Source organism: Chionomys nivalis, chromosome 1, assembly GCF_950005125.1.
Source record: "Chionomys nivalis chromosome 1, mChiNiv1.1, whole genome shotgun sequence".
NCBI lineage: Eukaryota > Metazoa > Chordata > Mammalia > Rodentia > Cricetidae > Chionomys > Chionomys nivalis.
This window is the reverse complement of record NC_080086.1, coordinates 139,393,791-139,465,879: the sequence shown is the minus strand read 5'-3', so window position 1 is coordinate 139,465,879 and position 72,089 is coordinate 139,393,791. Positions and strand designations below refer to the sequence as shown.

Genomic DNA, 72,089 nt, shown 5'->3' with positions numbered 1-72,089 from the left:
ATCTACTCAGAGTAAAGGGCTGGGAAAAGGTTTATCAAGCAAACGGACCTAAGAAACAAGCAGGTGTGGCCATACTAATTTCTAACAAAGTTGACTTCAAACTAAAATCAATCAGAAGAGATGGAGAGGGACATTTTTTACTCATAATAGGAACAATTCATCAGGACAGAGTCTCAATCCTGAATATCTATGCCCCTAATATAAAAGCACCCACTTATGTAAAAGAAACATTACTAAAACTCAAGGCAGTTATCAAACCACACACACTAATAGTAGGAGATTTCAACACTCCTCTCTCACCAATGGACAGGTCAATCAAACAGAAACCTAACAAAGAAATAAGAGGATTAAGGGAGGTAATGAATCAAATGGACTTAACAGACATCTATAGAACATTCCACCCAAACAGGAAAGAATATACCTTCTTCTCTGCAGCTCATGGAACCTTCTCGAAAATTGACCACATACTCGGTAACAAAGCAAACTTACACAGTTACAAAAAAATATCAGTGTCCACCTGTGTCTTATCAGATCACCATGGATTAAAGTTAGAATTCAACAACAATGCTACCTCTAGAAAGCCTACGAACTCATGGAAACTGGACAGTCAACTACTGAACCACACCTGGATCAAGGAAGAAATAAAGAAAGAAATTAAAGTCTTTCTTGAATTCAATTAAAACAAAGACTCAACATACTCAAACCGATGGGACACTATGAAAGCAGTGCTAAGAGGAAAGTTCATAGCACTAAGTGCCCACTTAAAGAAAACAGAGAAAGCACACATTGGAGACTTAACAGCCCACCTGAAAGCTCTAGAAAAAAAAGAAGCAGACTCACCTAGGAGGAGTAGAAGACTGGAAGTAATCAAACTGAGGGCTGAAATTAACAAAATAGAAACACAGAAAACAATCCAAAGAATCATTGAAACAAAAAGCTGGTTCTTGGAGAAAATCAACAGATTGATAAACCTCTTTTCAAACTAATCAAATGGCAGAGAGAGAATATGCATTTTAACAAGATCAGAAATGAAAAGGGAGACATACCACAGACACAGAGGAAATTCAGAGAATCATTAGATCTTACTACAAAAGCCTGTATGCCACAAAATTGGAAAACGTAAAAGAAATGGACACTTTTTTAGATAAGTACCACATACCAAAGTTAAACCAACCAGGTGAACAATCTAAATAAACCTGTTAGTCGTGAAGATTTAGAAGTTGTTATAAAAAACCTCCCTACCAAAAAAAGCCCAGGTCCAGACAGCTTCAATGCAGAATTCTACCAGAACTTCCAAGAAGACATAATACCTATACTCCTTAATGTAATTTGCATTATAGAAACAGAGAAATCATTGCCAAATTCCTTTTATGAAGCTGCAGTTACTCTGATACCAAAACCACACAAAGACCCAACCAAGAAAGAACTACAGGCCAATCTCACTCATGAACATCGATGTGAAAATCCTCAATAAAATACTGGCAAACCGAATCCAAGAACACATTAGAAAAATTATCCATTATGATCAAGTAGGCTTCAACCCAGGGATGCAGGGCTGGTTCAACATACGCAAATCTATCAATGTAATCCATCATATAAATAAACTGAAAAAAAACATATGATCATTTCATTAGATGCTGAAATACCATTTGACAGAATTCAACATCCCTTTATGATAAAGGTCTTAGAGAGATTAGGGATACAAGGGTCATACCTAACTATAATAAAAGCTATTTATAGGAAGCCGACAGCTAACATCAAATTAAATGGAGAGAAACTCAATGCCATCCCACTAAAATCGGGATCACGACAAGGCTGTCCACTCTCTCCATACCTCTTCAATATAGTGCTTGATGTCCCAGCGATAGCAATAAGACAACATAAGGGGATCAAAGGGATTCAAATCGGAAAGGAAGAAGTTAAACTTTCATTATTTGCAGATGATATGATAGTGTACATAAGCGACCCCAAAAACTCCAGCAAAGAACTCCTACAACTGATAAACACCTTTAGTAGCATGGCAGGATACAAGATCAATTCCAAAAAATCCGTTGCCCTCCTATATACAAAGGATATGGAAGCAGAGAGGGAAATCAGAGAATCTTCACCTTTCACGATAGCCACAAATAGCATAAAATATCTTGGGGTTACTCTGACCAAGGAAGTGAAAGATCTATTTGACAAGATCTTTAAGTCTTTGAAGAAAGAAATTGAGGAGGATACCAGAAAATGGAAGGATCTCCCTTGCTCTTGGATTGGGAGGATCAACATAGTAAAAATGGCAATTCTACCAAGGGCAATTTATAGATTCAATGCAATCCTCATTAAAATCCCATCAAAATTCTTCACAGATATTGAGAGGACATTAATCAACTTTATATGGAAAAACAAAAAACCAAGGATAGCCAAAACAATTTTATACAATAAAGGAACATCTGGAGACATTGCCATCCCTGACTTCAAACTCTATTACAGAGCTTCAGTATTGAAAACAGCTTTGTATTGGCATAGAAACAGAGAAGTCCATCAATGGAATCCAGTAGAAGACCCTGATTTTAACACACAAACCTATGAACACCTGATTTTTGAAAAAGGAGCTAAAAGTATTCAATTGCAGAAAAAAAGCATCTTCAACAAATGGTGCTGGCAGAACTGGTTGTCAACCTGTAGAAGAATGAAAATAGATCCATATCTATCGCCATGCACAAAACTCAAGTCCAAATGGATTAAAGACCTCAATATCAGTCTGAGTACACTGAACCTGATAGAAGAAAAAGTTGGAAGTACCCTACAACATATGGGCACAGGAGATCGCTTCCTATGTATAACCCCAGCAGCACAGACATTAAGGACAACATTGAATAAATGGGACCTCCTGAAACTGAGTAGCTTCTGTAAAGCAAAGGACACTGTCACTAAGACAAAAAGGCAACCCACTGATTGGGAGAAGATCTTCACCAACCCTGCAACAGACAAAGGTCTGATCTCCAAAATATATAAAGAACTCAAGAAACTAGACTTTAAAATGCTAATTAACCCAATTAAAAAATGGGGCACTGAACTGAACAGAGAATTCTCAACAGAAGAAATTCAAATGGCCAAAAGACACTTAAGGTCATGCTCAACCTCCTTAGCGATAAGGGAAATGCAAATCAAAACAACTTTGAGATACCATCTTACAACTGTCAGAATGGCTAAAATCAAAAACACCAATGATAGCCTTTGCTGGAGAGGTGGTTGAATAAGGGGCACACTCATCCATTGCTGGTGAGAATGCAAACTTGTGCAACCACTTTGGAAATCAGTGTGGCGAGTTCTCAGGAAATTTGGGATCAACCTACCCCAAGAGCCAGTAATACCACTCTTGGGAATATACCCAAGAGATGCCCTATCATATGACAAAAGCATTTGTTCAACTATGTTCAGAGCAGCATTGTTGGTAATAGCCAGAACCTGGAAGCAACCTAGATGCCCTTCAATGGAAGAATGGATGAAGAAAGTGTGGAATATATACATATTAGAGTACTACTCAGCGGTTAAAAACAATGACTTCTCGAATTTTGCGTGCAAATGGATGGAAATAGAAAACACTATCCTGAGTGAGGTATCCCAGACCCAAAAAGAGGAACATGGGATGTACTCACTCATAATCGGTTTCTAGCCATAAATAAAGGACATTGAGCATATATTTTGTGATCCTAGAGAAGCTAAATAAGAAGGTGACCCCAAAGACAAACGTATAGTCATCCGCCTGGAGAGGGGAAGTAGACAAGATTGCAGGGCAAAAACTGGGAACTTGCGGTGAGGTGGCATGGGGCTAAGGGGAAATGGGGTGAGAAATTTTAGAAGGGGAGGATGGGGGCAGCTTGGGGGAATGGGATGGTTGGAATATAGGAAGGGTGGATACGGGAGCAGAGAAATATATATCCTAATTAAGGGAGCCATCTTAGGGTTGGCAAGAGACTTGACTCTAGAGGGGTTAGTAGGTTTCCAGGGAGAGGTCCCCAGCTAGTAACTTGGGCAACTGTGGAGAGGGAACCTGAAATGACCCTATCCTATACTGATGTATATCTTGCATATCACCTTAGAACCTTCATTTGGCAATGGATGGAGATCGAGACAGAGGACAGAGACCCCATTTGGAGCAACGGACTGAGCTCTTAAGGTCCAAATGAGGAGCAGAAGGAGGGAGAACATGAGCAAGGAAGTCAGAACCACAAGGGGTGCACCCACCCACTGTGACAGAGGGACTGATCTATTGGGAGCTCACAAGGCCAGCTGGTCTGGGACTGAATAAGCATGAGATGAAACCGGACTCTTTGAACATGACGGACACTGAAGGCTGATGAGAAGCCAAGGACAATGGCACTAGGTTTCGATCATAATACATGAACTGGCTTTGTGGGAGCCTAGCCTGTTTGGATGCTCACCTTCCTGGACCTAGATAGTAGTGGGAGGACCTTGGACTTCCCACAGGTCCAGGAATTTGGACTGCTCTTCAGTCTGGAGAGGAAGGCGGAATGGAGTTGGGGGAGGGGGAGAGGAGTGCTGAGAGGGGGAGAGGAGTGGGGGGAGGGGGCAATGCATGGGAGGAGGGGGAGGGAAATGGGAAACGGGGAGGAGGCAGAAATTTTAATTAAAAAAGAATAAATAAAAAAATAAAAATAAATAAAAACAATTCACAGGTGTTCTAAAAATAATTTTAGAAATCTGTAGTAAAATTCTCTATAATTTTCGATGAACCAAATAATGAGGAAAAATAGTCCAAACTTATATTTGCAAATTAAATTGAAAGTACAGGATTTACTGAGTATTACCTGCTCCCATTTCATCGACATTTGATTTACTCCCACACTACATGAGTAACTTAAAAAGAATGCTTTTGCTCTCACATTTCTGGGGTATTGTTCAAATGTATTTCAAAATTATACTGATGAATTGAGGTCTCAAATACATTTTTAAAACCCAAAATTGTGACAGAGTTCTTGTGTCATATTTACATTGCCACTATTATTATAGTTTCTGTTTTCAATTCTTTTACTGAATATAAATTGTCAAAAGTTAATTTTCATTCCAATAAATGAATTACATGGTAAAGCATAAAGAAAAAGATACAGGGGGTTAGTTATTTCAAATTGTTAGCATCTGTTGAGACTTGTTTTGTGGCCAAGTATATGGCCAATTTTGGATAATTTTCCATGTGGTGCTGAGAAGGTATATTCTTATTTGTTTGGGGGAAATGTTTTGTAGCTATGTTGTGTTTACTTTAGTCATAATGTCTGCTTTGTTCTATCATTTATCTGTTTAGTTTCTGTCTGGATGTCCTGTTCATTGGTGACAGTGGAGTGATATAGTTTCCCACTTCTATATGTAATTTCAACTTTCATAATGCTTCCTTTACAAATGTGGGTGCTCTTATATTTGGGCCATAGATATTCAGAATTGAGATATCATCTTGGTTCAAATTTCCTTTGATGAATATGAAATGATTCTTCTCCATCTATTTTGACTAAATTTGGTTTGAAATCTATTTTGTTAGATATCAGGATAACTACATCAATTTGCTTCTCAGGTCCATTTGATTGGAAAATCTTTTTCCAACACTTTACTCTTAGGCACTCTTTGATGATGAGGACTGTTCCTTGTATGCAGCAGAATGGTAGATCCTGTTTTTGTATCCAGTTTGTGAGGAATATTAATTACCAGTATTTGTTAATTCCTGTAATTTTGTTGTTGTTGTTGATGGTAGTGTGTGCGTGTGTTTGTTTCCATTCTTTGGGTTTTGCTGCTGTAAGATTATGTATTGCCTGTGTTTTGGTGGGTGTAGTTAACTTCTTGGGGTTGGAGTTTTCTTCTAGTACTCTCTGTAGGGCTGGGTTTGTGGTTAGATATTGTTTTAAGTTTGACTTTGTTATGAAATACCTTGTTTTCTTCATTTATGGTGATTGACATTTTTAATTGGTATTGTGATCTGGGATGGCTTCCCTGGTCTCCTAGAGTCTGCAAGGCATCAGTAGTCTTTTGCTTTTAGAGTCTCTTTTGAGAAATCAGGTGTGAATCTGATAGGTCTTCCTTTATACATTAGTTGGCCTTTTTTTTTCTTGCCACTTTTAATATTCTTTCTTAGAAGTGTTTGTGCACAGTGCACGTTAAATAAAATGAAATTTAAGAAAAAAAGAATAATCTTGCCATGGAATCTGTAGTATGACACAATGAGTCACATGGTAAACACTTCAGTGCATGTATTATTTTCTTTTAATTAATTAATTAAAATTTTAAAATAAATTTCCTTTTCTCATTTTACATACCAATCCCAGTTATCACTACCTCCGCACCTCTCACTACCTCCACCTTTTCACCAATCCATCCCCCATCAACTCCTCATAGAGAGTAAGACTTCCCATGGGAAGACAACAAAGTCTAGCTCATTGCTTTGAGGTAGGACCATAACCCTCCCAACTGTAGCAAGGCTGAACAAGGTATCCCTCCAATGAGAATGGGTTCCAAAATGCAAGTACAAGCAGTGCCAGTGGCTCCACAGTCTGCCCAACTCATATAACTGATGGAGGAAGGTCATTGGCTAATAAAGAAACTGCCTTGGTCCATTTGATTGGCCAGCCTTTAGGTGGGTGGAGTAAACAGAACAGAATGCTGGGAGGAAGAGGAAGTGAGCTCAGATGCAGGGCACCTCCTCTCAGAGGCAGAAGCAATGAAGCAAGCCGCCAGGTCAGACATGCTGAATCTTTCCTGGTAAGACTGATGCTACACAGATTATTAGAGATGGGTTGATCGGGATATGAGAATTAGCCAGTAAGGGCTAGAGCTAATGGGCCAAGCAGTGTTTAAAAGAATACAGTTTGTGTGTTGTTATTTTGGGGCATAAGCTAGCTAGGCGACCAGGAGCTGGGGCGGCAGGAACACAGCCCGCAGCTCCTACGACATATAACTGTCATCCAAGTTCAGTGGACAAAGTTTGGTCCTATGCTGCTTCCACTGCTGTCATGCCAGAGATGGTAAACTCCCATTAGCTCAGGTAAGCTGTTTCAGTGGGTATCCCCATCATGGTCCTGACCTGTTTGCTCATATTATTGTTCTTCCCTCTCTTTGACTGGATTTTGGGAGTTCAACCCAGTGCTCCTCTGTGGATCTGCTTCCATCAGTAGCTGGATGTTGGTACTATTTGTTAATTTTTCTTCAGCATGGTAACCCTATCCACGGACACAATAATCCAAATTAAATCAAGTCAGACTGAATTAAAAGAAGCCTAGGTTTAATGGATGCCAGTGCTCCCTGGGTGGCCCCTGGGAAAACATGGAGAATGAATTGGATAATGGGAGAGGCCACGGGTTTATTCTCTGGGAGCAGTTTTTACAGCCTGTGAGAGTATTCTTGACCCTCCCTGGTGAGGGGTCACCATTTGGCAGGCATTTCCAGAGTTGGAATCTGGACTGCCGTAACTCCCAGGGGAGGGAGCTTTGAAATGGAACTTTTCACCCAACATTCTAAAATGGATGCTAGGGCTGGGGTGAAGCCCCCAACCAAACATTCCAGACTCTTTGGATAAAGGGGTGCCAGGCAACTGAGGTGATGCTGCCAACAAAACATTCCAGACTCTGGATAAAGAGGTGCCAGTCAAGTCTGGCAACTTTCTGTGGGCAAAGGGCGCCATGGAAGAGGGGAAGAGTTGGGATTACACACAACAAGAGGTGTGGTTGGAGAGAATTCTGGTTTATCGTTATCCTGGAGACCTCAGGCAGCTATTTCTTGATGGAAATGAGAAGGCAGGTGGCTCAGGAAAATATATATAGTTATTTTTGGCCCTATGAATGGGGCTAGCCATGGGAAGGGTCATTACCTGCAAGAAAGAATGGAACAGAGTAGTGCACTGGTAATACAGGTGAGACACAGGTGAATAAGGGAGACATGAGACCAAATATTTCCTTTTAAAACCAGATTTTAGTTTAGGTGTCCTGTTGAGCCAGGTGATTTGGTACCAATGGTGAAGTCCCAGGAGCTGGTGTGGGTGCTTTTGTTGTTTAGAGGGCCCTTTGTAAGTTGGTATTGGCCCAGACTGCAGAAGTGCCCAGTAAAATATGCTTTAATGGGTGGGTTTAAAATAGGCTCTGAAGACTGTTAGTTTTCTTTATTTTTAAAGCCAGACCTGATTTTTGATACAGCAGCAGAACTTTTTCAGGAACCTGCAGGTGTCTGTAAGACAGCTGGGATAGGAGCATTTTAGGGGACAGTTAAAGGGAATTGAGAACTCTGGATCTCTGAAGATACACCCTAAACCTGTTAATCCTGGACTATGAAGCCTGTGAAAGAGGCGCACCTGTCTGTATTTTTAGCAGAAAACTTAACAAATGAAGTAATGAGCTACCAGTGCCTTAAGTCATCAAATGCCATTAGACAAATCTGGGAGGGATAAATGAGCAGAAATGAGGCAGCTTTTTCCAGCTATGCAGGCAATCCCAATCTTCTCCTTAGTCTTTGGAGAACACCAGCCTTAGATGCAGTTCTTGCTGTTAGCTTTGAGTCCAAGAGGGCCAAAGATTTTCTTGTGGGAGGAAGATTTAGTCTACCTGTCTTGGCAGGATGAGATGATTGAGACCCCAGTGTAGCATCTAAGAAGCTGATGAGGTGGAGGCCGCTTTTTGCTGTGTGGGTGGCTTTGCCGTACTCAAAGGCAAGCCTCCAGGTAGAAGGTCTTTTGCAACCATGCATCTTCTTGTAGGATCTATAGGATGCTGCAAGAGCTGGCATGTCTCTGTGTTAGAAACTCTTTTGTTAAATGCCATGCTCTCAGATCTGAGAATTGGGTACTATTACCTGTTTGAAATATTTAAATTAGACATGTAAGCTAAATTTAGACATCTATTTTATCTAATTAGTTACAGCTTGCCAATGCTAGCAAATGTAAGAAGATTAAAAAGAATATTTTAATAAGTCAAATAATACTAGCACATGTGGGTACTCTTTTTTTTCATTTTTTTATTCTTTTTTAATTAAAATTTCCAACTGCTCCCCATTTCCCATTTCCCTCCCCCTCTTCCCACATATTGCGCCGTCCCCCCGCTCCCCTCCCCCTATACCCACTCCTCTTCTCCTCCCCCCAGTCCATTCCCCCTCTCTCTTGATACTGAAGAGCAGTCCAAATTCGCTGCCATACAGGAAGACCAAGGTCCTCCCACTTCTATCTAGGTCCAGGAAGGTGAGCATCCAAACAGGCTAAGCTCCCACAAAGCCAGTTCATGTATTAGGATCGAAACCTAGTGCCATTGTCCTTGGCTTATCATCTGCCTTCATTGTCCGCCATGTTCAGAGAGTCCAGTTTCAACCCATGCTTATTCAGTCCCAGCCCAGCTGGCCTTGGAGAGCTCCCAATAGATCAGTTCCACTGTCACAGTGGGTGGGTGCACGCCTCGTGGTCCTGATTTCCTTGCTCATGTTCTCCCTCCTTCTGCTTCTCATTTGGACCTTAAGAGCTCAGACCGTTGCTCCAAATTGGGTCTCTGTCTCTCTCTCGATCCATCGCCAGATGAAAGTTCCCGTGCCATTCTCCTTGGCCTCTCGTCAGCTCTCATTGTCCGCCACATTCAGAGAGTCCGGTTTTATCCCATGTTTTTTCAGTAGCAGTCCAGCTGGCCTTGGTGAGCTCCCAATAGATCGGCCCCACTGTCTCAGTGGATGGGTGCACCCCGCATGGTCCTGACTTCCTTGTTCATGTTCTTTCTCCTTCTGCCCCTCATTATAACCTTGGGAGCTCAGTCCGGTGCTCCAGTGTGGGTCTCTGTCTCTATCTCCATCCATCGCTAGATGAAGGTTCTATGGCGATATGCAAGATATTCATCAGTATGATTATAGGATAGGTTCATTTCAGGTTCCCTATCCTCAGGTGCCCCAATGAACTAACTGGGGACATTGCCCTGGGCATCTGGTAGCCATTCCAAGTTCAAGTCTCTTGCCAACCCTTAGGTGGCTCCCTTAACTAAGGTATGAGTTTCCCTGCTCCCCTATCCCACCTTCCTTTATCCCCAATCACCCCGATTCCCCCAATTCCCCTCATCCTCTCCTTCACACTTTTCTCTCCCCATCACCCCTTATCCCCATCCCACCCCACCCCCAAGATTCCAATTTTTTGCCCATCAATCTTGTCTATTTCCCATAGCTGGGAGGATATCTATATGTTTTTCCTTGGGTTTACCCTCTTGTTTAGCTTCTTTAGGATCACAAATTATAGACTCAGTGGCCCCTATCCATGGCTAGAAACCAATTATGAGTGAGTACATCCCATGATCTTCTTTTTGGGTCTGGGTTACCTCACTCAGGATCGTATTTTCTATTTCCATCCATTTGCATGCAAAATTCGAGAAGTCATTGTTTTTTACCGCAGAGTAGTACTCTAATGTGTATATATTCCACACTTTCTTCATCCATTCTTCCATTGAAGGGCATCTAGGTTGCTTCCAGGTTCTGGCTATTACAAACAATGCTGCTATGAACATAGTTGGACAAATGCTTTTGTCATATGCTAGGGCATCTCTTGGGTATATTCCCAAGAGTGGTATTGCTGGGTCCAGGGGTAGGTTGATCCCAATTTTTCTGAGAAACCGCCACACTGATTTCCAAAGTGGTTGCACAAGTTTGCATTCCCACCAATAATGGATGAGGGTACCCCTTTTGCCACAACCTCTCCAGCAAAGGCTATCCTTGGTGTTTTTGATTTTAGCCATTCTGACAGGTGTAAGATGATATCTCAAAGTTGTTTTGATTTGCATTTCTCTGATCGCTAAGGAGGTTGAGCATGACCTTAAGTATCTTTTGGGCATTTTAACTTCTTCTGTTGAGAATTCTCTGTTCAGTTCAGTGCCCCATTTTTTAATTGGGTTAATTATCCTTTTAAAGTCTAGTTTCTTGAGTTCTTTATATATTTTGGAGATTAGACCTTTGTCTGTTGCGGGGTTGGTGAAGATCTTCTCCCAGTCAGTAGGGTGCCTTTTTGTCTTAGTGACAGTGTTCTTTGCTTTACAGAAGCTTCTCAGTTTCAGGAGGTCCCATTTATTCAATGTTGCCCTTAATGTCTGTGCTGCTGGGGTTATACATAGGAAGCGATCTCCTGTGCCCATATGTTGTAGGGTACTTCCCATTTTCTCTTCTATCAGGTTCAGTGTGTTCAGATTGATTTTGAGGTCTTTAATCCATTTGGACTTGAGTTTTGTGCATGGTGATAGATATGGGTCTATTTTCATTCTTCTACAGGTTGACATCCAATTGTGCCAGCACCATTTGTTGAAGATGCTTTCTTTCTTCCATTGTATACTTTTAGCTCCTTTATCGAAAATCAGTTGTTCATAGGATTGTGGGTTAAAATCTGGGTCTTCTATACGATTCCATTGGTCGACTTCTCTGTTTTTATGCCAGTACCACGCTGTTTTCATTACTGTAGCTCTGTAATAGAGTTTGAAGTCAGGGATGGTAATGCCTCCAGACGATCCTTTATTGTATAAGATTGTTTTGGCTATCCTGGGTTTTTTGTTTCTCCATATAAAGTTGATTATTCTCCTCTCAAGATCTGTGAAGAATTTTGATGGGACCTTGATGGGGATTGCATTGAATCTATAAATTGCCCTTGGTAGAATTGCCATTTTTACTATGTTGATCCTCCCAATCCAAGAGCAAGGAAGATCTTTCCATTTTCTGGTATCCTCTTCAATTTCTTTCTTCAATGCCTTAAAGTTCTTGTCAAATAGATCTTTCACTTCCTTGGTTAGAGTTACCCCAAGATATTTTATGCTTTTTGTGGCTATTGTGAAAGGTGATGATTCTCTTATTTCCCTCTCTGCTTCCATATCCTTTGTGTATAAGAGGGCGACTGATTTTTTGGAGTTGATCTTGTATCCTGCCACATTACTAAAGGTATTTATCAGCTGTAGGAGTTCTTTGGTAGAGTTTTTGGGGTCGCTCATGTACACTATCATATCATCTGCAAATAATGCAAGTTTAACTTCTTCCTTTCCAATTTGAATCCCCTTTTTCCCCTTATGTTGTCTTATTGCTATTGCTAAAACTTCGAGAACTATAGTGAAGAGGTATGGGGAGAGTGGACAGCCTTGGCGTGTTCCTGATTTTAGTGGGATGGCTTTAAGTTTCTCTCCATTTAATTTGATGTTAGCTGTTGGCTTGCTATAAATAGCTTTAATTATATTTAGGTATGACCCTTGTATTCCTAATCTCTCCAAGACTTTTATCATAAAGGGATGTTGAATTTTGTCAAATGCTTTTTCAGCATCTAATGAAGCTATCATATGTTTTTTTTCTTTCAGTTTATTTATATGATGATTTACATTAATAGATTTGTGTATGTTAAATCAGCCCTGCATCTCTGGGATGAAGCCTACTTGATCATAATGGATAATTTTTCTAATGTGTTCTTGGATTCGGTTTGCCAGTATTTTGTTGAGAATTTTTGCGTTGATGTTCATGAGTGAGATTGGCCTGTAATTCTCTTGGTTGGGTCTTTGTGTGGTTTTGGTATCAGAGTTACTGTAGCTTCATAAAAAGAATTTGGCAATGACTCTTCTGTTTCTATATTGTGAAATACATTAAGGAGTATAGGTATTAGGTCTTCTTGGAAATTCTGGATGAATTCTGCATTGAAACCATCTGGTCCTGGACTTTTTTGGAAGGGAGGTTTTTGATAACAGCTTCTAATTCTTCGCGACTCACAGGTCTTTTTAGGTTGTTTACCTGGTCCTGGTTTAACTTTGGTATATGGTATTCATCTAAAAAAGTGTCCATTTCTTTAACATTTTCCTGTTTTGTGGCATACAGGCTTTTGTAGTAAGATCTAATGATTCTCTGAATTTCCTCTGTGTCTGTGGTTATGTCCCCCTTTTCATTTCTGATTTTATTAATTTGCAAATTCTCTCTCTGCCGTTTGATTAGTTTGGATAGAGGTTTATCAATCTTGTTGATTTTCTCCAGAAACCAGCTTTTTGTTTCATTGATTCTTTCAATTGTTTTCTGTGTTTCTATTTTGTTGATTTCAGCCCTTAGTTTGATTATTTCCAGTCTTCTACTTCTTCTAGGTGAGTCTGCTTCTTTTTTTTTCTAGAGCTTTCAGGTGGGCTGTTAAGTCTCCAATGTGTGCTTTCTCTGTTTTCTTTAAGTGGGCAGTTAGTGCTATGAACTTTCCTCTTAGGACTGCTTTCATAGTGTCCCATAGGTTTGAGTATGTTGTTTCTTTATTTTCATTGAATTCATGGAAGACTTTAATTTCTTTCTTTATTTCTTCCTTAATCCAGGTATGGTTCAGTAGTTGACTGTTCAGTTTCCATGAGTTTGTAGGCTTTCTGGGGGTAGCATTGTTGTTGACTTCTAGCTTTAATCCTTGGTGATCTGATAAGATATAGGTTGTTACAGATTTTTTTTGTAACTGTGGATGTTTGCTTTGTTACCGAGTATGTGGTCAATTTTCCAGAAGGTTCCATGAGCTGCAGAAAAGAAGGTATATTCTTTCCTATTTGGGTGGAATATTCTATAGATGTCTGTTAAGTCCATTTGATTCATTACCTCCATTCTCTTATTTCTCTGTTAGGTTTCTGTCTAATTGACCTGTCCATTGGTGAGAGAGGAGTGTTAAAGTCTCCTACTATTAATGTGTGTGGTTTGATTGCTGCCTTGAGTTTTAGCAATGTTTCTTTTACATACGTGGGTGCTTTTATATTAGGGGCATAGATATTCAGGATTGAGACTTCATCCTGATGAATTGTTCCTGTTATGAGTAGAAAATGTCCCTCTCCATCTCTTCTGATTGATTTAAGTTTGAAGTCAACTTTGTTAGAAATTAGTATGGCCACACCTGCTTGTTTCTTAGGTCCATTTACTTGATAAGCCTTATCCCAACCCTTTACTCTGAGTAGGTGCCTGTCTTTGTGGTTGAGGTGTGTTTCTTGTAAACAGCAGAATGTTGGATCCTGTTTTCGTATCCAATCTCTTAGTCTGTTCCTTTTTATAGGTGAGTTGAGTCCATTGACATTAAGTGATATTAATGACCAGTGGTTGTTAACTCCGGTCATTTTTTTAGTAGTAAATTTTGTGTGTTTCCCTTCTTTGAGTTGCGCTGGTGAAGGGTCTCTAGTTGTCTGAGATATTGTGGTCATTGTTGGACTCCTTGGTTAGTGATTTTCCTTCTATTACTTTCTGTAAGGCTGGATTTGTGGCTACGCATTGTTTAAATTTGTTTTTATCCTGGAAAATTTTGTTTTCTCCATTTATAGTGAACGAAAGTTTGGCTGGGTATAGTATTCTGGGCTTGCATCCACAGCCTCTTTGTTTCTGCAGTACATCTAACCAGGACCTTCTGGCTTTCATTGTTTCCATAGAGAAGTCAGGTGTAAGTCTGATAGGTTTACCTTTATAAGTAACTTGGCCTTTTTCCTTTACAGCTCTTAATATTCTTTCTTTGTTCTGTATGCTTTGTGTTTTGATTATTATATGGCGAGGGGATGTTTTTTTTTCGATCCAGCCTATTCGGTGTTCGGTATGCTTCTTGAACCTTCATAGGTATATCTTTCTTTAGGTTGGGATAGTTTTCTTCTATAATTTTATTAAATATATTTTCTGGACCATTGAGCTGTACTTCTTCCCCTTCTTCTACTCCTATTATTCTTAGGTTTGTTCTTTTTTTTGTGTCCCATATTTCCTGAATGTTTTGTGATGAGAGTTTGTTGGCCTTGCTGTTTTCTTTGATCAGCGTGTTTATTTTCTCTATGGTATCTTCAGTGTCTGAGATTCTTTATTCTATCTCTTGTATTCTGTTGGTTATGCTTGTTTTTGTAGACTCTATTCGTTTACCTAGATTTTCCATGCCCAGCCAGCCTTCTGTTTGTGTTTTCTTCTTTGCCTCCATTTCAGTTTTCAAGACTTGAACTGTTTCCATTATCTGTTTGATTGTTTTTCCTTGGTTTCCTAGGGTATCATTCACTGATTTACTCAATTCTTCAAACTTTCTGTTATACTTCTTATCCATTTCTATAAGGGCATTTTTTACATGCTGTTTAAGGGTGTCAATCACTTTCATAAAGTCAATTTTTTCTACTTCTTTATGATTAAGGTGTTCATGTCCTCCTGTTGTGAGGTCGCTGGGTTCTGGTGGTTTCATATTATTTTTCAGATTGTTGGGTGAATTCTTGCATTGGCGCCTGCCCATCTCTTCCTCCGAATGCTCTCCTATGGATCTTCTTTTACAGGATCAGGTCTCCTTGCCTACTGTTGTACCTTCCCAGTGATGGTACTCCCCAGTGATGATTCTCCTGGTGCTCCAGTGATGTCTCTCCTGGTGACAATATCAGATCTCCATGCCCAACGATGGCTCTCCTGGTGCCGAGATCAGATCTCCATGCTGGTTGGGTAGTTCATAAACAAAGCGCTTACCTTGCTTGGTGCAGGCAGGCCAGTGAAACAAAAGAACTCCTGCCCGCCTGTTTGCCCTGAGGATTCGCCCCCAGCGCCCAGACAGGGTGTGCTAGGTGGTGTTATGTGCCCAAAGAAGGAAGGGGGCAGATGGAAGAAGGGTTCTGGATGCAAGCTGGGTGGGATAGGAACAGAGAGGCAGTCTGCAGGGAGTAGAGTCTCTGCAGGGAGCCCAGGAGGGATGGTGGGGTGAGGAACTTCTGAGTTCCCTGTCCCGGGCTGCTGCCGTGAGTCACAAACTCACCCCAATGATGGCTCTTCTGGTACCAAGCTCAGATCTCCGTGCTGGTTGGGTAGTTTGTAAACAAAGCGCTTACCTTGCTTGGTGCAGGCAGGCCAGTAAAACAAAGGAACTCCTGCCCGCCTGTTTGCCCTGAGGATTTGCCTCCAGCGCCCAGACAGGCAGAGCTAGGTGGTGTTATGTGCCCCCAATGATGACTCTCCTGGTACCGAGCTCAGATCTCCGTGCTGGTTTGGTAGTTCGTAAACAAAGCACCTACCTTGCTTGGTGCAGGCAGGCCAGTGTCTCTCACAAGAATCTTAGTTGGCATAGTTTTCTAGTCTTCTATTACCGAGTTGATTTTAAAGTAACAAATTATGTTAATTTGATAAAAAATCATAAAGATAACCAGGTTAAATAACTAACAAAAGCACCAAAGCTAAGACTATTTGTTGAAATTATAAAAATTTTCTGTGTGTTGGTGACATATGATAACACTGGGGCCCTTATTTCCACTGCATGGGAAGGAATCTCTTTTAAAACAGATTCTAAAACAGGTTCACTATGTGGTCATCTTTGGCAAGTTCATGTTAGTCACAATGTGTTAAGTAGTGTTTGTCTTAGTGTCACATGCTCTCTTTTGTAGGGGTCTCCTAGCTCCACATCTTCAGATGTGAGTATTTAGCCTGTGGAAACTACAGATATCAGGAAAGCAAAATGGGGCCATGGCCAAGATGGGGTTGATCGTGGGTAGCAATGGAGAGAAGAAGTACAGGGTACAAGTGATCTTATCAGGGAAATGGGAAAGGATGGGCTCCTTAGCAGGGAGGAGGGAAGTTCATATAGAAGGAGGTGGGAGGAAGGTACAGGGGATTAGCAGGAGACCATTGATCTGATAGGAAAAATGGGAAAATGACGTTTCTTATTTAAAAAGAAGGATATAAATACAGAAGATGGAATAGGTATGTAAAGTAACAAGGAATGGATTAAAAACCCATGGGAATCATACTATTAATGATTTAATTCCCACCACTGTCCTGCTGTGAAAAAAAACCCTTTTATCTTGATAGCTGGGTGTTTGTTCTTTAACCCATAAGTAGAGTTCACACAAGTTTTAAATGGATGGGAAGTAAACTGGGAGACATCTAGGAGCATTTATAACAATAATGGTTATAAAATTAATAGGGTGTGGAAAGTGCACTATTGATATCCAACTGTTATCATTGTCTTTAATTCCAGATTCTGGTGTGATGAGTTCATTGAAAAATAAAAGTAAATAAATGAACAGAGATAGACATCCAACTAATTAAAATAGTGGGATTATCATGAATTATCAACTCTGATTCCATCAGAATTATCAATGAAAATGTGGATAGTTTAAATTTGAGCTTATTAAAATTATGGAATATAAAACTGACTCACATTACTCTTTTGGATTTCTTTTGTGATTTCCCTCAGAGCAATATAATTATTAATCAGTTGTACAAATGTGACTATGCTCCTCTATTCTCATCATTGCTGTTTTCAGTGTTCACTATAACATGAGTCAATGTAAGTCACATCAGTAGGATTGCATTTCTAAGGCATGGGGTCTAGGTGCAATACAGGCACATAGAGTGTGCATTCTGTGTAGGATATGGCTAAGAGTGCATTTATCATGCTTAATATGGTGTATGTCCAGGAGAAATATTGAGGCTATATAGAAACTTGGGCCATGTCTAATGTGGAACTTCAAAAATTAAAGAGATGGGTTAATCAAGAATAAATATGCAAAACAGAATGATGATATAGACATACTGACCAGTGAAACAAAAGTTTGGTAAATACTCATTTTTTTTTCAGATATTTGAAATAGGTCTTCACAATTATCTGTATTGGGACCTGGATCCTTCTTGAGGAAGTCGTTCCCATCAACTTAGAGCATGAAATCCAATACGGACAAAGTGAACAGAACCACCATATATGGGCTGCTGATGCATGCTTCAGCATTGCCAGGGCATATATATCCTCTTTTAAATTTTCTGTTCTTAAGGTGAATACAATTTCTACATATGTCTTCATTTAGAATTGTCCTTAATTTCCAAGCTGGACTTGGAGTCCTGGCCAATATGTTTCTCCTTGTTTTCTATACTTTCATAATTCTAGGTCACAGACCTAAGCCCACAGACATAATATCCTATCAACTGAGCTTCATCCACATAGTGCTGCTCCTCACAGGAATGGATGTTTGACTTTGGGACATACGTGATGCACTAAATATTGAGAATGACTTCAAATGTAAGAAAAATTTTTACATAAGCAGGGTGATGAGAACCCTCTCCATCTGCATCACCTGCCTCCTGAGTGTGTTCCAGGCTGTCACCATCAGTCCCAGTTCCTCTTTCTTGGCAAAATTTAAATATAAACTAAAAAAGTACATGATTTATGTTTTATTATTTATTTGGTCTTTCAACTTGTCATTCACTAGTTACCAAATAATCTATTCTGTTGCTTTTACGAATGTGAGTGTGACCAAACAGATGAAGGTCACAAAATTCTGCTCACCCTTTCCTATGAACTACATCATCAGGGTACTGATTTTAACAATGACAATCTCCAGAGATGTATTTCTTGTAGGAATTATGCTGGCCACTAGTGCATACATGGTGATTATCTTGTTCAGACATCAAAGGCAACACAAGTATCTTCACAACCTGAGCCACATGAGAGCATCCCCTGAGAAAAGGACCACCCAGACCATCTTGCTGCTGGTGGTTTGCTTTGTGGTCATGTACTGGGTGGACTTCATCATCTCATTCACTGCAACCCAGTTATGGATATATGACCCAGTCAGCCTGTGTGTTCAGAAGTTTGTGATGAATGTCTATCCCACACTTACTCCTTTGGTACAAATCAGCTCTGATAACAGAATAATCAATATGCTGAAACACATACAGTCTGTGTGCCACCGTATTTTCAAAAAGAGATAATTTTTCTCATTTTTAATAAAATTATTTATTCATTCTTTTGTATTTATGAGTATTGAGTCAACATATATATATATATGTGTGTGTGTGTGTGTGTGTGTGTGTGTGTGTGTGAATTCCTGATGCTCACAAGGTCAGAAGAGGCCATTGTCCCTGACCCCGTGATCTAAATACAGACAAAAGTTTGTGAGGCTTCATTCTTGTGCAGACACAACTATTTTTTCCAAAAACTTATTCTTCTTAAACTCTGTAATAGTTCAAGTAGCAAAACAAGATTCTTAATAATTTAAAGAAAATTGTGGTATTACACATGGACATTCTTGTGACATTTTTGCTGCCAAGTGCTACTGATTTTTTTAACTTCACTGTATACAATAAGTTGAAATTTCCACAGGAGTTCTCTTAGTCTCTCCTCTTTATTTTATATTATAATATTCCCTGATGCTGAGGTTACTTAAAGAAAGTTTCTTGCTGATGCTGACATTTTACATTTTTCTTTTGAGGGGAATTTAATCTACTCTAAGCCACCAAAAATAGTTTAAATGTCCTATTGCAACTTTAATACTCTTTCCTAGCCGGGAGGTGGTGGCGCACGCCTTTAATCCCAGCACTTGGGAGGCAGAGGCAGGCGGATCTCTGTGAGTTCGAGACCAGCCTGGTCTACAAGAGCTAGTTCCAGGACAGGCTCCAAAACCACAGAGAAACCCTGTCTCGAAAAACCAAAAAAAAAAAAAAAAAAAAAACCTCTTTCCTAAGTCTAGTTTCTCTGAATCCACAAAAATACTGTGAATTTAAATTTTCCCTTTTTTACCACAGTTACTTATTAAATCTTATATAAAAATTTCCTGTGTCTGTGTATTTGTAATTCATCAATACTGACATATTATTAGTAAAACAAAATTATTTATATATGATGTACAGTGTGTTTTTGTGTACATGTGTGTTCATGTGTGTGTGCAGAGTTGAAAAATGTGTGTGCATGTGTACACCAAGGCAAGGAGACAATGTTTGCCATTTTTTTTTCAGAAGCTACTCACCTTGGTTTTGATAGTGTCTCCAGTGTCCCTTGGATTGCCAAATAGGACAAGATGATATCCCAGGTATTTTCCTGTCTCTGGCTCTCCAGCTCAGGATTACAAGTGTGCAACACCACACTCCACTTGGTTTTTTCTTTTATTGATAATAAAAAAACTACTTGTTTTATTCATCCAGTATATTCTCAATAGAATTTCTCCTTCCTGTCAGTTCCAGGAAAGCTGACCTTAGGCAGTGAAGGAAACCATAGAAAACAGAAAGCAGGTGAAGATGCCATTATATGAGGGGCCATATCACAGCCCCAGAAAGCAGCGGAACTTGGCAGCTTTGGTCACATGGTTCTGGCTTTAGATGAAGGTTAGAAGAAAGAGGTTATGGAATCTCCCTATGTGACTGAGAAAAGCTGCTGAGGCCAGGCACAAGTGTCACTGCATGGAGGCCTAGAGAAGCCATTGTGTGAAGCTGTGAAAGTCAAACCTGGATTTCCTCGGAGACCCCAGGCTGTTGGAGATCCCAGAGCCATGTGATACCTGCTGAGGAAAGCTGCTAACAGGGATTGGAACCAGACCAAGTGAGAGAAGTATTATGTGTTTTTGATCTTAGCCATTCCTACCATTCTGGTTTAACACAGGTTGCTCAGAGTCATTTTGATTTGCCTTTCCCAGATGATTAAGGATGTTGAGCCTTTCCTTAAATGTCTTTCGGCCTTTTGAGACCTTTGTGTTGACAATTCTCTCTTTAGATCTGTGCCCCATTTTTAATTGGATTATTTTTTATTTTGATGTCTCGCTTCTTGATTTCTTTTTTAATTTTTAATTAATTAATAAATCAATTTATTTATTTATTTATTTATTAAAGATTTCTGTCTCCTTCCCGCCACCACCTCCCATTTCCCTCCCCCTCCCCCAATCAAGTTCCCCTCCCTCATTAGCCCGAAGAGCAATCAGGGTACCCTGCCCTGTGGGAAGTCCAAGGACCACCCACCTCCATCCTGGTCTAGTAAGGTGAGCATCCAAACTGCCTAGGCTCCCACAAAGCCAGTACGTGCAGTAGGATCAAAAACCCATTGCCATTGTTCTTGAGTTCTCAGTAGTCCTCATTGTCCGCTATGTTCAGCAAGTCCGGTTTTATCCCATGCTTTTTCAGACCCAGGCCAGCTGGCCTTGGTGAGTTCCTGATAGAACATCCCCATTGTCTCAGTGTGTGGGTGCACCCCTAGGGGTCCTGAGTTTCTTGCTCGTGCTCTCTCTCCTTCTGCTTCTGATTTGGACTCAAGAAACTAGACCGTAAAAGGCTAATTAACCCAATTAGAAAATGGGCCACCGAGGAGTCCCTGTGTAGGTGCTGAGAAGCTCCATCTGGATGGGTGAGTGTGTGCTATCCTGGGGCTGACAGTCCCGGTAGAGAGCACAAACGCCCCTCCCCCAGCTACTGCTGCAGCTCTGCCTGCGCCCTACTTCCCTTGGTCCCTGGCTCATTGGGGCTACCAGGAGTCTCTGTGTAGGTGCTGAGAAGTTCCATCTGGACGGGTGAGTGTGTGCTATCCTGGGCTGGACTGTCCCGGTAGAGAGCACAAACGCCCCTCCCCCAGCTCCTGCTGCAGGGCTTTCTTACCTACACACGCGCCCGCACCCCCACCCCCAAGCCAGCCTTGTCTGCAAGGTCCTTAGCTGTGGAACAGCTTACTGCCCCTTCACTAAGGCTACCAACCCAGAGCAGTGAGTGCCTGACTAGAGGGCAGACCTCAAGGTCCCCGCCAGGGAACGCGGGCCCCTGCTGCTGGGGCTGCAGTGTCTGCTGCACTCTCCTGGACCCGCTCTGCCTGCCCCCTACTTCCCTTGGTTCCTGGCTCATTGGGGCTACCAGGAGTCCCTGTGTAGGTGCTGAGAAGTTCCATCTGGACGGGTGAGTGTGTGCTGTCCTGGGGCGGACTGTCCCGGTAGAGAGCACAAACCCCCCTACACTAAGGCTACCCAACCAGAGCAGTGAGTGCCTGCCTAGCAGGCAGGCCTCAGCAACCCCCCCGAAAGGGAGCACAGGCACCTCCAGCTTGTACTGCAGTGTCGCCTGTGTTCTACTCGACCCCGCCCTACCCCCTGCATTTGCCCTTCTTTCCGCGGGTCATTGGAATACCAGGCATCCCTGTTTTGGTGTTGAGGAGTTCATCTGGTAGTGAACGGTTCCTGCCCCTACACTGAGGAGATACACCCAGAGAGTTAGTCATAGCAAAGACTGGTCCAAGACACCAGGCCTCTCCTGGCTCCATTTGAAGGAAGAGATGGGGAGGCACCAATGCAAGAATTTCCCCAACAACTTGAAAGGCAACGTGACATCAGCAGAATCCAGGAATCCCGAAATAAAAAGTGTACACCCTAATCCAGAAGAATTAGAAGAATTCGACTCAAAAGTGAATTATATGAAAATAATAGAGGACCTTAAACAGGAGGTGAAAAACTGCCATAATCAATTAGAGATTACAAACAAAAAGGTAGAGGAAATGAATAAATCTCTCAAAGATACCCAAGAAAACCAAGAGAAACAAGAAAAAGTAATCAAACAGGTAAGGGAAATGGTTCAAGACTTGAAGAACGAAGTGGAAGTAATAAAGAAAACACAAACCGAGGGAAGGACGGAGATGGAAAATTTGGATAAACGAACTGGAACTACAGAGACAAGTACCACCAACAGATTACAAGAGATAGAGGAAAGAATCTCAGACACTGAAGATACCATAGAGAAAATAAACACTCTGATCAAAGAAAACAGCATAACCAACAAATTCTCAACACAAAACATTCAGGAAATCTGGGACACAATAAAAAGACCAAACCTAAGAATAATAGTGATAGAAGAAGGAGAAGAAGTACAGCTCAATGGTCCAGAAAATATATTTAATAAAATTATAGAAGAAAACTTTCCCAACCTTAAGAAAGATATTCCTTTGAAGGTCCAAGAAGCATACAGAACACTGAATCCACTGGATCAAAAAAAACCATCTCCTCGTCATATAATAATCAAAACACAACATACAGAATAAAGAAAGAGTATAAAGAGCTGCAAAGGAAAAAGGTCAAGTTACCTATAAAAGTAAACCTATCAGACTTACACCTGATTTCTCTATGGAAACCATGAAAGCCAGAAGGTCCTGGAAAGATGTACTGCAGAAACTAAGAGACCATGGATGCAAGCCCAGATTACTATACCCAGCCAAGCTTTCGTTCACTATAAATGGAGAAAACAAAATTTTCCAGGATAAAAACAAATTTAAACAATACGTAGCCACAAATCCAGCCTTACAGAAAGTAATAGAAGGAAAATCACAAACCAAGGAATCCAACAATGCCCACAATAACTCAGACATCTAATGACCCTTCACCAGCACAACTTGAAGAAGGGAAACACACAAACTCTACTACCAAAAGAAAGAAAGAAAGAAAGAAAGAAAGGAAAAATGACCGGAGTTAACAACCACTGGTCATTAATATCACTTAATATCAATGGACTCAACTCACCTATAAAGAGGCACAGGCTAAGAGATTGGATACGAAAACAGGATCCAACATTCTGCTGCTTACAAGAAACACACCTCAACCACAAAGACAGACATCTACTCAGAGTAAAGGGCTGGGAAAAGGATTATCAAGCAAACAGACCTAAGAAACAAGCAGGTGTGGCCATACTAATTTCTAAGAAAGTTGACTTCAAACTAAAATCAATCAAAAGAGATGGAGAGGGACATTTTTTACTCATAACAGGAACAATTCACCAGGATGAAGTCTCAATCCTGAATATATATGCTCCTAATATAAAAGCACCCACTTATGTAAAAGAAACGTTACTAAAACTCAAGGCAGTCATCAAAGCACACACACTAATAGTAGGAGATTTCAACACTCCTTTCTCACCAATGGACAGGTCAATCAGACAGAAACCTAACAGAGAAATAAGAGGATTAAGGGAGGTAATGAATCAAATGGACTTAACAGACATCTATAGAACATTCCACTCAAATAAGAAAGAATATACCTTCTTCTCTGCAGCTCATGGAACCTTCTCGAAAATAGACCACATACTCGGTAACAAAGCAAACTTACACAGCTACAAAAAAATATTGGTAACCACCTGTGTCTTATCAGATCACCATGGATTAAAGTTAGAATTCAACAACAATGCTATCCCCAGAAAGCCTATGAACTCATGGAAACTGGACAGTCAACTACTGAACCACACCTGGATCAAGGAAGAAATAAAGAAAGAAATTAAAGTCTTTCTTGAATTCAATGAAAACGAAGACTCAACATACTCCAACCTATGGGACACTATGAAAGCAGTGCTAAGAGGAAAGTTCATAGCATTAAGTGCCCACTTAAAGAAAACAGAGAAAGCACACATTGGAGACTTAATAGCCCACCTGAAAGCTTTAGAAAAAAAAGAAGCAGACTCACCTAGGAGAAGTAGAAGACTGGAAATAATCAAATTGAGGGCTGAAATCAACAAAATAGAAACACAGAAAACAATCCAAAGAATCAATGAAACAAAAAGCTGGTTCTTGGAGAAAATCAATAAGATTGATAAACCCCTATCCAAACTAATCAAACGGTGGAGAGAATACGCAAATTAACAAAATCAGAAACGAAAAGGGAGACACAACCACAGACACAGAGGAAATTCAGAGAATCAGTATATCTTACTACAAATACCTGTATGCCACAAAATTGGAAAATGTAAAAGAAATGGACACTTTTTTAGATAAGTACCACATACCAAAGTTAAACCAGGACCAGGTGAACAATCTAAATAGACCTGTTAGTCGCGAAGAATTAGAAGTTGTTATAAAAAACCTCCCCACCAAAAAAAGCCCAGGTCCAGACGGCTTCAATGCAGAATTCTTCCAGAACTTCGAAGAAGACCTAATACCTATACTCCTTAATGTATTTCACAATATAGAAATAGAGAAGTCATTGCCAAATTCCTTTTATGAAGCTACAGTTACTCTGATACCAAAACCACACAAAGACACAACCAAGAAAGAGAACTACAGGCCAATCTCACTCATGAACATCAACGCAAAAATACTCAATAAAATACTGGCAAACTGAATCCAAGAACACATTAGAAAATTGTCGATTATGATGAAGTAGGCTTCATCCGAGAGATGCAGGGCTGGTTCAACATACGAAAATGTATCAATGTAATCCATCATATAAATAAACTGAAAATAAAAAACCATATGATCATTTCATTAGATGCTGAAAAAGCATTTGACAAAATTCAACATCCCTTTATGATAAAGGTCTTAGAGAGATTAGGAATACAAGGGTTGTACCTAAGTATAATCAAAGCTATTTATAGCAAGCTGTCAGCTAACATCAAATTAAATGGAGAGAAACTCAAAGCTATTCCACTAAAATCAGGAACGTGACAAGGTTGTCCACTCTCTCCATACCTCTTTAATATAGTGCTTGAAATTCTAGCAATAGCAATAAGACAACATAAAGGGATCAAAGGGATTCAAATTGGAAAGGAAGAAGTTAAACTTTCATTATTTGTAGATGATATGATAGTGTACATAAGCGACCCCAAAAACTCCAGCAAAGAACTCTTTCAGCTGATAAACAACTTTAGTAGCGTTGTAGGATACAAGATCAATTCCAAAAAAATCAGTTGCCCTCCTATACACAAAGGATAAGGAAGCAGAGATGGAAATCAGAGAAGCATCACCCTTCATGATAGCCACAAATAGCATAAAATATCTTGGGGTAACTCTAACCAAGGAAGTGAAAGATCATTTTGACAAGAACTTTAAGTCTATGAAGAAAGAAATGGAGGAGGATACCAGAAAATGGAAGGATCTCCCTTGCTCTTGGATTGGGAGGATCAACATAGTAAAAATGGCAATTCTACCAAGGGCAATTTATAGATTTAATGCAATCCCCATTAAAATCCCATCAAAATTCTTCACAGAACTTGAGAGGACAATAATCAACTTTATATGGAGAAACAAAAAACCCAGGATAGCCAAAACATTCTTATATAATAAAGGATCATCTGGAGGCATTAACATCCCTGACCTCAAACTATATTACAGGGCCTCAGTATTGAAAACAGCTTGGTATTGGCATAAAAACAGAGAAGTCGATCAATGGAACCCAGTAGAAGACCCTGATTTTAACCCACAAACATATGAACACCTGATTTTTGATAAAGGAGCTAAAAGTATTCAATGGAAAAAAGAGAGCATCTTCAACAAATGGTGCTGGCAGAACTGGTTGGCAACCTGTAGAAGAATGAAAATAGATCCATATCTATCGCCATGCACAAAACTCAAGTCCAAATGGATTAAAGACCTCAATATCAGTCTGAACACACTGAACCTGATAGAAGAAAAAGTGGGATGTACTCTACAACATATGGGTACAAGAGATCACTTCCTACGTTTATCCCCAGCAGCACAGACATTAAGGACAACATTGAATAAATGGGACCTCCTGAAACTGAGTAGCTTCTGTAAAGCAAAGGACACTGTCACTAAGACAAAAAGGCAACCCACTGACTGGGAGATCTTCACCAACCCTGCAACAGACAAAGGTCTGATCTCCAAAATATATAAAGAACTCAAGAAACTAGACTTTAAAATGCTAATTAACCCAATAAAAAAATGGGGCACTGAACTGAACAGAGAATTCTCAACAGAAGAAATTCAAATGGCCAAAAGACACTTAAGGTCATGCTCAACCTCCTTAGCGATAAGGGAAATGCAAATTAAAACAACTTTGAGATACCATCTTACACTTGTCAGAATGGCTAAAATCAAAAACACCAATGATAGCCTTTGCTGGAGAGGTTGTGGAGAAAGGGGCACACTCATTCATTGCTGGTGGGAATGCAAACTTGTGCAACCACTTTGGAAATCAGTGTGGCGATTTCTCAGGAAATTCGGGATCAACCTACCCCAAGATCCAGTAATACCACTCTTGGGAATATACCCAAGAGATGCCCCATCAAATGACAAAAGTATCTGTTCAACTATGTTCATAGCAGCATTTTTTGTAATAGCCAAAACCTGGAAACAACCTAGATGTCCTTCAATGGAGGAATGGATGAAGAAAGTGTGGAATATATACATATTAGAGTACTACTCAGCGGTTAAAAACAATGACTTCTCGAATTTTGCGTGCAAATGGATGGAAATAGAAAACACTATCCTGAGTGAGGTATCCCAGACCCAAAAAGAGGAACATGGGATGTACTCACTCATAATCGGTTTCTAGCCATAAATAAAGGACATTGAGCATATAATTTGTGATCCTAGAGAAGCTAAATAAGAAAGTGAACCCAAAGAAAATCGTATAGTCATCCGCCTGGAGAGGGGAAGTAGACAAGATTGCAGGGCAAAAACTGGGAACTTGCGGGTGAGGTGACATGGGGCAAAGGGGAAATGGGATGAGAAACATGAGAAGGGGAGGATGGGAGGAGCTCGGGGGATTGGGATGGTTGGGATATAGGAAGGGTGGATACGGGAGCAGCGAAGTATATATCCTAACTAAGGGAGCCATCTTAGGGTTGGCAAGAGACTTGACTCTAGAGGGGTTCGCAGGTGTCCAGGGAGATGTCCCCAGCTGGTACCTTGGGCAACTGAGGAGAGGGAACCTGAAATGACCCTATCCTATACTGATTAACATCTTACATATCACCTTAGAACCTTCATCTGGCGATGGATCGAGGTAGAGAGAGAGACTCAGTTTGGAGCAACGGTCTGAGCTCTTAAGGTCCAAATGAGGAGCAGAAGGAGGGAGAACGTGAGCAAGGAAATCAGGACCACGAGGGATGCACCCACCCACCGTGACAGTGGATCTGATTTATTGGGAGCCCACCAAGGCCAGCTGGTCTGGGACTGAATAAGCAGGGGTTGAAACTGGACTCTCTGAGCATGGCGGACAATGAAGGCTGATGAGAAGCCAAGGACAATGGCACTAGGTTTTGATCCTAATACATGAACTGGCTTTGTGGGAGCTTAGCCTGTTTAGACGCTCACCTTACTGGATGTAGGTAGAAGATCTTCGTCTTCCCGCAGGGCAGAGAATTTGGACTGCTCTTCAGTATCAAAAGGGAGGGGGAATGGTGTGGGGGTTGGAGAAGAGGATTGGGGATAGGGGGAGGGAAGTGGGGGGAGGGGGCAATATTTGGGAGGAGGGGAGGGAAATGGGAAACGAGGAGCAGGTGGAAATATTAATTAAAAAAAAATGGGCCACTGAGATGAACAGAGAATTCCCAACAGAATAAGTTCAAATGGCCAAAAGACACTTAAGGTCATGCTCAACTTCCTTAGCGATCAGGGAAATGCAAATCAAGACAACTTTAAGATACCATCTTACACCTGTCAGAATGGCTAAAATAAAAAACACCAATGAAAGCCTTTGCTGGAGAGGTTGTGGAGAAAGTGGTACACTCATCCATTGCTGGTGGGAATGCAAACTTTTGCAACCACTTTGGAAAGCAGTGTGGCGGTTCCTCAGGAAATTCGGGATCAACCTACCTCTGATTTTTTTATATACTTTGGAGATCAGACCTCTGTCAGATATGGAGTGGGTGAAGATTTTTTTTCCCATTTGTGGACTGTCATTTTGTTTTATTTATGGTGTTTTTTGCCTTATACAAGACTTCAAATTTCAGGAGGTTTGAATTGATTGTTGATCTTAGTGTCTATGCTGCTGGTGTTACATTTTGAAGTGATCTCCTGTGCCAATGCATTCAAGGCTAACTGCACTTCATGTTCTATCAGGTTCAGTATACCTGGATTTATGTTGAGATCTTTGATCACCTGGACTTGAATTTTGTGCATGGTGATAGATATGGATATATTTTCAATGTTCTACATGATGACATCTAGTTATGTCAGCACCATTGTTGAAGATGCTTTCTTTTTCCTATTGCATAGTTTTACCTTTTTGTCAATAATTAGGTGTTCATGGGTGTGTGGTTTCATTTCAGGATCTTCAATTTATTTGTTTCCATTGATCCACGTGTCTGTTTTTATGCCAAGCCCAGGCTGTTTTTGTGACTATGGCTCTGTAGTAGAGCTTGATGTCAGGAATGGTGACGTCTCCGGAAGTTCCTTTAAAGTATAGTATTACTTTGACTATCCTGTGTTTTTTAATTTTCCATATTGTTCTTTTGAGGCCTGTGTTTTGAGATTTTGATTGGGATTTCATTGAGCCTGTAGATTGCTTTTGGTAAGGTTGTCATTTTTATTATTTTAATCCTGCCTATACAAGAACATGGGAGATATTTCTACTTTCTGATATCTTCTTATACTTCTTTTTTCATAGACTCAATGTTCTTGTCATTTTGTTCTTTCACTTGTTTCATTATAACTGCTCCATAATATTTCATATTATTTGTGACTATTGTAAATGATGATGTTTTCTGAATTCTTTTCTGTCTGTTTATCATTTGTATATAAGAGGGCTTCTGATTTTTTTAGTTAATCTGTATTCTGCTATATTATGAAGGTATTTTTCAGATGTTGAAAAATTTCCTGCCTCTGAAAATAGTCTGTCAATTATACTAGGCCATAGCCAAAGTTGGTTGCTTCAACACTGCAAAATGAGACTTTGAATGATTGCTCAGGCAGCTAGTTGTCTCTGTCATATATTGCTCACTTTGGAAACTGCTTCATTGTACTTCCTGCCTGCTCAAGTAATATTATCTCCCTTCTCTGGACTTCGATGGAATTGAAGATTAGATAGTCATAGTTACTGTCCTTTAATGATCTAGCCAAGCCATTGCCAATACAAGACTTAGACTCTTTAGGATAGAATGTTTATTAAAACATTTAACATATGTTCCTTGCTTAATATTGTTTATGTTGATTGTAATTCTAATCTTATACTTGTTACCTGTTCCTAGTGTATATTGTTTTGTATCGGGTTTGGAACTCTCTTATTTAAAAAAAAGGGGGAATTGCTGAAGGAGCTCCTTCCACTCCTTCATGCAATAACCTTTAAGATACCAGCCTACTTGGGCATGGTCTTTTTTTGCTTTAAAAAGCAGAGGAAGCCTTGCTCTCATTCTCTTGCTTCTGGCTCAGCTTCCAGCTACTAGACTCTGTTCCTGGTCACGCAGAGGGCTGTTGTCTATTACAGTGATCTGTAAGTTTTCCCCTTAAATAAATAACCCTTTTATTAATCATAATTCCAAACTTGAGTGGGATTATTTTGTGACTTACGTCAACAGTTTCAGTTTCAGAAGGTCCCATTTTTTATTGTTGCTATCAGTGTTTGTGCTACTGCTATTATATTTAGGAAGTGGTTTCCTTTGCCCATGTGTTGAAGGCTACTTCCCACTTTTTCTTCTATGAGGTTCAGTGTGACTGGAGTTATATTGAGGTCTTTGACCTATTTGGACTTGAGTTTTGTGCATGGGGATAGATATGGATCTATTTGCATTCTTCTACATACTGACATCCAGTTATGTCAGCACCATTTGTTAAAGATGCTTTATTTTTCCAGTATATAATTTTGACTTCTTTATCAAAAATCAGGTATTCATAGGTGTGTGGCTTAATAACCACATCTTTGATTCAATTTCATTTGTCTACTTGTCTGTTTTTATACCGATACAAAACTGCTTTTATTACTGTTGTTCAATAATAGAGCTTGATGCCACTATTTCGAGTGAGGTAACCCAGACACAGAAAGACAATTATCACATGTACTCTCTCATAAGTGATTTTTAAACATAAAGCAAAGAAAACCAGTCCATAAATCACAATATAGACAACAATGAGGACACTAAGAGAGACATACATAGATCTAATCTACATGGGAAGTAGAAAAAAACAAGATATTCTGAATAAATTTCAAAGCATGGGGACCTTGAGAGAGGGTTGAAGGGGAGAGGATAGGCAGGGAGAGGAGCAGAGACAAATGTAGAGCTCAATAAAAATCAATAAAAAGGTAAATGTTTTAAAAAATAAATCTTTAAAGAGACACTGAAAGTTATATGAAAGAACACAGATAGTCACAGAATAAGGAGTAAAGAAAAATAAGCCATATAAAAATGGAATATACACAGAGTGTCATATATAATTTTGTTTTCTTTGATTTTTTTTGACTTCTGAGAGACATTTGATTCTTGGGGCTGCCAAGTTAAGCCAACATAAATGTATGATGACTTCAAATTTTGAGTCAAAAAATATGTTACTTTGGTAAAGAGGTCCTGCTTTTGTTTCCATAGAAGATAAGAACCTGTGGATTCCTTCTGAGCTAATGTGGTTTGATGGTAAAAGATTCCCTGAAAAGTCTCAATGAACCCTAAAAATACTTTACTTAATGAAGAGCAGGAGGGCAGTTTGGAGAAAACAAAGCCCAAATTCCTAACTTTATTGTTAATAAATGTTTGTTTTCATTTAAATGGGTTGATCATAAGTGTGTAATGGTCATAGTCAATTCAAAAAAAATAATAACAAAGGGGATATGATATAGAAATGAATATTTTTCTTTGTTATGGACTTTCTTTTATAATGCAAATTTAAGGTCAAATTTGTTGTATGAATATTTCTACTCTTGTTTATTATATTATGTTTAAGTAAAAATGTAAAATATAATTTAAAATTATAATAGGCAGTCATTTATAATAATCAAACTTTTAATTATATTAGTTACATTTTATAGATATACAGAGATATATTCCAGTCAAATAGATAATCTTCAAAATGTCAAAGACCTACAGAATTTGGCACTTAAATGTTTTAAGAACTTAGATTTTTCTCAACAGTGAGGCATGTCTGCTTCTGACAGCACCAATTACTACAAGGGGATAAATGGGTATCAGAGGCTCCTTTTGGGGTTTCCTAGCCACTTGGGGAAGAAACTGCTTTTGCCTGAACTGCTTGATGGTATGCTGTATAAACTGGACATGCAGGATCCACAGAAAAATGACTGCTGAACTTGCCTAAAGAAGGTGAAACAGTCCTTAAGGATTTGTGCTTCATTAAAGAGTTTGCCAGACATTCTTCAGGACACAGAACAAAGTGACTGAACAGTCTTTCAAATTCCATGCTTCTTGGAAAAGTCTGTGAGATATTATGTGTCTTAAAGATGAATCCTCCAAAGTTACAAAAGACCTTTGATTGACTGTTTAGGCATCAAGATATCTCTGTCAATTCTAGAATTTTGGAAGTTGCTTAAAATGCACTTCCTGTATACTTATGTAATATCATATCCTCCTGGGGTCTTTGGTGGAGTTGAAGACAGATAGTTATAATTTCCTTAGTTCTGATAAAAGATAAATTAGATATGAAACTTTAGACCATAAAAATATTCTAAGTGTAATTCTTGCTTGATACCTGTTTTGTATATGTAATTCTACTATATTAATGTTAAAATCTTCCTTTGAATTTAGACAGAAAAATAAAATGATGTGAGATTTCCCTCTGTATGCTATGAATATATTTGATTATCATCGGTTAATGGAATAGCTGCTTTGCCCTATAGCAAAACAGAATATAGCCAGGCCGGAAGAGATATATAGAGATAGTAGGTAAAGTCAGAAAGATGCCACATAGCTACCCCATGAGATGGACACCAGAGAGCTTTACCAGTAAACCACAGGCCTCGTGACAACACATAGATTAACAGAAATGGTCTAGTTCAAGATGTAAGTGTTATCTAATAAGAAGCTTCAGCTAATAGTCCAAGCAGTGTTTTAATTAATATAGTTTCTGTGTTATTACTTGGGTATGGGCAGCTAGGAACAAACAAACAGCCTCCTACTAGAGGAGACATTTCCCAGTTATGGCCCACTATTAGGGTAGAACTGATGACATGATTAATTTAAACAAAACCTTAGATGGTCACAATATCTTAAATAGTCTCAGGGAACTATCAACTGAAGCTAAGTGGCAATTGACTTTAATTGAAGAGAAAATACAAGAGTCACAAGTGGATCCAGTGGATCTGAATCTTAATTTCATTTTTGTCATATTACCTTCCAAACATTCCCCTATAGGAACTGTAATGCAAAGGGAAGACATTATCTTAGAACAGATTCTCTCACCACATAAACTGAGAAAAAAAATTAAATACTTATGTGGAAAAGGTCTCTGAGTTAAATTGAAAGGAAAATCAAAACTTTGTAAATTAGCAGGAATAGACTTAGAAAAAATTGGGGTACCATTCACTAATGCTGAAATTAACAAATTATGGGAAGAAAGTCAATCCTGGCAAAGAGCTTGTAGTAACTATTTAAGAGATATTTTATAACAACTAGCACCAAAGTGAGAGAATTTGAGTTATAAGGAGAACTAATTGGATTCTTCTTCACACTGTATAGGACACACAAATAACTGGAGCCCCTACATTCTGTGCTGATGCAAATAAATCAGAAAAGGCAGGTTACAAATCTGAAATTTTAAGTAAAATGGAACAAAGCCCTTATGATTCTCTTCAAAAACAGAATTGTATGATATTCTCATGGTACTATGGAATTTTGAAGAAAATCTGAACATAGTTATCGATTCACAATATATAGAGTTATTTTGCATATTTAAACCACTGATTTTAAGCCAGATGATACAGAATTGACTTGATTATTTATTCACTTACAAGATATAATCAGGAATAGACATCATCCCATGTACATAGCACACATTTGATCCCATATGAGTCTGCCAGGTCCTCTAGAACAAGGTGAGGCAGAAATCGATCAATTACTGATTGTAAAAGTGCTTAAGGCCTCAGAATTTCATAAAAAATCATGTCAATAGCAAAGGTTAAATAAGGAAAAGAAACGACAAATATCCCCAGAAACAAATTGCATAATGCTTTATTAACTCAGAATTTTTAATGTTAATAAAAAAGAACAATAGCTACAAAGAGACATTGGACAATAATGAAAACCTCTTATTTAAGTCAGTCAGTGTACATCTAGAATGTGTTGACCTCAGAATGGAAACAAGGAGATGTGCTACATTGGGGAAGGGGTTTTGCCTTATATTCACAGGAGAAGAAAAGTTGTGGGTATAAATAAAATTAACCAAGATTAGGTTTGAAAAGGAGAAGCCCCTTGATAAAAAGAAATGACAGTTCATCCACAGAGGTGACAATCCTACAAGTTCTAAGGAAACCTCACAATCATTGTGGCAGGCTTTTGTTCTTTTCTTTGCAGGAAAATAGAAAATACCCATCTTCAAGAAGTCAAGAGATCTTGAACATCTAGACACTTAAATAAGAAAGGATAATTATCCAGAAAGACTCACCAAACAAAGAAAAATCTGATTTATGATACCAATATTCTCTGCAGGGTAAAATTGCAGTACTTAAACATACACATCTCCCTACTTCTCAATATAATGGTAGTCCAAGGTAACTTAAAAATCAAAACTTTTTGTAGTTGAACTGTGGTACCCTTCTCTAATCCAAGTATGCAGTTAATAGAAAGATTCAGTTTCTGTGTCGTATCAGTAGAGTTACCTGGCATGTGACAGAAGGAAAATTAATATCTATGGACCAAGGTTATAAAAACTGTGCTTTGAAAAATTCTACTTCTCCCCATACCCATTTTCGTGTCTATGGTACCTTTATTTGAATATATGCCTGCCAGAATTTAAATTTTCATTTTGATTTGAATAATGTTCAAGTTATCCACATTGAACAATAAATTTTCTTACAGTAATCTCTGAAGTCTCCAGGAAGAAAATGGGGTCCCACAACAATGATTTCACCTGTATTATGCCATTCAACTGATAGCACCCCTTCAAAATCAACTTTGGACTACAATCTGCTCAGGACAATTTAAGGTGGCTAAATGAGAGTATTCAGCTTAACAGACTACTCTAGCCAGGATTTATGACAAGTCCTTCAGAGACCGAACAACAAATGATGAAGCTACTGTCTCAGGACTTGATAATTAACCAAAAAAATCTTCTTTTCAGTATTCCCTAAAGACACCATCACCCCCAAACAGCAGGAAGTAAAATTAAGAATATTATACCCACCTTCTGAAGAGATAGGATGTGTGGTTTTTAATCACTCAATAGAATGTGGATATTTATCATTGTTTAGGGGGGTTGGTTATAAGATTGCTGGTAATAAGGAAAAAACCTAAACAAAGAAAATTAGATTTAGGTTTCTTTTTGTGAAAAGAAAAAAAGAGGATATAATTATGATAGAATAAAAGGGTGGATTATGGAATCTACTCTAAAATATAAAGGGGATGATATAGATATGACAAGATAAAAGGTAGATTATTGATTCTACTTTGAGAAAGCAACTACTGGCTTTAAATGTTTGACATTGGATTGGACATTTGTATATTGTATATATATCATGTATGTTGACATGAATTTAAGATTAATTTTGTTAAAGCATACTATACATGTTTCTAATCTTGTTCAAAGTATTTTACCTGTATAGTTCATTCAACAATGTAATGCAAAGTTGTAGTCTTTAAAGTTATTATTACTGTTTATGATAATAAATAAATTCAGAGTAGTAATTAGTCACTTATTATAATTGCACTTGCAGTCCCATTAGGTATTTTTCTTTTCTTTTTTATTATTTTTAATTCAGTTGTTTTTATTAACATTTTTTTCTCCATTTTCTGCCCTTCATCCCTCTCCCCTTCTATTCTTCTATGACCCCAAGCTTCCAATTTACTCAGGAGTACTTTTCTTTTTCTCTTTCTTTGTAGATCTCTGTATGTTTCTCATAGGATTTTATTGATGTCTAGGTTCTCTGGAATTGTGGACAGTAGGCTTGTTTTTTTTTTTGGCTTTATGTTTAAAAGTCACTTATTATAGGTACATATTATATTCATTTTTCTTGGTCTTGTTTACTTCACTCATACATTTTTCTAGATCCATCCATTTGCCTGAAAATTTCAAGATATCATTTTTTTTTACCACTGATTGGTACACCATTGTGTAATTGTACCACCATTCTTCAGTTGAGGAACTTCTATATTGTTCCCAGGTTCTGGTTATTAGAAATAATCCTGCTATGGACATAATTGAACACAAGTATGGAGGCTACCAGGAATGTTTTGGAAGCAGGAAGGATACCTTAGGGAAGCAAAAATGTTTTTCTACTTCTTTTATTTATTTTTATTTTACTTTTGCTTTGTTCACAATGACTGGGATCAGCTAATGAACACAGACATGTAGGGCCTGGGGAGGATAGCTCACACATGGGAAACCCAGAGCTCAGCTGTTCCTACTGTACCATTTTTCTGGAATTAGGAAAGTTCACTTTCCCATTTGATGGTGGCACTTTCTAACAACTTCAGAATCACAGTTTTCCTCTACTGATGACATGAAAATTATTTTTCTAGGGGGAGATAAGCTGACGAAATTTCTTCCTTATAACTGCTTCTTAGAGCCTCATTCTTCTACATGGTGTTTATCAAAGGCCTGGCCAGGTGAGTGAGTTGGTTTTTCTGTTCATTAATATTGAGAGTTGTAAGCGGGTGGTGAGTGAATGTGGATTTTCTGTGATGAAATTATTAGAGAATGCTGTGCTTAGCATTTTAATTTTGATCCACGCTGTGTCATAAGCAAACACAACAGATGCTTCTAGACATAACACATCAGTGTAATGATTTGTAAAGGAACAAAGATGTCACTTACGTTGATCTCTTACTATAATATGTGTGACAATAGAATGTGGGGCTACTGGAGAGTACAGGGCCTAGTAGAAGTGTAGAGAGAGAGATAGAGAGGAAAGGCTAACAGGGTGAGGACAATCAATGGATAATATATATTGAATGAAAATGTCATGAAATCTCTCAATTTTACAATGTATGTACACTAATACATATGTAAAAAGTGACTCCAAGTGGAATATTTTAGTGATCATATCTGACTATCTATCTTCCTGCGTGTGTTCTCTAATCATTCTGAGAACATGGTTCCAGCTACTAATGCCTACTGTCTTAGTTTTCCATTCTTGTCACAAAACACCTGAAATAACTTAGTGTGTGAAAAGCAGAGAAGACACATTTATTGTTTACAGGAGTACATTGATAATACTAAATCACATTTAAATGGTACATTTTCTGTCATTTTACTACTTTTCTCAAGTTAACTGACCATTCATTAATGTGTATGAAACTTAAGACAAAAATGTACAACAAATATTAAGTGTTTTAATGTTTATCAGTAAGTTTTTGATGTGTTAAGTTTGCATATACTTAGGAATTCTTAGAAAAGTTTCAGTTTCTGTCGTATTAAAACACAGGATGATCTTAAATATTGTATAAATAAGTTTTAAAATTTTTACATTTTTTTATTCTAGTGCAGTGATTTCTAATAAGGAAGATTATTTCTGAGTATCTAAAATATGTGTGGGAATGTCATCTCACTTATTTATTAAATACTTACTTATAAAGTTATCCTTACAAAAGTGTAGACTGGAAAAATTCACTTGAATACTGAGTGTTTTATTTGAAATAAGTTAACTTTAATATTTCAAGTCTTCTAAATTGAAATTTGTAACATTGATACTGATACAATATTGAATAAGCTTTTCATTAGCAATGAGAAAGTAATTTTAATTATTGCAGAGAATAAAATTATTTAAAGTCAAAATCCCCAAGGTTTCCTCTAATAGTAAGAAAATACAATTGCTCATTAAAATACACATTCATAAAACATGCTCAGCAAATTGAAGTTTAGCTGCTGAATGACTTGGGCCAGTTTTATGTTGCTGCAATGTCACTAATGTATACATAGTTTACATGGAAAGTAAAGGCAGGCATGGTGGCACATGGCTCTTATCTCAGCACTTTGAGGGCTAAGGCATGAGCATCATGAGTTTGACTAAATCCAGTCTGAACTACAGGTAGAGACAGCCCTCCATAGACACACAGAAATACAACAAAATTACACTGGAAATCAGAAAATGTACAATTTTGTTTAAGGAATGGAACAAACTATGCCAGTAAATGCCACTTAATCTGGCTACAGATTATGAGTAGCATGAAAGCAAATGATAGAAGCAGGAGTTTCTGTCTGCAAGCATTACAGAATTTTCAATCTGTTTCACAGAATGCACATTGAAAGTCTGCACTGATGCACTAGGCAGGACCCTCATTGATCTGGTCATGTCACACAGAAAACAAAGGACAAACTCTCCATTTTCCTTAAAGTTTATTATTTCATGAACATATGTGATATAACTCTTAGTTTTACATTCTATTGCTGTACACATATTCATGACAGCAGGCCCGGCACAAAATGTGCTATTGACCCATTCTTAGTTCAGGTAGTCATTTCAAATACACACACACACACACACACACACACACACACACACACACACACACAAAGTCTCTAAGACAGAGACTTAGACATACACAAACACAGACACAACACATACACACAGACATCCCAAGACAGACAAACACACCCACATGCACACACACACACACATACACACACATTTCCAGTGAACATTTTCGTGTCTTTCCCGGACTTACTCCTTGTGACCTGTGATCAAGCTCTGGGCCCCACAAACTCTGCAGTGACACTGCTGCTGCTGCTTCATCACAGGGGAACTGAGATGTTTTGACTGTGAAGTTCTAGTGAGTGTCTGTATGCTTCCAGTTGCAGGTGAGTTAAATTCAATTTCAAAACTAATAATTTATGCATTTTAATTCTGCAATTGTGTCAGGTAATACTTATAAATTAATATTTTAATAAAAGCTAGTCACTAGTTATTCCTGAAGGCGTCCTGTATTTACTAAAGATTTCCTCATTGAACTGATTTGTGTGGCTAAGGTTTTCATCTTCCTGAGATTTGCAAATACTTTTAATGTTGCTGAGAGTGGACAGTACATCAGCCAACACCATGTATCTTGTCATCTAAAAGTCACACAATCACTCCTTGTTCTCTTTGAGCAGTCACACTGCTTTTAGGTCATTACTCACTAAATATGGTAAAACTTAAAATGAAAAACGATGTTTTTGATCTAGTATGTTTTAATGTTCATGTTATTAAATCACTAAGAAAAATACGAAGATCACCATAAGTCTTAAAAGAAGATTGTTCTAAAATCAAGTGCTGTGATAATGAAGGGGTAGAGTGATTTTTTCTTCTAAGTAGGTAGAGTTATGTACCCATGAAGCAGCCCTAGGATTTTATTGTTGCACATCTCCTCAGACAGCTGCCTGCAGACAGCTTGGTCTCTTGGTCTGGGTCAAGTAAATCTTGATGGTTTCTGTATATTGTGAATGTTTATGGCTACACTTTGTATTTTAGTACTGAGAACTAAATGCTGTAATTGAAACTGACATAAAGGCCCCAGCACTGCAATTTATTTTTCCAAGTAAAACAAATACCATTTCTCATTGCATTTATATGTTAATAATTCAGTTTGTACCAATGGTATATTTGGTTAAATCTCAGTCAGTCAGTTTGAGTTGCACAGAAAGATGACACATGATCACTTAGGAGATGGATGAAATTCTATAAGTCACAGATATTTACAAGTCATTGCATATGAAATTTATAGATTGTAGAACATATCTTTGGGGTAAGGAAAGAATTTATTAATACCTTTTCCTTTGTATTATAATCTTTTTATATTGCATATATTATATGTGCTATATAGATATGTTACAGATGTACAATTAATGAAAATAATTTTATGTATATGGTTTGTACATTTTTTAATTTTGTAAATGGCATTGGGCTAGTGTTCTTTAATTTTGGAGACTATGTCTTGGATTAAGTGCTATCCTGGAACATGTATGTGTTTATTATTCATTACTTATTCATTATCTCTCAATCTATTTATTTATTTAATATTTATTATTGAGGATTTATTTATTTTGTTTTACATATACGAGTTTTGCCTGCATATGTGTCTATGTGTCACTTGAATGCCTGAGTCAGAAAGGGAAATGGCTCTCCCAGATCTAGAGTTACAGATGTTTATGAGCCACCACGTCATTGTTGAGATCTAACCCATGTCCTTTGCAAGAGAAAAAGTGATTTGAACCACTGAATCATCTTCCAGCTTGTATCCTGAAATTTTAAAAAAGCAGAATATCATTGTATAGCTAATGTATATGTATATTCATAGGAGAATCAGATGTTTGGCTTCCGCAATTGAAATGAATTTATATTTTTTATTAGATTTAGCTTTTTTAAGAGCAAAAATCATGTAAATATAAAATGTGTGTGAATTATGGTGTCATATTTGTGGGGATATTATAGATTGGGCTCATACACTAACTTCACCATTATTTCTACATGTACATGCATGCATCCATCTATATGTGTGGGATATACAAGTTAACTGGACGATATGATTGGGCACTCCTTTTCTCACAAGAGTCTGAGCAAGTGTAGTAGCTTTCAATTCCTTTATCACAAAGCCGTTTGAAAGTACTGAGTCACTGTAATTTGACAAAATACAATATTGGTACCTGGTCCAAATAACTAGCATAAACACCAAAGGTAAGACTGTGAATTGAAATTATAAAAGTGTCTGTATATTGATGATGTATGATAATACTGGGGTCCTTGATTTCCACTGCATAGAAAAGACTGACTTTAAAAAGAAAAAAAAAAAACCAAACAAATAAACAGAAATTCCAAACCAGGATCACTATATGGTCATCTTTGGCAAGCTCATGTTTGTCACAATGGGTTGAAACAAGTGTTTATCTTAGTGTGGCATGTTCTCTCCTGTTGGAGGCTCCTAGCTCCACATCTGCAGATAGGAGTGTGTAGCCTGTAGTAAGGACAGATAACAGAACAAACTGGGGCCATGGAAAGGACTGGGATGGTGTGGGGAGCATTGGAGATGAACATAGCAGGGCACAAAAGATCTCAGGAGGGCAATGAAAAAGGGGGCATCCTTGGGGAGGGGGAGGACAGAGGTAAATATGGCAGATGCTGGGAAGAAGGTATAGGGGAGTCGCAGATTGCGATTGAGCTGATTGGGAAATTTTAATGGGGAGTTCTTAGGTAAGGTGCAGGGAGATAAATACAGAAGAAGGAGGTAGGTGAAATAACAATATAGATGGCTGAAAAAGTCATAAGGCCAAAAGACAAATTTAAAAGGAATCCTACTATTAATCATTTTCTCACATGCCTCAATAAAAGAAAACCAATGTTTGTCTTGACAGCTGGTTCTTTAAACATGAAGTGGAGTGTTCCAAAAGCTGATGGATGGGAATTAAACTGTTGATATTTAAGATCATTTCTAACCATGATTAATGGCTATGCAATTAATAAGGTATGGAAAGTGCAATAATGGCCTTCAACTGTATCTATGTTTTTAATTCTGTATCCAGGAAATATAAAAATTCACAGAAAAAGGAACATAAGAAAAGGAAAATATGAACAAAGGGAGATATTTTAATGATTAGAAGAATGGTATTATCATGAAATCACTGTGATTCAATTAGAATTATGATTGAAAACATAAGATAGTTGCAAAATAAAGCATAGTAAAATTATGCGACATGAGACTGACTTACTTCGTGGTTTTGGGTTTCTTTGGTGGATGTTCCACATCAATGTAAGTTTTACTTAGTTGTAAAAATGTGGATAATATTCTGTGCTCATCACTACTGCTTTAGTTGTTAGCTCTAAAACAAGGCAATGTAAATCAATAAGATTTGGCTTTTAAGGCATAATCCCTAAGTGAGTAGCAGGGCCACAAACTGTGAATTCTGGATAGGATGTGACTGTGAATGCCTTTATCATCTCTAGAAAGCTAAACACACAGGTAGATAAATGGAGAAGTATATAGAAATGTGGGCTATGATGTCCAGACTGGAACGTCAAAACTTAAAGAGACAGGTTAATTGAGAATGAGTAGGGACAATTGAATGATGATATAGACACACTGACCAGTGTATCACAAGTCTGATGTATACTCTATTATTTTTCAGGTATATGAATTATGCTTTTAATATGATGTAAGATGATTAGAATTTCTACATATGCCATCATTAAGGAATGTCCTTAATTTCCAAACTGGACTTGGAGTCCTGGCCAATATGTTTCTCTTTTTTTTCTACTCTTTCATAATTTTAGGTCACAGACCTAAGCCCACAGACATGATCTCCTGTCAATTGGCCTTCATCCACATAGTGCTGCTCCTCACTGGAACAGATATTTGGCTTACAGACATATTTGAGTCACTGAACATTGAGAATGACTTCAAATGTAAGACAACGTTTTACATAAGCAGAGTGATGAGAGGCCTCTCCATCTGTGTCACCTGCCTCCTGAGTGTGTTCCAGGCTGTCACTATCAGTCCCAGTTCCTCTTATTTGGCAAAATTTAAATATAAACTAAAAAAATACATGATTTGTGCATTCTTATTTATTTTGTCTTTCAACTTTTCATTTATCAGCCACCAGCTTCTCTATTCTGGTGCTTTTACCAATGTGAGTGTGACCAAGCAGATGCAGGTCACTAAATTCTGCGCTCTCTTCCCCATGAACTACATCATCTGGGCACTGATTTTAACAGTGACAATGTCCAGAGATGTATTTCTTGTAGGAGTTATGTTGACCACAAGTGCATACATGGTGATCATCTTGTTCAGACATCAGAGGCAACACAAGTATCTTCACAGCCTCAGTCACCTGAGAGTATCCCCTGAGAAAAGGGCCACCCAGACCATCTTGCTGCTAGTGGTTTGCTTTGTGGTCATATACTGGGTGGACTTCATCATCTCATCCTCTGCAGTCATGTTGTGGATGTACAACCCAGTCATCCTGAGTGTTCAGAAGTTTATCATGAATGTCTATCCCATAATTACTCCTTTGGTACAAATCAGTTCTGATAATAGAATAATCAATATGCTGAAAAGCTTGAGGTCAAAGTCTCACCATATTTTTTATAAAGGGTAATTTTCTTTTTAAAAAAAATTATTTAATTATTTTTTGAGTATTGCATCATTATGTATGTATGTGTGAATTTCTAATGCCTACAGTGGTCAGCAGAGGCTATTGTTCCCCCTTGAACTGGACTTACAGAGGGTTGTAAGGCATCATTCTAATGCAGCTGTAATTGTTTCTTCCAAATACTGATTTTTCTTAAATTGTTTAATAGTGCAAGTAACAATTCAATATTCTTTATATTCTAAGTAAGATATATGGTATTACAAATGTACAGTCTTGTGACATTTCTGTTGCCAGGTAGTATAGATTCCTTTAAGTTCATTATAAACCATAAATTGGTTTTCCAAAGGAATTCTCTTTCTCTTTCTTTTTTAGTTTATATCATAAATGTTCTTTTTATGCTGAGGTTACTCAAAGTAGACTTCTTGCTGATACTGATGTGTTAAGCTTTTATTTTGAGGGGATTTTAATCTACTTTCAGTCATCAAAGATAGTTTAAATATCATATTGTTGCTTTAACTCTCTATCCTAAGTATAGTTTCTCTGCAGCACAAAATTAATGTGACTTGAATTTTCCATTTTTAACCAAGGTTAATTAATAGGTTCTATATGAAAATTTAATTTGTCTATGTATTTTCACTTCATTTCATTCACACTGATTGATGTTGCAGGTAACTAAAAATTGTTATCTAGATATACAATTTGTGCAGTTTGTTTTTTTTTGCGAATGTATGTACGCATATTAAGAATGTATGTGTATGTGCACACGAAGACCTGGAGACAACTTTTCCCTTCGATCTTCATGTGCTGTTCACTTTCTATTTAGAGATAGCATCTGTAACATACATGGGTCAAGATGGGAGCACTACTTATTCTCCTGTCTCTGTCTCCCCAGCTCTGGCATTAGAATTGTCTACCATCATACTTCATCATTGAAATTTTGTATTTTCTTTTATAGCTAAATGATTTTTTTCATACAATATATTCTGATGAGGGTTTCCTGTTCCCCTTCTCCTCTTAGTTTCTCCTCTCAAATACAATCCACTCCCCTTCTTTCTCTTCTTGGAAAACATCTAAGCCTTATAATAAAATAAACAAGTTAAAACAAAAATGAACCAATTAGAATAAAACAAAACAAACAGAAGAAAAGGAACTTAAGAAAAAGCACAAGAAACATTTATTTAAAGTAACACAAGTTCACTTATAAGGATCTCATAAAAACACAAAACTAGAAGACATAATACATGTGCAAAGGGCCTGTAGATTCCATTGAGTTCATTTTGTGTTGACCACCTTTTGTTGGGCATGGGGCCTACCCTTCAGAGTGTTTTTTTTTTTCCCAGTGAAAATCACTTGGTGAAAACTAATGGTTCATTTGCATGGGACTATCAAATGGAAATACTTCTGGATTTGAGATGGAGCCATGTAATCAGTTCTACTTTCTGTCTAGGAGTCCATCTGATGCAGACATGTGCTGCTGCTATAGTCTCTGAGTTTATGTGCATGTCCATTGTTCTTTGTTTAGCAGCTCTTGTTGCCTTGGTGTCCTCCATTGTGCCACTATTGTAGTAGAGTACATTGCAGACAGGACACGATTGTAGATGGAAGGTTTTGTAGCTGAGATGGAGTTTGCTTTCCTCCTTTTGTAGTGTGCATGTTAACTTACAGTCCTATGAACTCTAATCTGCTGGGGTGAAGGCTTTAGATAAGCACCGTCTTGAATTTCTCATATTTAATTAGTTGTGTAGGTTTTGTCTTCAGGACAGCAGGTATTGTCTATGATTTTGTCCAGAGCAAACAATAGCCTTGACCATACCCTGGATAGTTTTCTGGTTCTCATGGAGCCTCTTCGGGCCAACAACTCAATTAGATGTAACCAATACCCAGTTTTGGAATCTTCATTTGGTGATGAGAGATTTTAATTGGGATTCTGCCCCTCAGTTATTCTGTGGTTTCACTTAGATTTCTTTCTTATCCATGTATACTTTAGGAAGTTTCTGCCTGCTTGTTGGGGTTTCTGTCCTGCCCAGTTCCCACAGCCAATAAGCCCCAAAGAAAATCACACAGAGATCTCCATAAATTATAAACTGATTTGCCCATTAGCTCAGGCTTCACATTAGCTCTTATAAATTATATCAACCCATCATTCCTATATATGTTAGCCACATGGCTCGGTATCTTTTTCAGAAGGGTGGGTCACATCTTGCTTCTTCTGTGGTCTGGGCAGGACTGCAGAAAGAGCTTCCTTCTTCCCAGAATACTCCTGTTCTCATTGCCCCACCTCTACTTCCTGTCTGTTTTTCCCACTTATACTTCCTGCCTGGCTATCAGCCAATCAGCATTTATTTAAAACATAATTGAAAGAATACAGATAATTCTCCCATACCACTTCCCCATCTTTAAAAAAAAAAAAAAACAAAGGAAAATATCCATAGTCAATGTTTGGGGTATATGGGTGTAGTATTTCAGGGTACTTCTGACTGGTTGGGGGCACTGATAATCTTATGGGGACCTTAAAAAAAATTAGAGTTATGATCAAATTGTGACTGGAGTATACTGTGAGGCTCGATCATCTCAGGCAGCATCTTGAATCTGTTCTGGATGAACAATTGAGACATCTGGGCCATCTGTTCATACCAGAGATTTCTCAGGTGGGCTTCCTTGATCAAACTTGATTTTTCTTAACTCAGAATGAATCCACAGTCTCTCATTTCCTGTGGAAACAAAAGCAAAATCTCTTCTCCAAAGTAACATACCTTTTGACTTCAATTTTGAAGTCAGGGTGTTTTCAAAATACCTATCTTGGATTAATTCAGCAGCATTTATAAACAAATATCTTTTAGCAGCTGCTGCTCCTTCCTCAGCATTCAAACAATTCAAAGAGAGCATAATAACATACAGTATCAAGATTCTCTGTGTATTTTTCATCTTTACATGGCTTTATTTTAACCTCAATTTCTTTTATTTTACTTTTAACTTTTGGCTTTTTGAGACAGATTCTCTGTGTATCTTTGTCCTGGAACTCCCTCTATAGACTAGGCTGTCCTTGAACTCACAGAGATCCACTTGCCTCTGCCCCCCAATGTTGGGTTAAAGGTGTGTGCCGCCACATCTTGAATTCACAGAGGTCTGTCTGCCTCTGCATTCCAGGCTTTGGGATTAAAGGCATGTGCTACCACATCTTGAACTCACACAGGTCCATCTATCTCTGCCTCCCAAGTTTTGGGATTAAAGGTGTGTACCACCACACCCAACTACTCTCCTTTCTTTTTTATCTTAAGGACTTTAACCTTTTTCTTTTCTCTCCCAAGCCAGCATATATTTTTAACACACAGTAAACCATTCAGAGGGTTTTTTTGAATCTCTCTTTACTGTACATCTCTCTTTTTCTGACTACATGAGTTTTTACCAAGCAATATGGGTAAGATTAAAGCTGTGGCTTTGACAGCTGGATCCAGCCCATTCCTAAGCTTTCTGTGATTCCAGCCTCATGGCGGAGGTACTGGCTGTAGCCATGTTTATTGCCACAATTCCATTGTGTTTCAAGGACCCTGCCAGCTAGCAAGCTACAGCAGTGTACTCTCAAACCACACTCAAATGTTCCATAGTTGGACTGCCTGCCTGACAGAGTCAGAGTTTGCCCTGGCAGGATGGCCCAGAAAGCCAGCATTTTAAAATGGTGTAGCTTTTTTCCTGCTATGGCTGAAAACTGAAAAGCATGAGCCAGCTTTTTATCAGCACTATTTAAACCTCTTAAAGAACTGCAGGGTTTTTCAGCTAAAGCTGAGTCAGGAAGTTTCTTTTAAATGAGAGTGCTTGCTTGCCTCTAGAAAACAGAGCAGACCTGAGAAATTGCTTCTACCAATAAACCATGTATAATGTGGTTATTTTGTTCTAAAATTACTTTCAAGGCTGTCTCAGGTTTTATGTCAATGCAGTTGTTCCCATGGGTGCCATTCTGTAACATGGAGGGACTGATTGTTGGGATTTCTGTCCTGCCCAGTTCCCACAGCTGGCAAGTCCCAAAGAATATCACACCGAGGTCTTCATAAGGTATAAAACTGCTTGGCCCATTAGCTCAGGCTTTTTATTAGCTCTTATCACTTATTTTAACCGATTATTCTTATCTGTGTTAGCCACATGGCTCAGCACCTTTTTCAGCAGGGTAGATCACATCTTGCTTCTCCCATTATCTGTTCAGGACTGCAGAAAGAGTTTTCTTCTTCCCAGAATACCCCTGTTCTTATTGCCACCTCTACTTTCTGTCTGGTTGATCTGCCTATACTTCCTGCCTGGCTATCAACCAATCAGCATGTATTTAAAATATAATTGACAGAATACAGACAATTCTCCTGTGTCATGTGATGTTTTTCACATGATCCCTTAAGTGTTCCTTAGAATTAGTTGTCCCTACTTGTATAACCTTTTCCCATTTGATCCCTCTTTAAAACCTCCTGGTCTATCAATAACTATCTGTTTTCTTTTCCCTTACTACTAAGATCCCCCCCAGCCCTGTCCCTAATTCTATATTCAACCTCCATGGTTATATGGATCATACTCCTCCATTTGATGGTACCACTTTCTAACAACCTCAAGGTCAGACCTTCCCCCTTTCCAGGTGACATGGTAATTATGTATCTAGAGAGAGATGAGTTAATAACATTTCTTGCTTACAACTACTGCTGAGGGCTTCATTCCAAATGTATATTTGTCAAAGACCCAGCCAGGTGAATGTTTCTTTTCCTCTTCAGTAATAGTGAGAGCTGTGAGTGGTAGAATAAAGCTAGGCTTTCTGTGATAAAATGATTTGAGATTCTCTTTTAGAATTCATTTTTGAGGCTTAGTGTATGAATAGCAAACACAACAGATGCTTGTAGACATAAAGTATCAGTGTAATGATTTGTAAAAGGACATAGTTTCACTTACCACATTCTCTGATTGATGTATGTCACAGTGGAAAGCAGCCTATTGGAAAGAGGACAGTTCCTCGCAGAAGTGTGGATTGAAAGACTGAAAAAGCTAAGAGGATGAAGGTGATCAATGGACATTATGTATTAAATTAAAATATAATAAAATCCATCTCTTTTTACAATAAATGTTCATTCATACTATTTAAAATTGACCCCAAATAGAATATTTTAATGGGTATATCTGACTATGGATTCTCCTAGGGTGTACTCTAGTAATTTTACAAACATAGTTCCTCCGAGGTAGTGGCAGCTCTGATAATTTTCTTTCTTTATTTATTTTTTCTTTTTTCGTTTTTCTTTTTTTATTATAATTTATTTATTTATTAAAGATTTCTGTCTCTTCCCGCCACCGCCTCCCATATCCCTCCCCCTCCCCCAATCAACTCCCCCTCTCTCATCAGCCCTAAGAGCAGTCATTGTTCCCTGCTCTGTGGGGAGTCCAAGGACCTCCCACCTCCTTCCAGGTCTATTAAGGTGAACATCCAAACAGCCTAGGCTCCCACAAAGTCAGTACGTGCAGTAGGATCAAAACCCAGTGCCATTGTTCTTGACTTCTCAGTCAGCCCTCATTGTCCACTATGTTCAGCGAGTCCGGTTTTATCCCATGCTTTTTCAGACCCAGTCCAGCTGGCCTTGGTGAGTTCCGGAAAGAACATCCCCATTGTCTCAGTATGTGGGTGCACCCCTCATGGCCCTGAGTTCCTTGCTTATGCTCTCTCTCCTTCTGCTCCTCGTTTGGTGCTCCAATGTAGGACTCTGTCTCTGTCTCCTTTCATCGCCCAATGAAGGTTAATATCCAGGAGGATGTCTATATGTTTTTCTTTGGGTTCACCTTTTTATTTAGCTTCTCTAGGATCATGAATTATAGGCTCAATGTCCTTTATTTATGGCTAGAAACCAAATATGAGTGAGTACCTCTGATAATTTTCTAAATCTATCACAAAACACCTGAAATTGCTTAGAGGTTGAAACACAGGAACATGCATTTATTAGTTTTTAGGAGTGTATTTATAATATTAAGATATATTTAAGTTATGGCTTGTATTTTCTCATTTTTTTTTAGTTTTATCAAACCTACACATTGATTTATATGAAACTTAAGCTAGGAATATGCTACAAATATTAACTAATTTAGTGTTTATCAGTAAATTTTTGTTCCTATATGTATACTTAGAGGTTCTTATTATAGTTTCACTTCATGGCCTACTAAGATGTAAGATGGTCTTAACATTCTAAAAATAAGTTTAAAGTTTTTTCATAGATTTGTTTATTCTATTGCAATATTTTCTAATGAAGTAAATCTTTTTAAGTATCTCAAAGTATCTAGAGGTCTTTCTTCACTTATTCATTAAATTTTGTAACGTTATCCTTAAAAAATGTAAGCTGAGTAATTTTCGGTAGTTTGAGTGTTTAATTAAAATGAATTAATTTTCAATATTTTAAATTTTCTAAGTTTAGCCTTATTACACTGATACTGATATAATATTGACTAGGCTGTGTGAAATATTTTAAATTCTTGAATAATTAAATTATTTAAATTAAAATCTACAAGGTTTCCTCTAATAATTGCAAAATACAGGTGTTAAAATATACATTAACAAAATATACCAAGTAAATTTAAGTTTGCTGATGATTGTCAAAAGTCTATTTTTATATTCAGGAATATTACTAATTGATATGTACAACTCAAAAAATCAGTAGCCCTCATATACACTAATGATAGTGGGTCTAGGAAAGAAAACAGAGAAACATCACCATTCAAAATAGCCAAAAATAACATAAATATATTGGGGTAACACTAATAAAAGAACTGAAAGAACTGAACAACAAGAACTTTAAGTCATTAAAGAAAGAAATTGTAGAAGACATCAAAAAATAGAAAGATCTCCCATGCTCTTGGATAGGTAGGGTCAATATAATAAAAATACCAATTGTACTAAAAGCAATCTACAGATTCAATGCAATTCCCATAAAAATACCAATGCAGTTCTTCACAGACCTTGAAAGAACAATACCCAAATTCATATGAAAAAAAAAAACAAGAAAGCCTAAATAATTCTGTACAATAAAGAAACTTCATCATCATTCCTGCCATCAAGCTCCATGATAGAACTATAGTAATGAAAACAGTTTTGTATTGGCATAAAAACAGACATGTGGACCAATGGAGTCATATCAAAGATGTGGTTATTAAGCCACAAACCTATGGGCACCTGAATTTTGATAAAGAAGCCAAAATTATACACTGGGGAAAAAGAAAGCATCTTCAACAAATACTGCTGGAATAATAGGATGTCAGCATATAGAAGAATGCAAACAGATCCATATCTAGCCCCTGTAGTGGGGAGCTGCGGGCCTCTTCCCACAGCCCAGCTCATGGCTGCCTGGCTAGCTTATGCCCCAAAATAATGACACACAAACGGTATTCTTTTAAACACTGCCTGGCCCATTTCTATTCATGTGTGTAGCACCCCAAGGTGTGCTTACCGGGAAGATTCTAGCCTACGTCCATCCTGGGTTGGAGCTTCATTGTGTCTGCTCTGGAGAGGAGAGCATGGCGTCTGTCTCTCAGAGGAGCTGCCCTGCATCTGAGCTCACTTCCTCTTCCTCCCAGCATTCTGTTCTGTTTACTACACCCACCTATGTTCTAACCTATGAGGAGGAAGCAGTTTCTTTATTATTTAACCAATGACCTTCCTCCATCAAGCCCCATGCACAAAACTCAAGTCCAAATGAATCAAAGACCTCAATATACCTCCAGTCACACTGATCCTTCTACAAAAGAAAGTGAGCAATAGTCTTGAATTCATGGGCACTGGAGACCATTTCCTAAATATAACACCAGTGCTCAAACACTAAGAGCAACAATAAATAAATGGGACCTTCTGAAACTGAGACATTTCTCTAAAACAAAGGACAAAGTCAATGAGAAAAAAGGCAGCCCACTGAAGGTGAAAAGATCTTCACCAACCCCACATCAAACAGGCGACTGATTTCCAAAATATGTAAAGAACTCAAGAAAATTGACATCACAATACCGAATAAACCAATTGAACATGGGGTACAGATATAGAGAATTTTCAACAGAAGACCATAATGGTAGAAAGACACTTAACAGGATGCTCAACATCGTTGGGCATCAGGAAAGTACAAATCAAGATGACTCTGAGATACCATCTTGCACCAGTCACAATGGCTAAGATCAAAAGCACCAATGACAACTTATGCTAGAGAAGATTTAGATTAAAGGGAACACTCCTCCATTGTTGGTTGGGGGGCAATATTGTATAGCCACATTGGAAATCAATATAGCAGTTTCTCAGAAAATTGAGAAACAACCTACCTTGAGACCCAGGAATACCACATTTGGGCATATGCAAAGGATGGCGAATCACTATAAGAACTTTTGCTAACTATGTTCATAGCAGCATTATTTGTAATAGCCAGAACCTGGAAACAACCTAGATATCTCTCAACTTAAGAATGAATAATAAAAATATGGTACATTTATACAATGGAGTACTATTAAGCAGTAAAAAACAATGATATCTTGAAATTTGCATGCAAATATAAGGAACTAGAAAAAAAGAAATCCTAAGCGAGATAACCCAAATCCAGAAAGATGAGCATGGTATGTACTCACTCATAATTGGATATTAGACATAAGACAAAGGATAACAAACCTATAGTCCATGACCCCAAGAAGCTAGGTATCAAGGAGAACCCTAAGAGAAACATACATGGATATCCTTGGGAAGGGGAAATAGATAAGATCTACTGATAAAATTGAGAACATGGGAGTGAGGGAGAAGGGAGGGTCGAAGGAGAGAAGGAGGGAAGAGCTAAAGGGGGGATAACTTAAGGTAATGGGATGATCAAGTTGGGGTAAGGACAGAGAATGAGAGCAAGGAAAGAGATGTCTTGATTGAGAGAATTATTGTGGGGCTAGCAAGAAACCTGGTACTGGAGGAATTTTCAGGAAGTCACAAGGATAATCCCAGCTAAGACCCTAAGCAATTGTGGAGAGGGTACCTGAATTAGCCTTGCCCTATGGTCAGATAAATGACTATCTTCAATGTTATTATAGCTTCCTTTGGGTATATAACCCAAAGTGGTATTTTCCTGGGTCTTCAGAGAGATTGTTTCCTAATTTTCTGAGAAATTGCCATATTGATTTCTAATGGCTGTACAAGTTTCCACTCCCATGAGCAACAGAGGAGTGCTACCCTTAACTCACATCCTATCTACCTAAAACTGTCATAAGTGTTTTTGATCTTGGCAATTCTGACAGGTGTAATATGGAATCTCAGAGTTGTTTTGATTTGTATTTCTCTGATGGCTATGTATGTAGAGCATTTTCTTAGGTGTCTTTCAGCCATTAAAGATTCTTCTGTTGAGAGTTTTCTGTTTAGATCTGTACCCCATTTTTTTAAATATTTTTATTTAGTATGCAATATTCTGTCTGTGTGTATGCCTGCAGGCCAGAAGAGGGCACCAGACATCATTACAGATGGTTGTGAGCCACCATGTGGTTGCTGGGAATTGAACTCAGGACCTATGGAAGAGCAGGCAATGCTCTTAACCTCTGAGCCATCTCTCCTGCCCCTGTACCCCATTTTTTATTGGAATATTTGTTCTTTGGATGTTAAGTTTCTTGAGTATTTTGTGTATTTTAAGATCAGTACTCTATCTGATGTGAGGTTGGTAAATATCTTTTCACATTGTGTAGGCTGCCATTTTGTCTTGTTGATGTTGTTTTGCTTACAGAAGCTTCTCAGTTTCAGGAGGTTTCATGTATTAATTGTTGCTATCAGTGTCTGTGTGACAGTGATTATATTTAGGAAGTGGTCTCCTGTGCTAATGTGTTCAAGTGTACTTCCTACTTTCTCTTCTATGAGATTCAGTGTGGTTAGTTTTATGTTGAGGTCTTTCATCCATTTGGACTTGACTTTAGTGTATAGTAACAGATATGGATCTATTTGTATTCTTATATATGCTGACATCCAGTTATGCTAGCACCATTTGTTGAAAATTCTTTCTTTTTTTTTACTTTCTTTTTTTTATTGAAAAAGAAAATTTTCCGCCTCCTCCCCACCTCCCATTTTCCTCCCCATCTTCCCGCCCCTCTCCCCCTCCCCCCACTCCTCTTCTCCTCCCTCTCCAGTCCCAGGAGCAGTCAGAGTTCCCTGCCCTGTGGAAAGTCCAAGGTCCTCCCCCCTCCATCCAGATCTAGGAAGGTGAACGTCCAAACTGTCTAGGCTCTCACAAAGCCAGAACCTGAAGTAGGATCAAAACCCCGTGCCATTGTCCTTGGCCTCTCGTCAGCTCTCATTGTCCGCCATGTTCAGAGAGTCCAGTTTTATCCCATGCTTTTTCAGTCACAGTCCAACTGGCCTTGGTGAGCTCCCAATAGATCGACCCCACTGTCTCAGTGGGTGGGTGCACCCCTCATGGTCCTGACTTAGCTGTTCATGTTCTCCCTCCTTCTGCTCCTCATTAGGACCTTGGGAGCTCAGTCCGGTGCTCCAGTGTGGGTCTCTGTCTCTATCTCCATCCATCGCTAGTTGAAGGTTCTATGGTGATATGCAAGATATTCATCAGTATGGCTATAGGATAGGTTCATTTCAGGTTCCCTATCCTCAGGTGCCCAAGGAACTAACTGGGGACATTGACCTGGGAATCTGGTAGCCACTCCAAGTTCAAGTCTCTTGCCAACCCTTAGGTGGTTCCCTTAACTAAGATATGAGTTTCCCTGCTCCCCTATCCAACCTTCCTATATCCCCAATCATCCCGTTTCCCCAAGTTCCCCTCATCCTCTCCTTCACACTTTTCTCTCTCCATCTCCCCTTACCCCCATCCCACCCCACCCCCAAGACTGCAATTTTTTGCCTGGCAATCTTGTCTATTTCCCATAGCCAGGAGGATAACTATATGTTTTTCCTTGGGTTTGCCCTCTTGTTTAGCTTCTTTAGGACCACAAATTATAGACTCAGTGGCCCCCTATCCATGGCTAGAAACCAATTATGAGTGAGTACATCCCATGATCTTCTTTTTGGGTCTGGGTTACCTCACTCAGGATAGTATTTTCTATTTCCATCCATTTGCATGCAAAATTCGAGAAGTCATTGTTTTTTACTGCAGAGTAGTACTCTAATGTGTATATACTCCACACTTTCTTCATCCATTCTTCCATTGAAGGACACCTAGGATGCTTCCAGGTTCTCGCTATTACAAATAATGCTGCTATGAGCATAGTTGAACAAATGCTTTTGTTATATGATAAGGGATCTCTTGGGTATATTTCCAAGAGTGGTATTGCTGGGTCCAGGGGTAGGTTGATCCCAATATTTCTGAGAAACCACCACACTGATTTCCAAAGTGGTTGCACAAGTTTGCAGTCCCACCAGCAATGGATGAGGGTACCCCTTTCTCCACAACCTCTCCAGCAAAGGCTATCTTTGGTGTTTTTGATTTTAGCCATTCTGACAGGTGTAAGATGATATCTCAAAGTTGTTTTGATTTGCATTTCTCTGATCGCTAAGGAGGTTGAGCATGACCTTAAGTATCTTTTGGCCATTTGAACTTCTTCTGTTGAGAATTTGACCAATGGATTCGTATAGAAGACCCAGATTTTAACCCACAAACCTATGAACACCTCATTTTTGATAAAGGAGCTAAAAGTGTACAATGGAAGAGAGAAAGCATCTTCAACAAATGGTGCTGGCACAACTGGATGTCAACCTGTAGAAGAATGAAAATAGACCCATATCTATCACCATGCACAAAACTCAAGTCCAAATGGATCAAAGACCTCAATACCAATCTGAACACACTCAACCTGATAGAAGAGAAAATGGGAAGTACCCTACAACATATGGGCACAGGAGATCACTTCCTATGTATAACCCCAGAAGCACAGACATTAAGGGAAACATTGAATAAATGGGACCTCCTGAAATTCTTTCTTTTTTACATTTTATATTTTTAGTTTCTTTGTCAAAAATCAGCTGTTCACAGGCATGTGGATTGATAAACCAGTTCTTTGATTTGATTCCTTTGGTCCTCCTGTTTGTTTTTATGCCAATAACAGCTGAAGGAAGCTCATTCATACCGCAAGGACATGTGCCCAACTATGTTTATAGCAGCATTTCTTGTAACAGCCAGAACCTGGAAACAACTAAATATTCTTCAACTGAAGAATGGATAAATAAAATGTAGTACGTTTGTACAATGGAGTGCTATTCAGTGTTAAAAATAATGACATCTTGAAATTTGCAGGCAAATGGATGGATCTAGAAAAAAATATTGGGTGAGGTAACTCAAACACAGAATGACAAATATCCCATGTACTCACTCATTAGTGGCTTTTAGACATAAAGCAAAGAAAAACCAGCCTACAATCCACAACTTCAAAGAATATAGACAACAAAGAAGACCATAAGAGAAACATATATGGATCAAAATAGGAAAGGGGAAAAGACAAGCTCTCCTGAATTAATTGGGAGTGTGGGGATCACAGGAGAAGCAAGAAGAGGAGAGGGGAAGAAGTGAAGGGAGCTAGGGAAAATGTATAGCTCAATAAAAACTATTTAAAAAGGAATCTTAAAAAAGAAAGTAATCATAGTGTTTAGTTTGAGGCTTCACCCCAGTCACCTGACATTCATATTAGAATGTTGGATGGAAAGTTCCATTTTAAAGCTCCCTTCCCTGGGAGTTCCACAACCCAGACTCCACCTCTGAATGTCTGCCTAATAGAAACAAAGAGAATAATAAAAAGAATTAATGAAATAAGCACTTGGATCTTTGAGAAAATCAACAATCTTATAAACCTTTATCCACATGTCGAGGCCCAAAAATGTGAGCCTATTTCAACCTTGACCAAAGGTCAGAGAGTTGGTACTTTACTCCAAGGTGACTGTTTTTCTACCTCAAACAAAGTTACCACCTAGATTTAGATCAGAGAGTTCTGCTTTCTCAAGGTTATTTTCAAAAGGTGTGATGAAGGCGCAAGTCATAAACAATCCCACACCAGTTTTGAATTATGATTAATAGGGTGGTATTTATTTAAAGGGGAAAAAACTTACAGATCACCATCCCAGACAACAGCCCTCTGCGCAATTAGGAAGAAGTCTAGTCGCCGGAACCGGAGCAGGAAGTAAAGGGGGCGAGGAGGGAAGTAGCAGCCTTTTTAAAGGGAAAGAGACCACGCCCCAGTGGGCTGGTATCTCAGTGGCTATTGGCTGGAGGAGCTGAAGGACCTCCCACAACACCTCCCCCTTTTGTTTAAGTAAGAGAGGTTTAACCTACTATGAAATTATATACAATAAGTACAAATATCCTATTCTAACTAGATTAGGTCTTATATAATAAATAGCTTGGCTAAGTCATGAGTGGAAAGTAACTACATTTATATAGTCTTCAACCCCATTGAAGATCTGAGAAGGGAAATAATGTTACCTGAGTAATTAGGAAGTACAATCAAACAACTTCCAAAACATGCAACAAATCACAGAGACAACTAGCTACCTGGGCAATCACCCAAAGTCACGTTTGCAGCGTTGAAGTAACCAACTTTGGCTAAGGCCTAACATAACTTACATACTATTTTCAAAGGCAAGAAACTTGTCAAAACTATCTTACCCTGTCTTGGCAGGATATGACAGTCCTGTTTTTTCCATTCACAGATACTCTGTATTTCTGTCAGTGGTTGAGGTATGGGCATTTCTTTGCTCAAAAGCCAGTTCAGCCAAGAAGAAAGGCTCCAGGTAGAGTGTCTTTTGTGCTCAACATTCTCTCTGGAATAGAGTGGTGTTGCCAGGAGCAATTGTGTCTCACTACCACAAAACTCTGAGTTAGATTAAAGGCCATTTTCTACAGCTCTTTGAAGAGGTTGAAGATTATCTATCTATACTGAGTATAATCTCTATGTATCTAAAGAACCTGATTAGTCTAATTATAAATGACAAACTTAAAATACTATTGATCTATATAATTCTCAATACCTATCTAACTTAAAGACTAAGACAATAAACAACTGTGAAACAAATGAGGACAATGACCTTCAAATATAAACAATGTACAAATATACATTGCATATGGTGAATATATATCAATCCACAAACAATATGTAAGTATCTTAATCAGAGGTAGAAATGTACACTGCAATATGGTAAATATATATATCAATACAATATATGTCAATACATAAAAAATGTTTTTAAACAGAGGTAGAAACATGCATGCATACAATAGTCAATATAATTTCACTTTGTATCAATATATAAGAATCGATACCAATACATTTGTCTCAAAACAATAACTCACAAGTACCAACAAGTACCAATCTATTATCCCTCTTTTCTTTTTTTTTTCTTCAAATGGTCCCTGAACTTATAAAATTCCTTCACACACACACACACACACACACACACACACACACACACACACACACATATATATATATATATATATATATATATATATATATATCAATGAAAGGAATGATAGATATATTCAATGAAAAGTATGATAGATATGAAGAAAATCAAAGAAGTTTTCTAAACTCATATTTCTTTCTGTCCCCTATCATGGCTCTTGACATGAGACAGAAACTCCAGAAACTCTGGGTTTTTCTCTTACCAACAGGCTTGGAATTGGAGAGGGACTGAGCCAGAGTCCAACTTCAAAACCAGCTCTATAAATTTAGAAATATGGTTTAGTATATTTTACTTACACAATTTATTCAGTTTTCTTGATAGTTCCTATTGGGCAGGTATTTTTCCATATGTCAGTCCAAACATCCAGGATCCCTTGAAATTTTCAAAGATGAGTGTTTTCCTGTGGAGATAAGAACAGAACCCTGCCCCCATTCTATATGTTTTTCTTACCACCTGTAGGAATATCATCATTGTGGATAAGTTGTCATTTCTCCTTTTCAAGAGGTTTCTCCTCTTCAAATAGAACCTTTATTAATTTTGATGGTATCCACAATTTTTCTTCTCCTGTGGAAACAAGAGCAAAACCCCTTCCCCAACATAGCACATCTCCTGGCTTCCAATGAGAGGTCAGCACATCTTTGAAATAAATTGGTTGATTTAGTTCAGCAGACTTTTCCATTATCCAATGTCTTTCTGCTGCTGTCATTCCTTTCTCATTAGCGTTAAGAAAATTCAAGGTCAATAAAGCATTATGTAATCTATTTCTGGGGGTATTTTCGGTCCCTTTCTGTTTGTTCAGCATATCCTTTATAGTACGATTTGATCTTTTTATAACTGCCTGACCTGTGGGATTATGTGGTATGCCTGTAATGTGTTTTATATTATAATAAGCTAAAAAGCATTTCATTTTCTTAGATACATATGCTGGACCATTGTCTGTCTTTATTTGTGCAGGTATTCCCATGACGGCCATAACTTCCAATAGATGTGTCATTACTGAATCAGCCTTTTCTGAGCTCAGGGCAGTAGCCCATTGAAAACCTGAATACGTGTCTATGGTGTGGTGTACATATTTTAATTTACCAAATTCCATAAAGTGGAATGCATCCATCTGCCAGATTTCATTTCTCTTAGTACCCTTTGGGTTACTCCCTGCAGGCAACGGTGTTTGATTATAGAAAGAACAAGTAGGACATCTCTTTATAATGTCCTTAGCTTGTTGCCATGTAACGGAAAATTCTTTCTTTAGGCCTTTACTATTGACATGATGCTTCTTATGAAATTCTGAGGCCTGCAACATGCTTCCAATCAATAATTGATCAATCTCAGCATTGCCTTGTGCTAGAGGATCAGGCAGACCTGTATGGGACTGGATGTGTGTTATGTACATCGGACAAAGCCTGTTCCTGATTATGTCTTGTACCTGGATAAACAATGATGTCAACTCTGTGTCATCTGGTATAAATTCAGCGGTTTCAATATGCAAGATAACTCTTTCTGCAAATTGTGAATCTGTAACTATATTAAGAGGTTCTTTAAAATCCCTTAGCACCGTAAGAATGGCATATAATTCTGCCTTCTGGACAGAATTATAAGGGCTTTGTTCCACCTTACTCAATTCATCTGACTTATACCCGCTTTCCCTGATTTATTTGCATCAGTATAGAACGTACGGGCTCCAGTTATTGGAGCATCACGTACAATTCTAGGAAGAATCCAAGAAGTTCTCTTTATGAGGTTAAGTCTACCACTTTTGGGATAGTTGCTATTAATTTCTCCCAAAAAAATTAGCACAAGCTCTTTGCCATGGTTCATTGTCTTCCCATAACTTTTTTACTTCTTCAGTAGTAAAAGGCACTATAATTTCTGCTGGGTCTATACCTGCTAGTTGACGAAGTCTCAGCTTACCTTTTAACTATTGTATTGAAACCATTCCTTTTTTTTTTTTTTTTTTTTTTGGTTTTTCGAGACAGGGTTTCTCTGTGGCTTTGGAACCTGTCCTGGAACTAGCTCTTGTAGACCAGGCTGGTCTCGAACTCACAGAGATCCGCCTGCCTCTGCCTCCCGAGTGCTGGGATTAAAGGCGTGCGCCACCATCGCCTGGCTCAGCTTACCTTTTATAATTAATTCAGAGACGCTTTCCACATAAGTTTTTAATTTTTTACTTGGTTTATTAGGTATAAATATCCACTCTAAAATTATATCTTCCCTCTGCATTAGAATCCCTGTAGGAGAAATTCTGGAAGGCAATATGACTAGGATGCAGCTAAGATTTGGGTTCACCCTATCCACATGTGCCTCCTGTAATTTTTCCTCAATCATTGTCAGTTCCTTTTCTGCTTCAGCTGTCAGTTTTCTTGGACTATTCAAATCTTTATCACCATCTAAGGTTTTGTTTAAATGAACTATTAGAGCAGGTGTTATCCCAACAGCTGGTCGTAGACTGGAAATGTCTCCTAACAGTCTTTGGAAGTCATTAAGAGTCTTTAACCGGTCTCGCCTAATTTGTGCCTTTTGTGTTTTAATTTTCTCTGACCCTATTCTGTAACCTAGGTAATTAATAGAATTTTCTCTTTGAATCTTTTCAGGGGCAATTTGTAATCCCCACCCAGGCAAGACTTTCTTTACTTCTTCAAACATCCTTTCTATAGTATCTTTATTTGAATCGGATAACAAGATGTCATCCATGTAATGATAAATTATGGACTTGGGGAATTGTTTACGAATTATTTTTAATGGCTTACTTACAAAATATTGGCACAATGTAGGACTATTGAGCATACCTTGTGGGAGGACAGTCCATTGATATCTCCTATTAGGCTGAGAATTATTATAAGTAGGCACTGTGAAGGCAAATTTTTCTCTATCCTTTTCTTGTAACGGTATGGTGAAAAAACAATCTTTCAAATCAATAACTATAAGAGACCATCCTTTTGGTAATAGAGAAGGCAAAGGAATTCCAGATTGTAGTGGGCCCATGTGTTGAATTACCTTGTTGACATCTCTTAAATCTGTCACCATTCTCCATTTACCGGATTTCTTTTTTACAACAAACACAGGAGAATTCCAAGGGCTGGTTGATTCTTCAATATGGTGAGCATCTAGTTGCCTTTGCACCAGCTGTTCCAATGCCTGTAATTTATCTTCAGCTAGAGGCCACTGTTTGATCCATATTGGCTTCTCAGTTAGCCATTTTAAAGGTAGGGTTGTTGGTACCTCTAAAGGTTTGGTATTTGCTGTATGTTCTTGTACAGCCTGAATGGCTGGTGACTTTTTCCCATAATATCTCATCATATCCTTCCCAGAATTATGAGTTCCTGGAACTACAGGAATGTTAATCTGGGTATTCCATTGCTGTAGCAGGTCATGGCCCTATAAATTTATTGCAATATTGGCAATATATGGCCTTAGTCTTTCTATTTGCCCTTCAGGCCCTATACATTCAACCCATCTTGTACTTTGTTTTACACAAGATAGGGTTCCAATTCCCAGAAACTGAACATCTACCTCTTGAAGAGGCCAATTTGGATGCCAAGATTCTGGAGTAATGATACTTACATCCGCACCTGTGTCTAATAAGCCTTCAATAAAAGTGCCATTTATACCGACTCTTAGCTTTGGTCTTTGATCGTTAATAGAAGTCTGCCAAAATATGCGTTTACTCTGTCCTACTGGGTTTTGTGACTCATCCTCCATGCGTAATTCATCATTTAGACCAGTAATAATTTTTACAGCAGAAATTGGATCTTTTAATTTTCTTGGTGAGGCACGTTCTCCACCGTGACTGGGAATGACTGGGCCACTGTTGGTTTGGGGGCCTGCAAAGGCCCCTCAAGGAGTTTCCCGACAGTATTGGGTTGCCTTGTCTGTCTGTTGTGGACCTGCATTCGTTGGACCAATGTCGGCCTTTACCGCATCTCCTATATATACCTGAAGGCCGAGGTCTCCTATTTTTGTCATTCCCAGAAGGGATATTACTCCTAGAAATCCTTTGCCTGCAATCCCTTTTCAGATGTCCTAATTTACCACAATTGAAACACCTGGCAGTTTGATGTCTCCTCATTGCTTTGGAAATCGCTTCTCTTACCCATGATTCATCGTTATAGCTAAACGTCTCAACATTCATTGTATGCTGAATCCATTCATCCATAGGTGCTGATCTAAACTTTAAAGGCCCAATTATCTTTTTGCACTCTATGTTTGCATTCTCAAAAGCTAGAAATTCAAGAAGTATTCGTCTAGCTTCTGGGTCTATTACCTCTATGTCCAGAGCCTTAATTAATCTTTGCAAAAAATCAATAAAGGGTTCTCTCTGTCCCTGCCTAATTCTGGTATATGATTCAACCCTTTTTGCTGGATCTTGTAGCCTATTCCAAGCATTTAAAGCTGCTTGGTGACATAGACCCAGTACTTCATCATCATAAAGAGCTTGGACCTGTGGATCAGCATATTCTCCTGCACCAAGAATTTGATCTTGGGAAACCTCCACACCTTTTGCTCTTCCTTGCTGTTCCATATGTTTGGATTCTTCTCTGAAATAGATTCCAAACATCAAGGAAGGTCCATTATCTAAAACTGAAGACACTAACTGATGGAAATCGTGGGGGGTAGCTCTAGCATTAGAAGCCCAAAGTCCTTATCATTTCCTTAACACATGCAGAGTGCAAGTCAAAGGTAACAATAGCTTGCTTAATTTCTTTTTAGATCATTCATTGCTATTGTCATCCATATAGCTTCTCTGACTCCCTTTGAGCCTTTAGAAGTTGACACTTTGTCAGAATGAATTACAGGGTATGTCACTAAAACCCTGGGTAAGCCAGTTCTAATAGCTGGTGGTTGCATTGTATCCTGTCCTTGTGCCTTCTTACTCTGTTCACCAGCTCCAATAATTTCTTCAATCATTTCAAGTTTCTTTTATTATTGTCTCTATTAAATCCTGAATCTCCTGACCTGCATGTGTTTTTAGTGATTTCACTGAGGTATCAATTTTTTGGTCCCCATTCTGCACCTGTGATTCCAAAGCTTTTGAATCCTGAATCTCCTGACCTGCATGAGTTTCTAGTAAAGATTGTATGGTTCTTAGGAGTGCTATAATCTTCCTAAATGATAGAATATTCAAAAGAATACTGAAACCTAGTAACCAGTAAATTAAGTTATCCCCATAGTCATATAAACCTTGCATGATATAACCCATTGTTTTGGTAACCAAAACAGTAAAATTCGTGTTGGAAATGAAAACTGCCATATTACCTATTATCCAGCAGGTGGCGCTGTTGCCAAGTCGCGACGAAAACGGGGTCCTGTTTCAGTGTCTGCCTAGTATTTGTTAAAAACTGGGAAATGCAAGTTGCTCAACAAAGTAAATGTAATTAAATCAATTCCGTACACGGAACCATAAACCCAGAATCCAGGGGTAGAGAAGAGTAACCCGGAAGCCGTGTATGCCTCCACGTGACAGAGTCATCCCAAGGGGTTGCAGCTTTCAGCAACCGGTAACCGCATGCTCTGGTTTGCGCCTCTTAAGAGCTGTGCTTGCAAGGGAGATTTGAAAACTATTCAGAAAAGAGCAAACCACGTGGGCAAAGACTACGCAGGCCTGTGAAGTTTAAATCCACATAGGGAGGCAAACAATAGGCTGCGTGGGGACTTGAAGTCAATCTGAGGTGTCTAAAGGGAAAATATAAAGAACTGCAGCAAGAAAAGCCACTGTGTGATGATTTATGTTAAACTGCTGGCTCCACGCACAAGGCACAGGCTACAAGGCACAGGCCGCGGCCGAACTGGTGGCAGGCAGCCCAGTGGGAGAATGAGGGGTCCTAAAATCAAAAGTTGGGTGCCAGAAGAAGGTGTAAGTCATAAACAATCCCACACCAGTTTGGAATTATGATTAATAGGGTGGTATTTATTTAAAGGGGAAAAAACTTACAGATCAACTTCCCAGAAAACAGCCCTCTGGGCAATCAGGAAGAAGTCTAGTCGCCAGAACCGGAGCAGGAAGTAAAGAGAGTGCGAGGAGGGAAGTCGCTGCTTTTTTAAAGGGAGAGAGACCACGACCCAATGGGCTGGTATCTCAGAGGCTATTGGCTGGAGGAGTGGAAGGACCTGTTGCAACAAACCACTGTGGAAATCTCTATGGCAGTTTCTCAGGAAACTGGGAGTCAATCTACCTCATAATCCAGCAATATCACTCTTGGGAATTAGAAATCATTGCAACAGTATAAATAAATGTATGCAAAAAAATTTTAAGTTATTTATACAATGTTAAGACCATCCTATGTATTAGTAGTACATAAACTGAGAATCTTCTTAGAATTCCTAAGTATATACACATTAAACACTAAATTAGTCAATATATGTTGGATATTTGTAGATTATGTTTTATATAAATTATGCATGGTAAGTTAACTTGAGAAAAGTAGTAAAATGAGAAAAACAAAGTATCATTTAAATGTAATTTATTATTATCAATGTACACCTGCAAACAAATAAATGTGTGTTCTCTGATTTTCACCCTCTAAGTTATTTCAGGTGTTTTGTGACAAAAATGGAAAACTAAGACAGTGGGCATTACTAGCTGGAACCATGTTCTCAGAATTATTAGAGAACATGGAGAAAACTTTGTTGTCAGATGAGATTGCTAACATATTCCACTTGGGGTCACTTTTTACATATAAACTAGTGTACATTCATTGTAAAACAAGGATTTTATGACATTTTCATTCAATATATAATATCCATTGATTATCCTCACCCTGTTAGCCTTTCCTCTCTCTCTCCCACACTTCTGCTAGGCCCTGTCCTCTCCAGTAGCCCCACATTCTATTCTCACACATATTATAGTCAGAGGTCACAGTAAGTGCAATCCATGTTCTTTTACAAATCATTACATTGATATGTTATGTCTACAAGCATCTCTTGTGTTTGTTTATGACACAGTGTGGCTCAAAAGTAGAATTTTAGGCAGAGCATTCTCTAATCTTTTCATTACAGAAAATCCAGATTCACTCACTATCCCCTTACAACTCTCACTATTAGTGAACAGACAAACAAAGACACTCACCTGGCCAGGCCTTTGATAAACATCATGTAGAATGAGGCTCTAAGAGGCAGTTATAAGAAAGAAATGTCATCAGATCATCTCTCTCTAGAAAAATAATTTGGTGTCATCAGTAGAGGGCAGTTATGACCTTAAAGGTGTTAGAAATTACAGCCATCAAATGGGAAAATGAATTTTCCTAATTCCAGGAAAACAGTGCAGTAGGGAAAGCTGAGCTCTGAGTTTCCCGTGTGTGACCTATTATCCCCAGGCCCTACTTGGCTGTGTGCATTAGCTGATCCCAGTCCTTGTTAAAAAGCAAAAGTAAAATAAAAATATCCCATTTAAAAGAAGTAGAAAAACACTTTTGGTTCCCCAAGCTATCTTCCCTGTTTCTAAAACATTCCTGGTAGCCTCCATATTTACTTGACACCTGCTTCAGAGTTTCATTTAGAAATTAACAGCACTTTGGCCAAAATTAACAAAATGTTCAACCAGCCCAATAACCTTTGATCTACAGCCTGTCCTGTCTGTCATATGTGCTTGGGAAAGCGTGAACAAGAGACTGGCCAATTACCCGTCTAGCCTAAAACACATGGAAGAGAGTAAGCCCACCCAACACTGCTGGTAAAGGACACAGAAACTGAGTGGCCCAGAGACCTAGGATTAAACCATACACAACAAAAGAAAAAAAATGTCGGAGTAATTAATGATGCGTAACAATGCTCTGCTGTACTCATAGATTTTTGCCTGGCCCACTTGTTATCAGACAGGCTTCATCCAGCAACAGATGCAGACCCATAGCCAAATACTAGGCAAGAAAAAAGAAGAAGACGAAGAGAAAGTGGAAGAAGCAGAAATATCTATAGCTAAAATTGTGCTTTAAATTTATTCAAAAGGAAATACTCCAGTATTTTCTACTATATCTAAAATAAACCCTGAAACAGAGAATTGAAGGTTGCTTCACAGAGACTAAGATATGAGGCACACAACAGATGATCTATATTTGATCAGAAATGGGATAACTCAAATGAGATGTCCCTGAAACCTTGGGAATTTAAACATTTTGTTCCCAGCTGATGTTGTTACTTTGGGAGCTATAGGAGGAGTGACCTGTAAGAAGGAAGTTTGTCACTGGAAGCATCCTTTGATTACTTAAGGACTTATGTGATTTCCAGTTCTCTCTGCTTCAAGGTTGAGATTCCAGAGGTAAACTCTTAGCTTTCTGCTCCGTAACCATGCCTGACTCTTACTGGCATGCCTCCCTTTCATGATGAACTCTTAACCCTATGAAACTATATGCCAAAATAAACTTTTTCTTTCTCTGAAAATAATTAGGAAGAAAGAAAATAAAGAAAATGTTACCTCCTCTAAACTGGGTTTTATATATAAGTTATATTTCTTACAGACAGCACAAATGAGAGGTGGTGTAACTGTATCATAAGCAGATAGGCTGGGAGGTGACTGATAATGCAGCTTGAAGCATGATTAATAAAAACTCAGTCACATATTGGTGTTCAACCTGAAGGTCAGAAAAGCAAAACACCCAGCTACTGGTGTTCCCCGTAACAAATTTCACTTGTATTGGTTTAATAAGAACACTGATTGGCCAGTATCCAGGCAAGAAGTATAAGTGGGATGACAAGAATAGGAGAATTCTGGGAAGAGGAAAAATTAGTCTGCAGTTATCACCCAGACACAGAGAAGCAAAATGAGAATGCCTCACTGACACAAGGTACCATGCCACATGTCTAACACGGACAAGAATTATGGGTTATTGAAAGTTGTAAGAGTTAATTAAAAAGAAGTCTGAGCTAATAGGCAAAATAGATTGTAATTAATGTAGGCCTCTGTGTGTTTCTTTGAGACTGATCATCTATGGGTCCGGGCAGTAGAGAAACCTCTGTTAACACACTGGCTCTTACCTCTACTTCAGTCTGAAATGATGATCTTTCCTCGAGGAATCTCAGAATAAGTCTGTATCTGAGAGCTGTCTTCTCCCACTTTATATTCCTCTCTAGTGCTGGGATTAAGGGTGTGTACCACTACCACCTAGCTTCTATTGCAGTTTGCCTAGTGTGATTAAAGGTGAGTTTCGCTGCTTCCTGGTGTGTAATGCTGTTTTACTTTCTGATCTTCAGGCAAGCCTTATTTATTAAAAGACAAATGAAATATGACTATATTTCACCTTTTTTAAAAAAATAAAAAATAAAGCTATAACTAATATAAGAAAACTATATACATAAAGCACAATGACTATTTATAATATATATAGGCAATAAATAATACATCAACAATGTCTAGTCCATTTACGTCTGAAAAATTCAGAGAATATACTCCATATCTGTCATTTCTTGGTAAATCCCACATTCTGTACCTAATTTACTTTCTATTATAACTTAATTTCTTTCTCACGTAAACAATTAAAAGTATAACTAAAACTATCTAGTCTTCAAATCCTTTAGAACCAAGAAGGAAATAATATTAACTGAGTGAACAGGAAATGTGAGCAAGCAACGTCCAAAAACTGTGAGAAATGAGAGAAACAGCCGGCTGCCTGGACAGTCATGCAAAGTTTCTCTACAATGTTGGGGTATTTATTGTCGCCCTACAGGTTAACTATGTTGAGAGGTTCGTTAAAATCCCTTAGTACTATGAGAATAGCATATGATTTAGTCTATTGAACAGAATTAAAAGGGCTTTATTCCACTTTATTTAAAAGTTTCAGACCATAAGTCAGTTCCGGCAGAGAGCGTGGCGAGCTAGGGTGTGCGGCCTCTTCCTCCGGGCCCCCACGGCCTCCGGCCTGCGCCGGGAGAGCCGAGAGCCGGGGGGCCCGGGAGCAGCCTTGGTCTCCGTCCTGCGGATCCCAGGAGCCCGAGCCCTCACAACAGCCGCCGATCCGGCCGAGCCGCGATCCTGCAGCGCCCCTTCCCTAGCCAACTAAGGGCCTCGATGGCGGCGGCCTCTGCGCACCGCCTCCTCCATCCACCGGCGCCCTGCTCTCCAGGCCCGGGCTGATGGAGAAGCCCCAGCCAGGCCTTCGAGGACATCTCCAGCTATCGGCGAGCGTGACATGGCGGAAAGAATGGCGGCCACCCGAAGGCCAAGATTGGCCCTCGAGGGCCTCTGCAGCCTGAGGCGGCGGGTCTGCGCAGGAACACTCGGCCATCACTGGGAGGGGACCGCCCTGTTGAGCCCTCGGACTTGGATGAACAGAGGCCTCGACGGCCCTGGAGCGAGGTGAGCCGAGTCCAGCATAGCGGGAGGAACGATAGATCGTAGGGCCGCGGGGTCCCCTTCCACCCGAGAGAAGATGGGACGTGACATCGCAAGCGGCCAGTCGGAAACGCTGGCGAAGATTTCCCCGCCGCCGTAGAAGGCCTTGTATATAATATGAAAAAGCTGCTCTCAACCTTTCCCTCGACCCTTTTAGAGAGACCTTGGCTAAATCTGGACACGTAGCTGTAGAGATTGCGGAAGCAGGGTAGAGGTAGGAAATCACACATGCGTACCCAGTCGTCTTTAAAAACACCGTAGACGTGTCTTCTAGAAGTGACTTTGAAGTGGAATTGTTTAGGCCACCTCTAGAAAGACCCCTGGAGCGACATTCGTCCTTGTTTATTCAATAGGTTAGAGGACCCAGCCGGAGGAAGAAGAGATCTGGAGCCAGATTGATCGTGTGAAGAAGACGTCTTTTTTTTCCTGTTGTTTTGTGTACACATTTTGTTCGTTTCTCAACCCCCCCCCCCCCCCCCCGTGTGTGTGTGTGTGTCAATGGCGAGTGTTTTTTGGAACTATCTTTCTAGATGCTCTAAAGTGCCTGACATATTATAAGTAGTGGTAGAAAAACAACACATTATGTAAATACGTTTTTGTTAGGATTCATTTGAAATATTGTTTGGGGAGGAAGAGCTAAACCATTCCCGAGTTGACCACATTGTGTTTGTGCCCTGGTTCCCAGGGGAAGGCAGAGCTCTGAGCCATTGTGCTCCATTGTGTTTGGCTTTGCCGTGTACATAGCATATATAAAGGACGAAGGAGTCCTAATTTACGACATCTAGTCCCTCTAGGTGTCAAAGAGGTTGCCAGTGTATGACAAAGTAGAGGTAGTAGAATACATTTTGTGTTTTTTATGTTAAGATTTTCTTTTTGTGTTAAAATTTTTTTTACTTCCTTTTTTTAATTAATTAATTTATTTAATTATTAAAGATTTCTGCCTCTTCCCCGCCACCACCTCCCATTCCCTCCACCTCCCCCAATCAAGTCTTCCTTCCTCCTCAGCCCAAAGAGCAAGCAGGTTTCTCTGCCCTGTGGGAGGTCCAAGGACCACCCACCTCCATCCAGGTCTATTAAGGTGAGCATCCAAACTACCTGGGCTCCCACAAAGCCATTACGTGCAATAGGATCAAGAACCCATTGCCATTGTTCTTCAGTTCTCAGTAGTCCTCATTGTCCATTATGTTCAGCGAGACCGGTTTTGTCCCATGCTTTTTCAGACCCCAGCCAGCTGGCCTTGATGAGTTCCCGATAGAACATCCCCATTGCCTCAGTGTGTGGGTGCACCCCTCGCAGTCCTGAGTTCCTTGCTCGTGCTCACTCTCCTTCTGCTCCTCCTTTGGATCGTGAGACTTCAGTCCAGTGCTCCAATGTTGGTCTCTGTCTCTGTCTTCTTTCATCGCCTGATGAAGGTTAATATTCAGGGGGATGCTTATATGTTTTTCTTTGGGTTCACCTTCTTATTTAGCTTCTCTAGAATCACGAATTATAATCTCAATGTCCTTTATTTATGGCTAGAAACCAAATATGAGTGAGTACATCCCATGTTCCTCTTTTTGGGTCTGGCTTACCTCACTCAGGATAGTGTTTTCTATTTCCGTCCATTTGTATGCAAAATTCAAGAAGTCATTGTTTTTTACTGCTGAGTAGTACTCTAATATGTATATATTCCATACTTTCTTCATCCATTCTTCCATTGAAGGACATCTAGGTTGTTTCCAGGTTCTGGCTATTACAAACAATGCTGCTATGAACATAGTTGAGCATATACTTTTGTTGTATGTTTGGGCATCTCTTGGGTATATTCCCAAGAGTGGTATTACTGGATCTTGGGGTAGGTTGATCCCAAATTTCCTGAGAAATCGCCACACTGATTTCCAAAGTGGTTGCACAAGTTTGCATTCCCACCAGCAATGGATGAGAGTGCCCCTTTCTCCACAACCTCTCCAGCAGAGGCTATCATTGGTGTTTTTGATTTTAGCCATTCTGACCGGTGTAAGATGGTATCTTAATGTTGTCTTGATTTGCATTTCCCTGATTGCTAAGGAAGTTGAGGACAATCTTAAGTGTCTTTTGGCCATTTGAACTTCTTCTGTTGAAAAGTCTCTGTTCAGCTCAGTGCCCCATTTTATAATTGGATTGATTAACCTTTTACGGTCTAATTTCTTGAGTTCTTTGTATATTTTGGATATCAGACCTTTGTCAGTTGCGGGGTTGGTGAAGATCTTCTCCCAGTCAGTGGGTTGCCTTTCTGTCTTAGTGACAGTGTCCTTTGCTTTACAGAAGCTTCTCAGTCTCAGCAGGTCCCATTTATTCAATGATGTCCTTAGTGTTTGTGCTGCTGGGGTTATACGTAGGAAGTGTTCTCCTGTGCCCATGTGTTGTAGAGTACTTCCCACTTTCTCTTCTATCAGGTTCAGTGTGTTTGGACTGATATTGAGGTCTTTAATCCATTTGGACTTGAGTTTTGTGCATGGTGATAGATATGGATCTATTTTCATTCTTCTACAGATTGACTTCCAGTTTTGCCAGCACAATTTGTTGAAGATGCTCTCTTTTTTCCATTGTATACTTTTAGCTCCTTTATCGAAAATCAGGTGTTCATAGGTTTGTGGGCTAAAGTCAGGGTCTTCTATTCTATTCCATTGGTCGACTTCTCTGTTTTTATGCCAGTACCAAGCCGTTTTCAGTACTGTAGCTCTGTAATAGAGTTTGAAGTCAGGGATGGTAATGCCTCCAGACGATCCTTTATTGTATAAGATTGTTTTGGCTATCCTGGGTTTTTTGTTTTTCCATATAAAGTTGATTATTGTCTTCTCCAGATCTGTGAAGAATTTTGATGGGATTTTGATGGGGATTGCGTTGAATCTATAGATTGCTTTTGGTAGAATTGCCATTTTTACTATGTTGATCCTCCCAATCCAAGAGCAAGGGAGGTCCTTCCATTTTCTGGTGTCCTCTTCAATTTCTTTCTTCAAAGACTTAAAGTTCTTGTCAAATAGATCTTTCACTTCCTTGGTCAGAGTTACCCCAAGGTATTTTATGCTATTTGTGGCTATCGTGAAAGGTGATGCTTCTCTGATTTCCCTCTCTGCTTCCTTATCCTTAGTGTATAGGAAAGCAACTGATTTTTTGGAGTTGATTTTGTAACCTGCCACATTCCCAAAGGTGTTTATCAGCTGTAGAAGTTCTTTGGTAGAGTTTTTGGGGTCGCTTATGTATACTATCATATCATCTGCAAATAATGAAAGCTTAACTTCTTCCTTTCCAATATGGATCCCCTTGATCCCTTTATGTTGTCTTATTGCTATTGCTAGAACTTCAAGCACTATATTGAAGAGGTATGGAGAGAGTGGAAATCCTTGTCGTGTTCCTTATTTTAGTGGGATGGCTTTGAGTTTTTCTCCATTTAATTTAATGTTAGCTGTCGGCTTGCTGTAAATAGCTTTTATTATATTTAGGTATGACCCTTGTATCCCTAATCTCTCCAAGACCTTTATCATAAAGGAGTGTTGAATTTTGTCGAATGCTTTTTCAGCATCTAATGAAATGATCATATGGTTTTTTTCTTTCAGTTTATTTATATGGTTGATTACATTGATAGATTTGCGTATGTTGAACCAGCCCTGCATCTCTGGAATGAAGCCTACTTGATCATAATGGATAACTTTTCTAATGTGTTCTTGGATTCGGTTTGCCAGTATTTTATTGAGAATTTTTGCGTCGATGTTCATGAGTGAGATAGGCCTGTAATTCTCTTTCTTGGTTGGGTCTTTGTGTGGTTTTGGTAAATATCTTTTTGCCAAAATTCATGAAATGCTGTCTTCTGGGAGTAGAATTATGGAGCCCTCTGTGAGCAGTACTGTCTGTTCTTGCTCAGTGGTCTGGAGGAAGTAATGGGAAGCAGCGTGGTCATGTACTAGTGTGTTTATACAGGACCTTTTCAGATATCATTGCTATATATTTGCATTTTGTTTTGCTGTGTGTAGTCTGTATATAATGGTCACATGCCTAAAATTTTCAGCTTCTCATCTCTAGATGGTAAAGAGGTTGCCAATGTCTGGCAAAGTAGTAAAATTAGCACATTGTGTACACTGTTAATTTGTAGGAAAGATTGCTCTGTAAATGGTTTGGGGATATGAATTTGTTCAGCTATTTCTAAGCATTGCCTATGTCTATATTTGTCTACTGGCTTGAAGGCAGAGAAGGGAGAAGAAAGTGGGTCAAAGCCCAAATGGTTATATTTAGAAGATACCTCAGATAATAACCATTGCTTCGCATACAGTTTTATTTGCCAGTGTAGTGTGTATAGCGGATAAGTTTTTACATGAGATACCCGGTCTGGGTATTTTCAGTGTTTGATACATTTAAAAGCAGAAGTAGTAGAATAATACCTTATGTAAATAGTTTTGAAAAACTGGAGATACTATGTTTAGAAGTAGAATTGCTAACCCACCTCCGAGAACAGTGCACAGGCTGGACTTGTCCAGTGGACTGAGGAGGTGGGAGGGAAGGAACTGCAAAAAGATCCCATTAGTGTGCTAGACGTTTTTAGCTTACCCATCACCCTGTATGTTATATACATGTAACTTTGCTACACTGTACATACTGTACATACTGGACAGAGGGGTCCTCATTTATGATACCGAGTTTCTAGGTATTAAATTGCCAGCATATGACAAAAGTAGAGTTAGTAAACTAACACCTTCTGTGTACTCAGTGTTAAAATTCACAGCAAGGTTGTCTTCTGAAGAGCCGTGAAAGTATCATCCAAGTGACAGGTGCCTGTGTCTTGTGATACAGGG

At 38.8% G+C, this 72,089-nt stretch overlaps 1 protein-coding gene and 1 pseudogene across 1 annotated transcript; both read left to right on the top strand.

The window, feature by feature from the left end:
* The first annotated feature begins 17,721 nt into the window (after positions 1-17,721).
* Positions 17,722-18,663, top strand: LOC130870729 (vomeronasal type-1 receptor 90-like; annotated as a pseudogene).
* Positions 18,664-41,653: 22,990 nt separating this feature from the next.
* On the top strand, positions 41,654-42,571 carry LOC130870720 (vomeronasal type-1 receptor 48-like). The gene has a single exon (XM_057763469.1). The coding sequence runs from the start codon at positions 41,654-41,656 to the stop codon at positions 42,569-42,571; it is 918 nt and encodes a 305-aa protein (XP_057619452.1).
* Positions 42,572-72,089: the final 29,518 nt, after the last annotated feature.

Bases quoted from the DNA above. Each gene is read 5' to 3' on its own strand.
- LOC130870720 (XM_057763469.1), top strand. From the start codon at position 41,654: ATGCCATCATTAAGGAATGTCCTTAATTTCCAAACTGGACTTGGAGTC.